General features: G+C 41.3%; 1 protein-coding gene across 11 annotated transcripts; it reads right to left on the reverse strand.

Annotated features, from left to right (window-relative positions):
- Nucleotides 1-16278: 16278 nt before the first annotated feature.
- pfkpa (phosphofructokinase, platelet a) lies at nt 16279-39066 on the reverse strand. Of its 11 annotated transcripts, XR_004569593.1 has the most exons (24): nt 38809-39066; nt 35556-35629; nt 34760-34837; nt 34475-34664; nt 33223-33388; nt 33070-33114; nt 32849-32957; nt 32581-32676; nt 31421-31513; nt 30796-30921; nt 30014-30078; nt 29742-29811; nt 28718-28864; nt 27693-27763; nt 27385-27472; nt 25088-25240; nt 23942-24106; nt 23732-23793; nt 23371-23482; nt 22169-22268; nt 21840-21845; nt 21299-21404; nt 20633-21011; nt 16279-16302 (listed from the first exon to the last, which is right to left on the reverse strand). XR_004569593.1 is itself a non-coding variant. In XM_034222600.1 (23 exons), exons 1-23 carry the CDS (start codon nt 38900-38902, stop codon nt 20855-20857), a joined length of 2373 nt encoding a protein of 790 aa, XP_034078491.1. In that variant the 5' UTR covers nt 38903-39066; the 3' UTR covers nt 20230-20854. The 11 variants fall into 11 exon arrangements, 10 of the variants coding, with proteins under 10 accessions (XP_034078491.1, XP_034078492.1, XP_034078489.1 ...); XM_034222600.1 differs by lacking the exons at nt 16279-16302; nt 32581-32676 and adding an exon at nt 32183-32278 and having other exon boundaries at nt 20230-21011; XM_034222601.1 differs by lacking the exons at nt 16279-16302; nt 25088-25240; nt 32581-32676 and adding exons at nt 26509-26661; nt 32183-32278 and having other exon boundaries at nt 20230-21011.
- Between the last annotated feature and the right edge of the window lie 33023 nt (nt 39067-72089).

The following is a 72089-nucleotide window of genomic DNA, read 5'->3' on the forward strand; positions in this document are numbered from 1 at the left end:
AGCCATATCGGTTAGCCTTGCTATCCTTGTGAATACTTTCTTGTTACATTTTTGCAGTATTGTCAGAAAACATCAGATACAAATGGACTTTTTCTCTCTAATATTGGATTTTGAAACCCAGGCAGATCACTAGGTCGCAGATGTTGTAGCTGTTATTTTCAAAATGGAATTACTACTTGGCTAACATAACATATTACTTTTTGTGTGGTTCTCTGACTATATCTAATACAGGCATAGTGAAAACAGTCCATCATTGTCAATGGTCCTCATTGAAGTAAACCACATGGCCTACACAAGCAGATCAATCCACTTGAACCGTGACCAACGGTGGGTTTGTGGTCCTGTGTGGTTACATGTCACTGCCGGTGGAGCTGTGGCTAATGTTGAATGTGTCGTCTAGTTTGACCTTTAGCTAATGGTGCTGGCACTCCTTAGCAAAGGTCACATTCTACATTTCCCCCAATCGCTGCTCACAGCATTAACTGTCTGTGTTCAGGCTACTGAATGAAATAAACCACAGAGGATCAAAACGCAATGTGTAGTTTTCAGGCCATTCTACAAAGTGTAATGTGGTCAGTGATGGTGATAATCAGTTTCATGGTGAATTTGATTGCGTGGCATGACATGACCTTTATAGACCCTGAAATGTATGAGCTAGAGGTCTAGGTTATATTAGAACATCAATATTTATGATAATAACATCTAAGTGTGTTATTACCCTCTCCATCGGAAACAGACCACCTGTATTTTCAGTGTGTTGTCAACAACTGCAGCGAAGGCAGTTTGGGGATTAAGACCTTTTAAAAGATTAAACCATTGTTTAAACATTCAGTGCAAATGCTGATTTTCAATTTCGATGCAAAGCAGTCTACTTTGGTAAATTATAAATTGTCAAGGCTGTCTTCATTAAATTGCGTTATTTGTCATATTAGCATTAAGCGCATAATTGAATATGATTATCTGTAATTATTCTCATAAATTACATTTAGGCCACTGATCACAGCAGAGATAAACACAAGAAAGTATCTGTGGAGTATTTTTCTTGCTTCCAAATTGACTGTCCCATTTAGAAATACATCCCCCAAACAAACATTGATATTCTATTCTGACATATCACATCTGTTGAAGACTTTACAAAACTATTTTTCAAACTTTATTTTCTAGTGTATTGAGAGTGGTATACATGATGTTGCTGGAGGAATTGTGGAGCGTTGTCAGTCATGAAGGAGTGTTAGCACATAGCTCTTAGGACTTGACAGTGTAAATACCAAATGTTCTTTTTTTAACATAAATTATTCTGACAATATGAGTAATAGTAGCATTAATAGTATTTTTAATTGAACAACAAGCCTTGTTAATCACATTGATGGTGAAGACAGTGGCAGCAAGAGGAACAAAATATGTACAATAATGACAACAGAAAGACAGACCTACACAGCTTTCTCAAGTTATTTCTGCTCATTTGCAAACAGGAGAAGGGGCATTTTCATGCAGTGTGTCAGATTGTCATGGCAACATGGGAAAAGAAAAAGGCAACATGTTTCGAAAAACAAAAATGTGCCAGATCTTTTCGTGGACTCGGTGAGGTAGTGGAACAGCCTGCCAGCGGACCAGTGGAGGAGACAAAACCGAAACAAAGTGTGAGCGTGTGTGTGTGTGTGTGTGTGTGTGTGTGTGTGTGTGTGTGTGTGTGTGTGTGTGTGTGTGTGTGTGTGTGTGTGTGTGTGTGTGTGTGTGTGTGTGTGCGTGTGTGTGTGTGTGTTTGAAACTGCTGACTGGAAAAATGTGGGTTTCTTCAAGAGCTCACAAAGCCATGAAAGCATGTGATGACAGAGTCTGCCTAGTGAACACACTCAATCACTCATGTGGACACACACACACACATTCAAAAATGCATACTCACTGAAGACTGTCACAGCAGATGGAGTCACTTAAATGTTGTTACAAGTACCTGTATGAGAACTGTTTGAAATCTGTGATAAAATCTTGTAGCCAATGAGGGTGTTTAGCAGTGTAAATGGTGGATTACGCTCCCTATGCCGATATTACGTGCATATTTTAGAGAAACGAATGAACGATTCTTAGTTTCAGGTGATGAACACCAATGAAAACATAATGATTCATCTTCCAATACATTCCCTCAAGTCCCACACACTGGTCCTTTTGAAGGCATGTTCATCGGCGTCTTTTGTAGCTATTACTTTAATTAAGTCCCCAAAAAATATGAAAATACAATCTTGTGTTTATATTTAGACACCTTCGGCTGTCAACTGAATATTCCCCTGCGATGGTATAGGCTCAGAGTACCACTTTACATAAAAAGCCCTGAGAATGCAGTGACTGGCATGTTGCTGCACAAGAAAACCATTTTTAATAATCAAATTCCCCTGTGGCTTGAGTAAGAAATATGTGTGCCTGTGTGTCTGCTCTTTCTTGTTCTCATTAGGATCTACACTACAGGGCCCGGCTTCAATGTTGTTTCCTGTATAGCCCATTACTGCTACCTGCCCTGGGGTTGGAAGTTGAAGTCTGAGACAAACAGCGAGCCGTGTGCAGTAAAATGCACCCGGGAGATTAGCGTGGCGAGGAAATCGGGGTGTGTAAGAGGGGTGAACTTAAGGTTGAGTCAACCTGAGGCCGCAATGGGCTGATGTGGAAAGACGATTTCCAGCCAGGCTTTTAGTGTGGAGGGCAGGGAGCATTACAAAGTGGAAGGGGAAATCGCAGAGAGACATAACATTTTATGTAATTTAATTCAAAAGGTACTCAAATGCATTATTTTAAAAAAGCATTAAGTTAACCCTAGATGACAGCATGGTAATGTTTTATTTGCACTCTTGTCACACACACACACACACACACACACACACACACACACACACACACACACACACACACACACACACACACACACACACACACACACAAGGGATACAATCAGGAAGTTCAAACACAGCAGATTTTTTGAAATAGTGCCAAAGCAATGTTTTTTTAGCAAGAAAAATATGATGTGTAGCATATTATTCAGGCTTAATATGAAGCACATTTTCATCTTGTTTTATTCATTTAAAATGTGTTTTTACTGTCTGTGTTTCCACCAAATGTCAGCTGCAGCTATAGGAAAGGAACTGACCATTTGTGTGGCTTTGTGATTATGTGAAGACTTGTTCTAACCGTTACCAGGAAGTCCTTTTCTTCCTGTTATTTGTCTCCAGTTTCTTTCCTTTTTTTGTTTTGCCTCTATATGTTTGAGTCATACAACCTCAGCTCAAACACAAAGGTTTAGTAGGGCTAGGGATGCACATGGTATGAGCAGAGGAAGACAAATTCAGATTGGCCAAAAATGAACAATTCCTTTAATATAACGGACCAATCAATAAAATAAAGTGTTTAACATTAGCTGCTCTCTGTGTCAGGGCTTAACTACTCAACACACAAACACACAGTTGAAGATAACTACGCTCTTATAGAAAACAACGCTCTAATAGGCAATAGGCAATCAGACAAAATTAGTTGGGAACAATTGAATATCAAAATTCCAAATTGCGCATCCCTACTTCTTTAAATTGCTCATTTGCAATGAGTGTTCATCACCATATGTCTTTGCATTGACTTTATATGCAATTCTATGGCAGTAGCCTTATCACACCATGGTTTGAAAATCAAACAAAGGCCATCCAATTAGTATTATGCAGCACTTTTGTCTACTTTAATAGATATAAGGGCCAAATGCATTATTTCTCATGGGTACCTCCTCATAACTTTTCTCAGGGGACGGGAACTAATAAAGGTGTTTAAGCACCAAAGGGCGACTTTTCCTAATGGTTTTGCAAAATGTGTAGTAGTTAATGGAGCACGGTGTTATACTGATACAACAGCCTTATTAAGAAAATTATTGTGCACTTGCCACAGCTTATTTGTCCAGACAGCGGCGGTTCAAAATGACCTTACACCACCACGGTGTGAAACCTCAGTGGTCAAAACTAATAAAAAGTGTAATAAAGGAATGGACAAAGGTTTAGCTCATTCTATATTCTGCTCTATCCTATTCTTCCCCTGTAGGGTCACCCCACAGTGTGATTTCCCTGTGTGTTCCTGAGCACTCATGGAAAGAGAATATCTGTGTCTGTACTGACTCTGTACACAGTCCAATCTGCACCATGTTCTCTTCCGTCCTCAGAAACCAGCAGTACTTTCCACCCATGTGATTATGAGAAGGCTGGTCTGTCTGCTTAGCGTGACTCAACTCATACTCTGTCTGTGTTGTGCCAATTGCAATAGAGCAGGTGTTAGTGGGGACGGCTCACACTGATACTGTCAGTCACCATGTTTGCCAATTACCATAGCCTGCACACCAACATGATTGCCTGATTGGCAGTGTTATTTCCGGGGCAATTATTATGATTCTGATTATGTCAATCATATCACTCTCAGCTCCATGTGGCATCAAATAGCAGTAGCTCGCTTCCCTTTTCCTCCTCATGTGTCTGATGGCTGTTTGAGGTATATTCTCTCTTTTTACAGTAGAAAAACTTTTTAAAAATTCATGCTCTGATCGCCTCTAGCGCTATTACCTTTGAGCTGGGTAGCTCATTCTAAATTACTAACGGCCTGTATGGTCCCCATAATGATCATTTTCGCTCTCTGTCAGTAATAATTGCGAGGTTAGTTCTATTTTAGTGCAAGCTCAGGGCTTCTGGTTTTATCTTGCTACTTCTTGTATTATTCATGTCATCCTCGTGTCTTTGACTTTTCCTACAGCGCCCTCCATTTAAACCACAATTACTACTATTACCACCCCTACACTCCTGCGGTAAAAAAAAGAAGTCATTTTCTTCATTATCGTCGTCATCGCCACGGCACCATCATCATCTATTTACTACATAATTCAATTAGCGAGACATCAGATAAAAGGTCATGGCTGTAATCAGTTCTTTCCCAACCTGTTTTTTCTTCTCCTCCCTTTTTCCTTCTTTGCACCTTTCCACTGTGCCTGGCCTCACATCTAAGGCTGGCTAATGACCTTGCACTTTTGAACTAAGGCGGTATCCACAGCAACAAATGTGTATGGCTGCAAGGCCTTCGATCCATATGCAGTTCGTACAGAATCAGTTGAATTGCAGAAATTGGCAGGGACTCATTTACACACTTTTCTAATGATGCTCATGACTCTTCTTTGTCTTTGGAACACATGGATTTTGAAGGGTTCTTTATAAAGATTATATCAGAATCCTGTTTCCTGATTTCAAATGTATTGCTCAGTCTTACAAATGTATTAAAGTGACTCGAGCCTAGTGCAAACGATGTGCAATATTCATGCTCACACTCCGGTCTGCAGTCGATTCAGATGTACATGCTGATGTGCTCAGTGATGGCCTCTTTATATTGTGCGTGGTATCTGCTGAATTGCACTGTGGTTTAATATTTGCTGGGCACAGGTATCCTCAGATTGCTTTTAAACTATTAGTAATCCAATCCTGGGTGCACAATTTACATCCATATGCAGAAGTAACACGCTGCGCTGAGGCTGTTTGCTGCTGCGGCTGCTTAAAGAGGCACTATTAAGCTTTTTGGGGGGTTTTCCCTTTCTTGAAGTGTGTTATAGAACAGACTGGGCTCTAGTTTCAGCAGAGGGTGAAAAGAGGTGCTGCAGCACAGGCAGTATGAGAAAGAGCTTTTTGAACATTAAAGCATGTAAACATGTCATAGTAGAGGAACAAAATACAAATATGAACCCAAAAATGTGCATATTAGGGCCCTTTTAAGATTTTCCTATGTGAAATCTGCTTTCATGTTGTCGAAAACTATAGCTTTTCAACACATTTTATTATATTGAAACCTTTATTGACATTTTATCCATACTGGAAAACTGCAGCATGGATGGCAATCAATCTAACATTTGAGTTCAGACTGAAATACCTCAACATGTATTGCCTTCAGCAGTTTGTTTAGAATTGCATAGCAACCAGAAGAAGAAGGCTCTAAAAAAAACTTCTGTATGCTACAACTTACAACTTGGTGCAGATATTCATGTTGCCTGGAGGATACATCCTAACTACTTTGGTGATTCTTTGGCTTTTCATCTACTGCCGCCAGCAGGTCAAACTTTGTTTTACTCATCTCATAAAATATCTCAACATCTGCAAGATGGATTGACACAAAGTGACATTCATGGTTCCCTGGCAATCTTTCCCAATGATCCCCTGGTTTTGAGTGAAATGCCATGTCACAACTATTGGATGGATATCCATATAATGTGACACAGACAGCTATTGCAACCAATTATGTGCCTTCAGTAAATTGAAGGAAAATATATTTCTATTAAGCTATTAATATGATGCATTTTACTTCAAGATGTTTTCACACATCAGATATTAAAGATATAACCTTTGGTCATTTTTTTTAATTGCTATATTCATTTGAAGAGTATTATATCTGACACTCTCCCCAACAATGACCTATATCTGAATAAAAGCAGACAGACTACTCCCTCTCACACACCCACATGGGTACACACACACACACACACACACACACACACACACACACACACACACACACACACACACACACACACACACACATAATCACCTTAAACATCAGCGCCTAATCTTTCCTGAACTCACACACTGAACGCCTGCCTGATCAAAGCGGAAAACAGCAGACTTCAGTGTGTGTGTGTGTGTGTGTGTGTGTGTGTGTGTGTGTGTGTGTGTGTGTGTGTGTGTGTGTGTGTGTGTGTGTGTGTGAGTTCATCTCAGCAGCTGCCCTGTCAGCATACTCTCAGTCCAATGTTGGTGGTAGTGGGGGGGGGTCCACACAGCATGGCTAAATAACTCATCAACAACCCCAGGCGCTGCACTTGGTGTGTGGGATGATGTGTTGCAGACTCAGCCTCTTAGCCCGCCCCCCCCCCCCCCCCCCCCCCCCCCCAACCAACCACACAAACACACACAACATCACGGATGCGACTGCACACACATTAACATGCTTACAATCTGCATTCACACAGCAAATGTGCCTGTTACCCACAAGAGTGTTTTTTTTCTTTTTTCAACAGGGGTTAAGATTGAGGAGCTCGTTACGAGAAACTAGAATTTGATTTGATATGAATGCAAAGCACACAGCTGAAAAGCTCTTTGGGTATTTAGTCTCTGGCTATGGGCTTAATGAGTTTGTGTGTGCATGCTGTATGTGCGCCGTTAATGTGCCTGTGTGTGCATCAGCATATTCGTGTTTGCGTGTGTGTTTGTTTTGCACTTGTCAAAGAGGAGGGCTCTCTCGAAGTGTAACACACACTTATGTGATGGCTAGTGGCTTGAGGCGCTCGGTCTAATTCACTGGCGGAGGCTAATTCCATGCTAACAAGTCAGCAATGCCACATGCTTGTCCTTGCCCACAGCCCAGTGGGCCAGTCTCAAAGCAAACCAATTAGCCAAGCTCACTCTTGGTCTGTCACCCCTCCAACCCCCCCTGAAAAGTCAGTCCAAACTTTTTTTTCCTCTCTCCCCTTGGAGGCCTTTGAATGAAGGAGGTCCGGGAGGAGAGTAAAGGGGCTGCACATTAATAAGCCTGTATCACTGACATGAAAGACGTCCAGCGAGAAACATCAAATACACAAGGATAAGCTGCCTTGCCAATTAGTTAAAATTGCTACAGTATTTAGTGTCAAATCTTCTCACACGCCAATGAATCCATGTCTAATGTACAAGTGAGGAGATGAATACACTTTTAATGGATGCATTAGCGCGCCGAAGGGATTCTTTGTGAAAACTTTCTCCGCACTATTACAGCTAGTTTGAAGAAAGCGGCAAACATGAAGGTGTCAGGACTCGCTAATTGAACTGACTTGACACTGTGCAGTGTTGCAGCAGTTCCACTGCGGGAGTAGCTAATTGGATGGTAATTAATGGAATGGAGGCAGATAAATACCTTTGTGAGCAGGCTTGTCAAGGACACGGAGGTGATGGGAGGGAGTTTGAGAGCTAGAGTATGCGAGAGAAAGAGAGTGAGAGATGAAAAAAGCTACAGGACAGACACCTTTTCTTCATCGTGACAGCTAATCCTCATCCCTTCATCCCTCTCCTCAATTCCTAAATGAAAGTACCCCTCCCTCATCACTCCTCCCCTTCCACTCCTCTCTCTTCCTCCCCTTATCAAGCCCCCTGCCTATTCTAGCTGCCCCAACTTCACTTGTTTCCATGGAAACACAGGATAAAAAGAGTTACTTCTAGATTAAATCAAAGATTTTGAAGTGCCGAAAATATTACAAGCTCTTTTGAATCGTGTTCCTCAAGTTCAGCATGATACTCTATTTTCTCCTGCCAGATAGCGCATGTGTGTCCCTTTCTTCTCGATGAGAAAACAGCACCGCTTATTCTCTCCCTGACGCTAACTATAAGACATGTCTGTCTCTATGGGACCAATGAAAGGCTTGGGAGTTGACAGTTTTTCTTTCTCCCTGTGTTTTTTTCTCTCTCTGTACTTCAGGGCTTTGTAGGTGTCTGCTTAATCTGTCAGCCACCATCGTGGAGGTCCAGGGGAAGAATGTTGTGCATAATTGAATATCCAGGCTAGGAAAGAAGTAAACCTGAAAAGGATTCTTGTGATGTTGCTGTAGGATACTGCAGTCAACGGTCTGATAAGGTGGCTTGCTGGTAGGTTATTGTAAACTGTGTTGTCTTTAGCCACTGTCTTTTTGATCCTGATTAGCACTTCAGTGCACTACAATGCGTAGCTGGAAGCATCAGCTCACTTATCTTAAGTAAACAGTGGCTTTCTGCCTTGGTGCCGAGCTTACTAGCCAGAAGGCAAATTACTTAACTTCTTACTTGCCACTAACACCATATCTGCAAATCAGATACAATACCATGACATAATCATACACTAAATGACAAAAATTGGATTTTGCCTCAATAATTGCAAGAAGTATTTGCTACGATTATACCGCAGCTATTCCAAATGTTTCTATTCTTTATTTAAGAGAGTAAAACAAAATGTTTACTGCAACAGCATCTAAGCCTTAAGTCTCTTCTGTGTGTCAAATGAATGTTGGATATTATTGTGTGTGTAGGGACTATAAACACACAGATTAGGGATCCAATAAGGGACATTTGGAAAGCAGTTCTTCGAATTATGCAAAGGAGTACCTAGAAGAGAGAAATACAAATATGGTTTATGATTTATTTTGAGGGCAAGAACAAGTTGTACAAAAATATAAAAAGCGAGACAGAAATAATGAAAAAGACCATCATAAAATATAAAAATGGTTTGTGTTCAGTGTTGTTTAACCCATGAAGTGTTGAGTCTTACCCAAAAATGACACGTTCTAGACACTTGAGTGGGGGTTATTATCACATATATAAAACATATATTCTAACAAAAGGAATCTTCTGTTTGAGTATAATTATGAAGAACACAATTCAAAATGAACACCAAGGATATAGATACTGCACTGCATACTCATTTTAAGCTGAATTCTCATTTAACTCTGTGTTGAACAGTCAGAAACAGCATTGAAATGAATGGCGAATAGCTTGTTATAGAGACAGCAGCAACTTTATACTTCCACACACAATCAGCTTTCACTCAGCTGTTGTTCCTCGGAGCTGACCTCCAATACGTCTGCCAGAGAGTGCTTTAGCACGTCACCTCGAACCCTCTCCATGGAAACGGCTGTCAGTTGTCCCTTTTGCTCAGTGCAGATGAGTGACAAGAGATCCATAGTGGCAGTGGTAGCACGTAAAGCTTTTACCAGCAGCAGACTGAGTGTGTCCCTACTTCACACATGGCCGAGTCCTGAAGGAGACGAGAGTGCGAGTTCTACCTGACTAGGGCAGGCATGTAAACATGTACAAGGACACACATGTGCACATACACTGGAGGAAGTGGTGTCTTAATCCCGAGAGAGAAGTCTGGACATCAGCCTTTACAACAGAAGGCACGCTCCATCAGTCCACAAGGGGACCCTTTGAGTAAAAGCAGTCTTCCTTACTCTCCGTCAAACTTGTCAGACTGCTCTGGTGGAATTTTACTTCCCGGAACATAACTTTAATGGATGTTACATTTTTCCTTCGGACCAAGTGCAGAAATCCAAGATGTGTGAAAAATCTTCAATAAGGGTGCGATAAAATGCTGCAGGACTTATACATTTTTTAATGCACACATTTTGTATGCATGTTAACAGGGTTGTATAACTTACGTCCCCCTTTTTTGTGGCTCCATTGTACTCTGGTTGCTGAGAGCAATAGCATGCTTCAGGGAGATTTAGCAGATTGGGTTACATTATTCTGCCACTGCGTACAGTACAGTGGTGCAGTGCTACCATCCAACAAAATAAGATTTATGAGGTACACACTCACCAAATTGCACCTAATGAATTGTATTGCTACTCACTGAATTTAACACCCCCCTTCATTTTACTGCCTTTGTTAAACACGGGTTAACTGCCACAAGAATACCAATCAATGCTGAAATGGTTAATGAGTAACTGGTGTGAAATGGAGAATATGAAAGATTGATTTGCTTTTGCCAAGTAAGTGGGATTTATAGTGTTCTCACGCTGGGCCTACGGATTAACCCCTGTGCTCTGTACCTCTGTGTTTGTGTTGATTCATGTAACTGTAACCGTATGTTCAGTGTGTGGCGGCAGATCCCGCACATCTGTCTGCATGTCTCAGATCTGCCTCGACCTCCTCCCCGTGACTGATTAAGGGGAATACATTTTACTTTAGCACTGACACCTGCATCAAACTGGCGAATTCAGCCTCGCCGTGGGTCAGCATTCCGTAAATACCCTCTTGTTAACTTGTCACGGCTTTTAAATGGATCGACAAACTGCCCACCTGGGACCCATGGCGATGAGAAAAAGGGATCGGGTTGTAGGGGGTGGGAAGGGAGTTAAAAAAAAAAACTGAACATCCGCGCCCGTCGTTATTTTTACAAGTCTTTACGACTCAATTTAACGGATGGGAAATAAAACAAGCAGGGTGTCGGAGCTCGGGGGGCTAAGATGAGTTAGTGGGGCTCCCTGAGCTGTCAGAGAGCACGGCATGGCAGCATGGGGGTTGGGGATCAGAGGGAGGATGAGATTGGGGTGGGGGGGAGGCAGTGCCGCCCTAATCAAGCAAGTGTATTCAGATCAACGTCAGTCTTTAACTTTGCTTCACATCTGAGCAACTCCAAGTCTGAGCGGTTAGCAGAGGAAACCAGGGACTTATTTTCGTAGCGTATTTTCCATTAAATGATTTAAATTCCCCCGGCGGAATAAGACAGGCCTCGGTCCTTTAAGATTAATGATTGACATATTTTTCCTGTTTGCATTCAGGTGGCAGAATTGCTTCACATGATGCTGTTAATATTGCACACTGATATTGGCTTTTTCCAGCATGCTCTGATAGCGCCACGTGTTAATGGCACCGTCTACCCATCAGAAGGGCCTCCTCCTCTTTCATTATTTCGCTGTTATTTTAGACCAATTGGGAGCGCGCACACGTGGAAGGGAGGAGAGGGTCGGTAATTAAAATTCTGTTCAGCATGACAATGCTGTTTCATGCCTCATTTTTTTGTCACACGTGGGATGAATACTAGATAGGCTGGGAGACTTTATAAGTAGACACTGCTGGTTTGGGCTTTAAGTGCACGCCACTTCCAGCACACAGGTGGAAAACACACACACACAAACACACACACACACACACACACACACACACACACACACACACACACACACAGACACAGACACACACACACACACACACACACACACACACACACACCCTGCAGAGCTTATCAGCAACACCAGTGCATATGTTATGTTTGCTAATAGCAGAGGCTTTAATGTTTAATGTGAGCTTTAAAAAAAGCTGCTGGAGCTTTGTATTCACTCACTGGCGACTTTGTGTGTTTGTGCGCATCTTTTCAAGGATTCGTGTTCTTGCACAGCATGCTTGCATGTGCTGATTCTGTGATGTGTTTACTCATTGGAAGAGGGGGGGGCAACACAGAGCCAACTGGGATGCCGTCCACGGGGCTTGTCAACTACTGTCACTCAGTCATCACACGCCCCCTCACCATCCCCGCGTCCCATACTCCCTGCGATCCCCCCGCAAAACAAAGACGGCGGCGGCCACAGCAGCTGCATCCGAAGGGACCATCACTCCACCAGTATTTAACCTCTGCTACAGCTTCTTTCTGTCTCACTCGCTTCCCCTCGCTTGCTATGTCTCTCCCTCACCCCCTCCTTCCCGCGCCTCTCCTGCTCTCCTTCATCAAAGCATTTCTGGCTATTTTGTTTCCCAGCTCTACAGAGAGTTATTGCTCATGACAACGATCACGGTCGTTTATTTTCTCTCCGCAGCCCGGCCTCTGTATGCATGCCGGGCTAGTATTACCCTATGATATTCAAGCGCTCTCTATTAATTATGCATGAACCCTGGAGATGAAAATTAATTTTGGGAATGTTCTCTCCCTGTTTCTCCCCTCGCTCTCTCTTTGAATGCTCAAATGTGCCTTCATCTGCCTCTGTGTCAAGACGTGAATTCATTATTTCATTTACCGGTGATGGTGTAACATAACACAATATGCAGGGTACAGAGATGTTGGGATATAGATCTTGTTCAAGCGAAAGGGGCGATACAAAAAAAACAACAGGCCAAAACGCACGGCACAGGAAGCAAGTTTTCACAAATTCGCCAAGTTTTGAACAAGTTCGCCCTGAGCCCTTATCATTCATGAATATTTAGGGCCATAAAATGGGAAAATATTCAATTGAATTATGCATGTATGAAGCGATGGAAATCTGCGGTAGGACACTGCAGACTTTCTTGTCTTTCTCTGCAACATGATCTTCTTCCCTCATTTCTGCTCATAATATATGCCCCGACGAACCCTCAGTCTCCAGACTTCAGCGTGTATGTGGGCGCTGTTACGCTGCTGTCCATCCCACTGCGCACTAAATTGCAGTTTTCCTCAGTAAAGACCGTGTGGAAGAGTGAAAACATCAAACACATGGCAGACACAAAACAGCCTGGTTGAGCAGGTTGTGTAGGAGGTACAGACAACACAAGTTGAAGGATAATAGAAGAACTGCTTTAAGAAATAATACACAGCAGCAGTGAAAAGATGTTCACGGAGATGATGATGCTGCAGCCATACTATCTGGCAGTTATGTGATTTAGTCTTCATATTATGTTGGGTTTGGAAACAATACTTTCATAATTTCTTGCCGTGGCTCGTACGATGGACGTGATGACAGACTTCATGTTAGTCCCTGACCCTGACTGATTAAAGTTTGCTGTCTTTAACAATGTGTCAGGTGTCATTGTGAAGGAAGTGCTTTGAACTGACTTCCAGGATGAAGAATTTAAACAAACAATAGCGGTGTGAATGACGCTGATTGCCTTGAGTTCCGCATAGCCTAAAAACGTATATTCCAAAAGAACAATTAGTCAACACCAAGATAACTGCCATTACTTGCCCACAGAAAGCCTGAAATGTTGATTGAATAATTGGCTTTCGTCTGATGTTATTTACACTAGTCATTTGTTATATTATTTCTTGGCAAGAGTTAGCTGAGAAAAATGACACCACTCATGTTTGTATGTCAAATATGGGTAGCTGGAACCAGCAGCCAGCGATGTTAGCTTTAGCTTAGCATAAAGACTGGATAGAGTAAAACCGCTAGCATAGCTCTGCTAAAAGGAGACAAAATCTAGCACTTCTAAATCTCACTAATTTGCTCATAACATCTTGTTAACATCTGTATTAAGTCTCAAATGTTCTCTTTGTTTTGGTCTGTAACCATAGACTGTATATATGTCTGTAACTAACTCTTGCGGTAAATATGTGTCTTATTAAAAGCAATATGTTCCACAATGCTCACTAGCTAGTTGCTAACTATGCTGTTTGATGCTTGGTATGTACCATAGGGTGACCAGACGTCCCCGTTTTCCGGGGGCAGTCCCCGTTTGTATTGGCCTGTCCCCGGTTGAAACTGTCCCCGGAAATGTCCCCGTTTTTTAATATACGTTAAAAACACATAGCAAGGTGAAATAAAACGTTTCATGTCAGGAAACACTGGGTAAACAGACTACGGTCAAGCCAGCCCCCACTTCGGAAAACACAGTCAAGCCAGCCCGCACGTTGTATTGCGGTCAGATTGCGGTGCGCGAATATCCTATGCATTACGGTAGAGGCCTGTAAAAACTGCCTTCAAAATAAAAGCGCCTACTCGGTCAATAACAAATATAACTAAAAAACACACCAAACATATTCATATATATTGGAGCTTAAATTAAGAAATATGTACTATATAATGTGATCAATAATAATGTAAAACAAACTACGTATAACTACCACATTATAACTGAGTGAATGTAAAATGTAAGTAGCCTATACAGTTATGTAGACATATCTGACATTTCCACTGGGTGACTAATTGCAATTGATGTTGACACCATCTCACAACACTCCTAAAATAACAGTACTTTCTGAAGCACAATTTAAAATGTATGCTGTTTAAAATCTCAAATTAGATCTATTGTCCATCTATATTTTTATTATTATTTAATGGAAACCGTCCATAATCAAAGAGTCACTCGAAGTCAATCAAATACTTATTTTACTTCAGGGTGATAGCAGGAGACCCCATCTAGTCAATCAGAGAAAATCAGGACAATCTGATGTAGAATTTCAAAATAAAATACTTTTGAAATCTCATATATGGGTTATCATCCCTCTGTTTTTAGATAAGAAAGAAACTAAAACAATCCAGTATCAAATACTTATTTCACTTCAGGGTGATAGCAGGGCACCCCATCTAATCACTCAGAGAGAATCTGGACAATCTGATGTACAGTTTCAAAATAAAATACCTGAAGTCTCATATATGAGCTATCGTCCTTCTGTTTGTATCCAACAGTTCAAATGTTCGAATTACATTGACCCAGAATTGTCCCCCTTTTTTCTTTAACAGTGAAGAAAATTGGATACGTTAATGATATATTGACCGCAAAACTCAAAATGTCCCCGGTTTTAATTTTGAAAATCTGGTCACCTTAATGTACCAAGTGTATTTTTTTGTTGTGTTGGGAACAGCTGCATACTTCATTAAAAAAAACATGAGACCGGCTGCGAGCTGAAAAGTGAAAACTGAGTTAGCTTAAAGGTGCTATAAAGCTCTGCAAAGCTGAAGGAAACTGCAGAGTCAAGTGGCAATTATCTGTGGGTTTATCACTACCAGTGTCTTTTCACACACAAGGAGTCATATCCTCTGTTGTTAATAGGAAGATATTGAATATAGCCGCTTTAAGAACTTAACTTCCAACCCAAATTCCTACTTTTTACTTGGAGGTTAATGAAAGTAAGCGTTTGTTTATATCAGTATTGTCGCCATCTTCTTGATTGGAATATTTATTTTTCAAAATCCTTGCTTATGAACTGTACACTAAGCACTATTGTATTTGTGTGATTAAATGCGACACCAGAAGGTTCCTGTCGCCTGGAAGAGCTGACCGCTGAGCTGGGGGGGGGGGAAGCTTTGTGCTGCCCCACACCAGCCCCCTATGGCCTGCGTTCACTCATGCTGACTCCATCTGCATAACTGCATCTTTCATGAGCTTTGGTCAATGCCCAATCCATACTGTATAGGCCTGTGTGTGTGTGTGTGTGTGTGTGTGTGTGTGTGTGTGTGTGTGTGTGTGTGTGTGTGTGTGTGTGTGTGTGTGTGTGTGTGTGTGTGTGTGTGTGTGTGTGTGTGTGTGTGTGTGTGTGTGTGTGTGTGTTAACTTTGCATGTTATTTTCTGTTCTGGCACTACTTATTTGGCCTCACTGTGTCTTGCGTCAATGTTTTTGTGTCTCTCCGTGCGGGGGCATGTTTTATATATGTGTTGTAATTGCGTTCTTACCCGTTTGGGACACAATCTTTAGCAATCTGTCACAGACTAATCATCCAGGTCAGCAATTGAGCTGTCCCTCTTCCGCTTTGCTAAGAATTAGCACTCTCACCCGAATCTCTTCATCACCTTCATGGTCCCTACTGGTGGCACCTTGTTTAAGCCCGGTCAATATTAGCTAAGAGGGATGCGGGTGACTGTAGTTGGTGGATGGCCACTGCAGTTCTTATCAGGTAAAGTGGTTTTTGATTAGTGTTAATGGTTGGGACTAAATAGCCTTCAGCTTTTCCACTGGCTACACCTGCTATATATTTGTGTGTGTGTGTGTGTGTGTGTGTGTGTGTGTGTGTGTGTGTGTGTGTGTGTGTGTGTGTGTGTGTGTGTGTGTGTGTGTGTGTGTGTGTGTGTACGCGCGTGCGTGTGTGCTGCTCAGCTCAAGGGCAAGCAAGCAGTTGATCAAGTTGAAAAAGCTATATATGCTGTGCAGTGACAGACAGGTTTTATGTCTAAACCTGCTCTCTAAACTATCACCTTTACACTGCTTGCCTTTAGCTATTCTGAGAATGCTGCGGTGTCTCCCTGCAGGAGTTTCAGTCCCACCGTGATGCTCAGACAGCAAGAATGAGGCTTTTCTTGTTGTGCATATTCGAGCCACGAGCCACACTCGTGGCCCAGAAAGACAGGCTGCAGCACCCGCTCTCATAAACACTCGGCATCTGGTGCAACAGACAGCCTTGCATGTTAATGCCGAGTTAATATTATTATTATTATGAACTGTGAGTGACTTTGCATGTTAGTGAGCGCTCTGTCAAATTAATGTCAGTTACATTAATGCCACCGTCTATTTCGTGTCGCAAGTACACTCGCTTCAGACTCCCGCTTGCTCAGGCACACTGGGGTTGAATATGGAAACACACACACATGCACACCCCTAAAAAGATTCACAGCCAACAGTAGATCCATATTTACTCATGCACACGTCTTCTCTGGGCACAAGCCGGAGACGAGGGAAGGAAAATGAATGTCCTGATTCATTTATCACATAGCCTCAAAAGTACAGATGAATCCAGTGATGAAAATCTGTCCTGAGAAATGTCAGGAAGATATTAACTCCAATACATCAAAGTGGAGCTGCAGTCTCTGAGCTGACTGCCAGCCAATGCTGCAAGCTTCTGGTTAAAAAAGCCCCAATGTCTTTTTGACCAACTCCTGAATGTTCCATTACGCAGAAACGAGTAAATAAAGACACTTCCGTCCATAGAATAACATCCGAAATGATGCAGAGCGAGCTTCATTAGTGCTCCAATGTCATTCTTTACATCTGTCTGATCCCAATGAAGTGTGAGAGTGAAGGGAAAGAAAAGAAGAGGGAAATTGCCTTTTCATGTAGATTTCACTAATCGCTTCCCTAACAAAATACGGCAGACTTGTACTAATAAGTAAGTTAGGGCTCAGTGGACAGATAGAGTGAAACAGCACAGAGGCTAATGGAATTGAGAGCTTTCCATGCCTCCATGGGTGTCTTAATTGTCAAAGGGAGATTCTCATACGAGTGTTTCTGCACTCGCCTGCTGGATTGTGGGAAGTCTAAATTGGAGTGCGACTCACTGGGCTTGTTTTAAGCCAGAGCTACTCTCGTGTGCGAGGTGGATCAAATCCCTTATCCAATGTCTGGAAACAGGTCATGTGGTTCGCTCGTTTTATTTGGGAACCAGCTCCATCAAAGTATACGTTTTCGATGCAGTCATTGGGGACTGCAGTGACTCATATCTAAAATCTATACCTTGCTGCTGTTCTGCGCTTTCTCATCTCTCCTGGAATGTATTATGTGCTCGTTTATTTTTGCATGGATTTATTTATTCATAAATATTCATTCAGAATGTCATAAATGTGATTCATTTTGAGAGAAAAAAATATTGCCTTTCTTCAATCTCAGCCAGCTAGGATTTATTGGCTCACATTGCCATTGTTATCACAATACCTTTATAATCTTATGTTGCTCTTCGGCAGTTATTATAGCAGGAGAAACCTCCGTGGTTCATTAGAAAGGAAATTGGACTGTATGGGACTCCGTGAGAGAAAGAGAATGTGCTTTTAATCTAAAAAGGTCAATGTGTGCAGGCTTTTTTGGAGATTCACTGCAAGCTTGTAATTGGGACCTTGTCTGAAGACAATGTAGAATTAAATGAAGACAAAGTTACCGAGCGTGTTGTTGGCCTTTGATGAGTATCAGGGAGTGAGGACCCTTCATTTGCAACCTTTAATCAGTCCAATGAGATCAGATTCGCATGCGATTCTAGAAGAAAAAGGAGCAAGGGGGAGAAATGAAATGGTAATTAGTATTGATTACCTATGGGTATATGACCCCACAGGCTCCTCTTGCATACCTAAATCAACCCAAATTATTGGCTTTACTAATTTCATGCTCAGAGAGAAAGCCGGCAACATGAAAAAGCTTCAACAATGAACCATGTGCCCATTGGGGTCCGAGGAAATTATAGCTATGGCAGGCATCTTTCTGTGCGGAGGCGTGGGTGTGCAGCTGAATTAACCACACTGCTTTAACTTAAGGATGATAATTATTCTAGGATGCTCTGCTGGGAGTTAAGGTGATTCAGGTAGCCTTTTCTTCAAATTACATTTCCCGTCAACGCGCTGTCGCTAAGCGATGGCCTCAACCCGGCCATATATGCATGTAATTACTCGCAGTTAAAACAGGGAAAAAGTCCATTTAGGCAGGAGAAATCAGCCCAATTACACGTATACACAATTAATACACCCATGGGAAATAGAAATGTCTTTCAAATGATAAGATTAATTCCTAATTATGGCGATGGACACATGCACATTCACACAAGGCCACACACTCTTAATCTGCTTTACTAATAAACCACCATACAGTGGTTTGTGAGGAGAAGAAGTGGACAGCAGCTGATGGAGGGAACCCGTGTCATAATGCACCCGATGAACCCGACACTGGAGATGTGATGGTGCACTGCCTCCACCTGCTGGATGTTAGAGAACATGAGGACACCAGCACCAGGGGAGTCTGGGAGGGATCTTTATATAAATAATTAGTCAACTTTCTCAAGGTTAAGGTGGTGCCAAGTAATTGAAACATTGCATTAATCACAAAATGCTTCACTGTATTTCCTTCCAGCATGTAATCCCTGATGTCTATAGAGGTAATCCTATTGGCATATTTTCTCTTGTTATTCAGTCCCTTCAGGGGTGCCTTGTTTTGCAAATTATAAATAAATAAATATCTTGAGACTAATTGAAATTATATTAATGGATGTGTTTTAATTTGCTGCTTAAAGTGTTTTTATCCTGTCTTAATATGGATGGATTACAATTGGCCCCTGGACACAGACATGCAAAAGGCACCCTGCTGCTCCACCAGTAAGAAACCCAGACTGAAAGAGAAACAAGAAAAACACAAACAATGCCGTCTGTGTGTGTTTGTGGTGTCTGATTGTCTTTCCATAAGGAACTGTAAACAGTCATTTTAAACAGGGGCCCAGGATCACTGGCCCCCCAGACCCAGTGAGGTCCCAGACCCAGTGAGGTCCCAGACCCAGTGAGGCCCCAGACCCAGTGAGGCCCCAGACCCAGTGAGGCCCCAGACCCAGTGAGGCCCCAGACCCAGTGAGGCCCCAGACCCAGTGAGGCCCCAGACCCAGTGAGGCCCCAGACCCAGTGAGGCCCCAGACCCAGTGGTCCTTCAATGGCTGGTTAGATTGTTTACGATGTTGTTGGCCAAAGTATTGGGGAAATTGTGATTTCTCATTTTAGATAAGATCCAATAGTTACCCAAATATCACTGGTTGAATATTTGGAAATGTGTATCAAATGATGCACAGCACTAATGGTAAATGATCACATGTGACATAAATCATGTGATAGGGTTAGCGTAATCAGATTACTTAAAACAAATAATATAATCAGCCCAGATTACATTTAGAAAAATGTAAAAAAGCTGTCGAGGATTGTATTTTAAAGATGTAATCAAAACTGAAGTCATTTAAAAAAAATGTGAAACTTATAATAATAACAACCAAAACTAAGGGGACAGAACAATTTATTATTATTTTCAGATATTTCATAAATAAATAATATGTGTGGAACGTGAAATGAATTAAAGAATGAACATAAGGTTATTTAAACAAAAATGTTAAATAATCCAAAGGTATTCATTTTGGTTTTCTTTTGTAGTCCAATGGATTACATCATTACAAAATGTGCCATGTATTTTGACTACATAATCTGACCCAACCCTAAAACTAGAAAACCGTATGTGTTCAGGTGTTCAAAAAATAAATCCAGTGACTCTTATCAGAGGGTACACTTCTCAAGTCTGATTTTATTCTGTGGGAAACATTAGTCTCTTACACATTGAACTTGTTGGTGCAATAGGACAGACAGCTACTTAGTACAGCAGTGCCTACAGTTAATAATATGTCCATGTTTACGAGCAAAATAATAAACAATTTTATAAAGATAAATATTAGTTTCAGTGTAAAGCACAGCACGCAGTTCCTTTGACTCGCAGCGTTAGAACTGTATTGCATCAGTCTCACATAAATATGCTGAACCTCACACTGGTTCTATAGGCAGATACACACCCTGTCTTACTTCAGATACAGGGTCTATTCTCGGAGAAAGTGCAATTTTTAACAGCGGTGACACTAAACATCCAGGGCAACGAGGACACAGAGATGTATGGCGGGACTGCTGCGTGTGTGTGTGTGTGTGTGTGTGTGTGTGTTTAGTATTAGGAGCACTGCTGAGGCGAGATTACAGTTCATTTCAAGACCAAACAGAGACGACTGACATTGGGGGGAAATGATAGAGACAGGAAATTAACACTGGCTGAATAGCGACGGAGGTTTGGGTTATTACTGGAGCTCTTTTACGACACACGCCTCAGACTGACTGGACTTTGGGGGCCACCGTATCTTCACATGGCTACCGAGGTGTCCGACTCTTTGGGCCGGTTGCGTATGACGTGCTCCAGCTGGCCGGAGTCCGACACGTCGTAGCTCGTCTTGTATTTCGCCAGGATCTTCATCAGGGGACGCAGCTTCAACCACCACTGCTCCTTAGGGATCCTGTGACTGTGGAAACAAATGTAGCAACAATCATTTTCATTTTTGGGGAAAACACAAAATAAATCGGAAAGAAATGTGCGCATATGACAATAAAGCCTATGAACATTTGAATTCAATGTGATATTCGAGTGAATCTGCATGTTAAAACTGGTATGTTTCCATCACTGATGGATCAAATATAACAATATCATCCAAGTCATCTTAGTTTTGGCACCAATTAATGTTGGTTTAGCCAACGTTAATGTGAAAATGTCTTAAGTGTCTCTAAGTTCAAGCTCTGCCGCGATACGTACACAAAGTCTGTCTCGTCTTTGAGTTGTACGACGGGCTGGAAGACCAGAGCCCTGCGCCGCATCCCCAGCAGACAGCAGGAGTCCTCGGTGTTAGCAAACACTCGGCCTGCAGGGAAAATCCATAGCCGTCAGAGGTGTGAACACAGGATGCTGGTTGCAAACGTACACAAGCACGGAACGGTGGTGGTGACTTTTCTTCTACCTAATTGCTAGTAAAGGAGGACTCATCTAAACACAAAAGCAACTGAGGCAACATAAAGCATCAAAGAAAGAGAAGAAAATGTGGGGGAAAGCAGGACAATACCCTTATAGCTATTTCCAGTTATACAGTTTCAAATGACTGGAAACAGTGTAGCATGGTGGCTAGTGCTAAATGTGTGACATCATAGACACAGACTGGTAGCAATGCTAACGAGTCCTAGCTTTACCCCACAAGTGCTTATGTGGATCTATACTGTGGCAGAATAATGGGAAAGACAGACAGGGACATGGAGCTATATATAGATGGAGATGGTCATGGAGCCAGCAAAAAATGATTTACCTTCATCTTATGCCATCCATGTGAATGGGAAATAGACATAAAAAACAAAGAGGAGTTTTGACTTTAATTGTAGCCTTTATACACATGCAGAGTGCTTATCAGAACACACATTACTCACGGTTAGTAGTTAGTGTTTCCGTTTGTAAGTACATTATGCTTATGGTAACAATACAGTCAATCCTTTGAGATAACAAAAATACAGACAGTGACTCCATGACAGGTCTTGCTAAAGGTCTCCTTCACAACAGTCACACCTCTCGTCTGTAGGGAGGAAGGGTCATCTACCACAGGTTCTCTCACTAATGCAAACATGGAATGTAAACCCTTACCCTGTCTGAATGTCTCAGTCAACTTTTTGGTGACCCACTGCATCGCCTTGGCAGAGATCTTGGTTCCAAAGTTACGGTCGAATGGAGACGGTGCTCCTCCCTTTAAAAAAAATTAATAAAATAATTTTGTCAGATTTTTTCCCAGCCCACGTCAAGATCACGATTGTTTGCTAGATTTTTCAGTTTCAGACTGTAGGTCTTTTGGTGCATTATGTCCGTATTGCTCGCATTGAAAATCAGCATGGACATGTCTGTAACCTTTTTTAATGATGTTTTGTATATCATACTGCTTTAACCTGTCAACTCCCTGTAGGTACTAATCAGGTGTGCAGACAAATTCAAGTGAGGAAAGGGGGCGGGGCCCTGGGGAGCAAAGGGAGAAGGATTTGTGTGTTTAAGAAAAGAGGAAAAGAGGAAGCCTGGTAGCTTGCTGGAGGGAATTTGGTACATTTGGGTTGTTTTCACTGTTTGCTCCAAGTGATGGTGTGACCTCAGGGGGGATGGAGCAGCAAAAGCCCAGCTTTAGTATACATTTGTTTCCCTTTTCAGCGGCCGGTGAGTCACTTGTTTTTTGGATAATTTCCTTCTTTTGCAAATGTGTGTTTCCCTTGGATTATATATTTTTTGTGCAGTGACATTGGACTTGTTTTTTGCTTTCAAGTGTATTATACAGCTGTTTTAAGAAGAATGTATTTTGAGTTGGACTTTGACTTAGAACCTCAACAAGAACATTGCCACAGTTATATTTGGTTGGAGGTGTTTGAACGTGTATTGTTAAATAAACAGTTTGGAGATGCCCTTCCAAGTCTGTCTAGGCTTTTAGTTTGGGTGGGAAATTGGCATTATAAGACTGAGGCCAGATTTATACACAGAGGAAATGTAGATGATGTATTTGTTAGGTTGTTGTGCTAGATTTTAATTTTTTGTTTTTTATACATCACATTACTTGCTACAGGCAAACACCATTTTCCACTTGGGGATCATCAAAGTTCTGTTTGATCCAGTTTTGTCTGTGCTAATCTCCAGACACACAAAGCCAAAACATAACAAAAAATAATAGCGATATGCATATTTATGATACAAACAATGACAAAAATGTTATTAAATCTTTCTTAGCCCCTTTGAAAAGTAACTCTTTGCACTGCTAGAGAAGGGAATGCTCATATGTATTCAGTATGAACTATTATAACCAGTGTGTCTACCTGCTGCATGTGTCCCAGCACATTCTTCCTGGAGTCAAACACTCCTTTGCCTTCTTCAGAGTACAGCTGGTAGATAAAGTCTGTGGTGTAGTTCTCATTACAGTTCTCATTCCTACACACACACACAGAGTGAAATAAAAGCAGTTAAACATCAGCCTCTTTCCTCCCTAAGTCCATGTTATTGTGACATTAGAGCAGCAGTGCAAAATGTCCAAGAGATGACATCAACACTGAATCTGTTTACGACACAAACAGCTTAAAATCAAATACTGAGGGCTATAAATACAGGATTAAAGGTGATCCAGCAGCAGAACACCAGTTATGTTATATCTTATTTTTCCTTTTACAGTCATTACATTACCTGAGGACCAGTCCTCTTTGAATGCTGGTCTTCATTTTCTCTGTCAAATGCTCCACATTGGCCTGTGGGGGGACAAAGGAAATGTGATTGTTGACCAGCAGATGGCATGGTAGAGTCGAAGCCATCACAGAAATAAGAGTGAGTGCCCTCTTGTGGATGAAGAGAGGTGATGCGTGAGGGACTTTATGGAGAGTTAAGGAATTAAGGTACCTGCAAGTCTTTGATGTCAAATGGCTCCTCATAAATATACGCAGCATCAGCTCCTGCAGCCAGACCCCCCACGCTGGCCAGGTAGCCGCAGTAGCCCCCCATGGTCTCGATGATGAACACGCGTCTCTTGGTGCCGCTGGCCGACTGCTTGATGCGGTCACAAGTCTGACACATGCAAAAGCTCAGAATGTCAGTATATGTTAGAGGATTTTTTTACAGGCTAGGCTTTATGAGAAGGCATATGTGAGAGTGTCCACATCTAATCAGCAAGGTTATACGTTTAATGATAAGAGGTTAAAAAATACATTCCACATATGAAAACAATAGCAAGACACTAGTTACAAGGCTGGCATGCTCATTTCTTAATCTGCAGCCTGATTTATTTAAACAGTTCAGGCAAAGTCAGGCTATAATGCTGCTTTCACCAGTAAGACTGGAATCCTGCATTAGGATGAGAGAGCACATACAGTGGTAAAAATAAACGTTACTTTACTTGCAGTAAAAAAAACGTCCATTAATCAGTTTGATATCTGGTGTCTGTGATGTCAGCAACATCTCCAGAGTTATTGATGCTATAACTATATTAAAAAGGGCAATCATTTAGCATTCCACTTCAAAATAATTGGTACATTTCATGATTTTAATTAAAGAAAAAAGGTTAAGAATCAAGGCAGCAGAGGACGAGATGTTCAAAATTGCAGACTAGTAATCTAGCAGTGTTTTATCTAACACGTCCCACAATGTCAATTTATAGCATCATGCCTTTTTAGATGTCAATGTCTCTACATTCTAACGCCTGCACTTTGTAAAACAGGCTTCATGTTCAAATGTGTAAATGCGTGGAGTGCCCCAATTTCACGGATATGCAGTGTTTGGTTTAAAAAGTTATAACTGAGGTTAATGTAGAACTACAGTTAGGCTAACATTAGAGCTGGGATTAATATTAGGTTATTATCACAGTAATGGATAGATGCATCTAAAGAGCTGCAGCAAATACTAATGCAACCCTTTACTGCGCATCTGCTTTTGCACCAAGACAATTTGTTGACAATGACTCTGGATATCATGTGTTAATGTCATCCTCATGCATTAGCATCTTTAACAAAGCGGTTAAAGTTTGAGCTGGCGGCGGTTCCACTGCCTTACCTCCACGATGGCATTGAGGGCCGTGTCTGCCCCGATACTTAGATCTGTGCCCGGCACATTGTTACTTATGGTGGCAGGCAGCATACACATCGGGATGCAAAACTCCTCATAGGTAGTGCGCGCCTCATACAGCTGCAGCAGACTCTCAAAGGCCTGAAGCGGCAGTGTGTGAAAAACACGTTAGTCAGAGAGGTGAATCTCTCAGTCTGCTGGAGCGTGTCCGGCCATTCCGGCTCTTTCCGTGTGATAGCGGCTATGGCTTCCCTTTGGCAGGAAGGACGGGAGGACAGAAGCGTGAATGGAGAGATGGAGTAGAAAGAGAAGGAGGAGGAAGGCGTGGCGGATTGGAGCCACAGAAGGTGGGGGAACATGATGAGGAAGATGATGGAAGAGATAGAAGAAAGGTTGAGAAAAGATGGGGCGGGGGTCTGTGTATTTGTGAACTTAAAAAGGACATCCATATGACGTACATATCTGATGTGGAAGGTAATATTCAAGCAAGACGAGCACCGTCTGCATACATAAGATGAGGATGAAGAAGACGAAGAGTCCTGCTCAGAAATGCTCTCCGTTTGTATTTGCGCTGGTTCCTTAGTCAGATTTCTTACATATTCCACGCATAAAGAACATCAAGCTTGCCGAATATGATCACTAATGCAGATACAGCGCATGTTAACTATACTACAGGGTGTTAGTCTGTGCTCTCTAGAGACCACTAAACTCAATCTGGGTGTGAATGATGTGGGAGGACACAGACAGGAAGTCGAGCAGGCAGAGCAGGCAGAGCAGGCAGAGCAAGCATGGCGGCCACGGCACTCGTGCACCTCACAGCATGCCTGCAGGCTGTCGCTCGCGTACTCACCTGAGACCGTAGGGAAGGGAGGCACGCTACTCTTTACCAGCCTCACAGAACAACCTAGGGCTGCACCATTTGGAAAAAGTAAGACTAATTTGACTGATATTGCAACCAGGATATGATTTTGACATTATCATTTAAAAAAATATATTAGAAATGATCATGCTGTGCTTTTTTTTAAAGGAGGATTTGCAACAAACAAGGTTTTCATTTTATTTTTATATACAAAACATGATATATTCACATATTTTGCCTTTACTTAATATTGCACTGCTCCTTATTGTGATTTTGATCCAATTTGACTTGATTGTGCAGCACTAGTACAGACGTGACTCATTTTGTCCGTCTGAATTTGTGATGTTTAAGTGCCGTGTTATTCCAGTTGTGGAAAACAGATGTCATTTTCTCCAAATGGTTGAGAGACTGGTCAAATTAGAGTGTGCGTCATCTCCCCTCTTGATTGGCTGGCTCGCTACGTGAGTTTTTGTCTGCTTGCGTGTGTGTTTGTTGTCCATCTGTGTGTTGCTGAGGTCAACTACTTGTGCTTGCCAGCCCCATCACTTACAGTAGTGATGGCGTTCAGAGCCGTGTCAGCGCCGATGCTGAGGTCTGAGCCCGGCACATTGTTGGAGACAGTGGCTGGGACCATGACCATGGGCACGCAGAACTCGTCATATTTCCCGCGAGCCGTTATCAATTCCAGCAGTGACAGGAAGGCCTGCAGGGCAGAGCCAAGGGGCTTTAGTGTCTGCGAGGAGTTTGGCAGGTGGGTTTGGTTGAAAAGATGCTACTTGCCACAAGGAAGGGACAGACAAAAGTGGAGGGTGCCAAGGGGAGGAGCCAAGTCTATCACAACGGACAGCAGCGAAACAGACAGATACCACTCCGCATACTCTCACACAGTCAAACATACACATCATTTACTTGCATTTATCACAGAAAAATAAAGCTGGTGAACGTCTAAACAGGAGGGTGTGAAATGGCTGGAAGAAAAGCAGGTGCTCTCCATTTCAATTAAAATCATCCTCATCACAATATGTTTCAGTTACTGCTTCACTATTCATTCACTGGAAATCAACAGTGAAGCAACTTTATGCTGTTCTGCGTTTTGACAGAGAAATGACTTTGAAGCATGATTATGAAGATGACTACGTAAGGAGCCATATGGTGGTGTGCTGACATTAAATGGGATAAGCATGATGGAAAGAATCAGCATCACAGTGTTCACTTTCTTATAGTTTACATATGGAAATCTCACAGTATAATTAGTGCCTGAACAGTTTGTCATTTCTAATTGTATGAGTATTCTAATGATAATGCTAGATATGTAATATAGCCTTAGCTCTTCTGTAATTCCTTTTCTAGAGTTAAAAACCCTATGAAAAGTAAAGGTGAATAATGTAGCCTCATTAGCCTAGCAAGGGCAAAGCTTTAAACATACCTCAAATCCACCGACAATTAGGAGTGCATTTATGTTGTTCATTCGCATCTGCTCAGCAATTTTTTCAACATGCTTTGCAGGAAGTGTTCTGAAAAAAGGACATGAGTTTTTAGTGCATGTGAAAACATTTTAACTGTTGCAAAGTATATAGCTGTGGATGTGGCCTTTAAAGAGGCCCTATTGTGCAAAAAAAAAACTATATAAAACGCACTAAAGGAAAAGGAAAACTCCCCCAATAAGCGTATAAGGGGTGAAATGTGCAGCAGTAATGGCACATCTTCAATCAGAGATAAATATCAAGACTTTACCTTTTGGTTCCCAACAGAGATCCACCCTGCCCTGTCCATCCTCCGACATCAGCCCATTTAATCTCCCTTATCTGAGGGGGAGACGACAGCATCACATCATGTTTTAAATTCCTATAGCATTCAAATGTATCCCTAACATTGACACACTGCAACATCCTGTAATGGCTAAAGCGGAGAGACATTGGTAGAAAGAGGGTTCATTTTCTGGACACGTTCCCTTAGCAGGGGAACTGGACCGGTTCAAAAAAGAAGGTGTGTATCAGAGCAGAGAGTCCCAGAGCACTGAAGTATAGAAATCCATTACTCCCGCTGGTCTAATCTGCTGAGGGTCACTTGGCACAGCCTGATTTCAGCTGCCAGAGCCCACGCTGGATGTTTAACTGACCGGTGAGATTGGGGACATTTTGATGAAGATTAATGATCAGATCGTTTGTTGAGTGCTGTTCATTGAATTAGCCAATTTTGGACGGAGGGGATTTAAGGATTTTCAATAGGGAAACGGTCAGAGGAGGATAAGGGAGGAGTGTGAGAACCGGTTCTACCACTTACGGATGTCTCGATTTACAGCAACACAGAACAGGATTCACTCAAAGACTCCATCTGCTGTCTGCATTAACCTTTAATCCAGAATGTAACATTTTCCCTTCAGCAAAATCAGATGAGAATCCCATTCACTGTTTTCTCTGAAGTGGTTTAACAGTTTGGATATTACGTTGCCCTCTATCAGTTTATTGTGGTACTGTGTCAACTTTGGCAGAGGAGGGAAAGTCAGTGTGGGAAATTGGTTTACATTAATCTGGACAGATTATCTCCTGGGTATCCAAGATTGTTCTTCATTCAGGGACCTAAATGTGACTGTAATGTCTGCTCCAGCATGATGTAAATATGAAGTAGTACACAATATCTTACTATTACGGTAGATCATTTAAGTGCGATTACTTCCCTACAAGGTTTTGAGTAAAAAGCAAAGTGGTCTAAATTATACAGGCAATCATGTACCAGTAAACGAGTGATTTAGTACCCACCTGCCCTTTGTAGAATCCCTCAAACCCATCGCTGACAGCAAACATCTTGTGGCCCTCAGAGATGCCCACCCTGACGGCTGAACGCACGGCAGCATTCATGCCCGCTGCAGGGGCCCCAACATTCAACACGGCCACATTAAAGTTGCTCTGTGGGCAGAAAAACAAACATCAAATGTGACTTAACACAAAACAGAGAGAGTGTGTTGTAGTTGGAGGACAGCTGATGGAGCGAATCGATAACTGCTTCTCTGCTCTGCTCTCAGCCGCATGCTGGGCTTACAGTGGTCATTATCACAGAGGCAGAGGGAGCCAAGCCATGAGGCGAGCTCCGCAGCATGGAGCCCGCCGCGCTGCCGCTACACTTCACTGATCTTCAGTCTGAGCTGCCTCATTTGGAGCTGCAGCAGCAGGCGGCCGCAGCTCCTGGCAGGGTTGAACAAGTCATCCCTCAGTGGGGAGCCAGGTGTCATCTGACGGCCCCCGCACGACAGGCCGACACTGAGCCACCTGCGCCTCCTGTGAAGCGTATCACTACAGCTATGGGCTACACAGCAGGCGGTTGGAAACAGTTTGTTATTTACTGGTGGCCATCATTACAAGGCACCTTATTTTACGCTTAACAGCAGGACACTTTATCTGATGGATGCCGGCATAACCAGCGGGCTTTGATGCATCTGTTTCTAGAGAAAGACTCATTATTTACAGGAGTACTCTACTCAGTACATAAGATTTGTTTAGTTTAAGACTTTTCTGGAAATAGCATCAGCACGGCGCATCACCACTGCAGTAGCTGAGTCATGATATGTAGGCAGAACCTTAAGATAGTGTTAAAAATAATTTAACATCTCAGTGGCTTCTTGGAGGAAAATGTATCTTTCTAAAAAAAAACACATCTTCAGGCATGGTGCTGAATACTACCGTGTGTGTGAGGGAAAATACTTCTGCTTGTTGTGTGTGTGAGGGGTGAGCAAACAGAGCCGACAGCCCTGTCACTGTTTTCAGGAAATGTCAAGGGTTGACTTACGACTGGCAGTTCGGATTCTGGTTTACGGTGAGCAAGCAGTTTGTACGTCCTCAGGTTGTTTTCAAAACTCCTGCAGTAAAACATGACAGATACAATCATGTTAACAATAGTGAGGGACATCTTCGGCTTCATTTTTGGCTGTGTATAAACAAGACTTGTGGTGTTCTAAATAGCACCACTATCTCTGTACACCTGTCTGTCTACGTTGAGCAACATCAAACTGATGTCTCTATCTTGAGTGACGATTGGTCCAAGCGAGCTGTCAGTCATACCTGCCCCGAAGCTTCACCGCCTCCTCAAACCGCTTCCCGTCCATGGCCCTCTGCACTTCTTGAGTCTAAGGAAAGGAGACAAGTGTTTTTAATTTTGTATTATTTCACACTGTACTTTCTGTATCTTAAAAAGCAAAGGCATTTTGTTTCATTTATATCAGCCAAGATTAAATATCTGGAGGAATTTGCATTGTTATCTTTTAGGTTATTATACCAGAGTAAGGACTAGCCACCCTTCTTTTTCAAGGAGACAACCTAAGAGTAAATATGTTATCTGTTCCAGCCAATAACAGAGTTAATATGTAACCTTGGTTTGACCTGTAATGGAATTGTACTCTAAAACCACTTCACAAAATGTGCAAATAATACAAAACTGTGGCAAGATTTTCCCTTCAGTTCTGTCATAACCCGAAAGTGGCATGCATGTGAGTACCACAATAAAGCCTCTTTGTGCGTTTCTATGGAGATGGGTTGCTATTACATCACCATCCAGCAGACAGTTATGGTGACCCTGCCAAATGCTTCAGATAATCATTAACCAGAAACGAATGCCTCTCAAACAATACGACTCTCTTGTGGATGTTAAAGCCACTTCAGGCCCAATGGGCTGTGCTGTTTGTCATCATTACCGAGGGCTCCTCTAACCCACCCCCATTCAGTCATTTCACACCGTTTGTATTTATGTGCTTTGCAATTTCCCCCTCTTCTCAGCTTCCGGATTTTTTGTAAATATGTGTTTTGTGTTGAATGTTTAGTCTGTGTTCAGTCGGTCCAGGGCCTACCATCTGCACACATTCCATCAGAGGCAGGCGCACCGATTGGTTCCCGCGCAGAGACACAACGCAGGCTGGTGTGTTATCTGTGGTCTCCAGAAGGGCGAGAACAGCCTCAACACCCATACGACTGGCCTGTGTGAGCAAAAACACACACACACAAATGCATCGGCCTCCTTTGTTTCTCCTGTACACATGCAAAGTTGTCCTTCTCAAAATTAAGTGAAATTTGAGACGATCCTCCACTAAATCTTTATTTTCTGCCAATTTTTTCGTTGGTTTGTGGTTAACATGAAGAGATTTGTCGCTCGCTGTTTGTGATGCACTGCTTCATATGCTGAGCCATAAATCTGTTAATGTGCTTAACCTAAAACCTGGGGCCATTTCTCCTCAGACACACAGAGGATTAAACAGGAAATGCTCGGGACAACTGGACTTTTACTACCAAAATAACTTGAATAGAGCGCACTCTCAAAGTGTACATTAGGTTAAAAGTGTTTAACTTAAAGGCCAAGCATGTAGATTGTAGCCAAAGAAAAGAACATGACAATATTATGGTTTGAAAATCAGTGTATTATCAATTTTGTTATAAGGGTTGAAGCAACAATTATGATTATCAGAGTGGTGTACCTACCAGGATGCGGTCAAAAGCAGACGGGGTTCCTCCTCTCTGCACATGCCCCAGGATTGTCACTCGTGTGTCGAAACCCAGGCATTTGACAACAAGCTAGGAGGGGAAATGCTTAAGTCTAAGAAAAAATATTGTGGCAATATACTTTATAGCTTTGTTACATTTAAATGACACATCCTACATATACAAATGTATGTCATGCAAATGAGTAATACTGTGAAATGATGTCTGATTGAACTTCACTTTGGAATATGCAAACAAACATGAACACGCACGTCAAACACTGAAACACCAACACAGTAGAAAAAAGCTTCAGAGAAGGGGAAACAGCAAAGCTCGAGCAAGCCATTCTAATTTTTCAGTCATGTTAGCGGGGAGATCTTAGTTAAGATCCCAAGCGAGTATGGCTAATTCAAATCATAATATTCAGGTAGTGGCTGAGAAAACAGAATGCTTGCCTTTTTTAAATAAAAAACAGTTAGTGCAGGGTGATGATAACCTCTGTAAGCAGTCAAATGTTAAATTCAAAAGTATGTGTAGCAGGTAGACACTTTATAAATATCTGGGTGCGAGTTTAGTGAGGGTACCTGCTCAGGGTTTTACAGCAGTGGTAGTATCGTGACAGCCATCTTACCAAACTACAAAGTGTGTAGCACTCCAGAAACACAGCAACAGAGTCAAAGCCACACCAGGGCAGCGGTACAGTAGTAGAGGTCAGACAGGAGGCAGTCGAGGCTGGCCACACTTTGACACGTCTGTACTTACATTCTTGATATTTTCAGTGGTAATGGGCCTGTTGTTTTGATCAATTGCCCCTTCGGCTACAATTATGATATTCAGCCTTTTCATCCCTGCTCGGTTCTATAAGGAGGCAGTGGGGGGTGGAGAAACAACATGACAGAAAAACTGAGAGTGTGGCTGCGACGTGGGCTTTCAGAAGCACGGGGGCCAGACGATGCTGACAGGGAGCTGAGAATGATATTCTTTCATGCTGACAGCATGTGTTTGCACTTTGTAATCAGCAGCATCCCGTCGGCCTTAATGCTGGGCATCACTGCATTATTATCTTATTAGCATCCTGATGCCAACTACCAGAAGCCTGATTTCCATCAGCCGGGTCTCCGTGCTTCTGGCTTCCCCTTCCTTTGCACTCAGGTACTCACATCCTTGACTATACCAGAGGTAATAGGTGTTCCATGCCTGTCAATGGCTCCCTCTGCAACTATGATTATGTTCAGCCTTGTGCCCCTGGAACGGGTCTGAATCATAGAACAATGGCATGGTTTCAAAGCAGAAAAAAATACACTATAACTGAGACTAAACACTTTCCATCCTCTGAGAGAAAATGTAATTGTCGACATTATATAGCGTTGACACTTGTACAGTACGGCTCATTGGGTTTACTGCGGGGAACAAATAAGATAGTGTTACCGCAGACAGTTTTTGACACATCTTGTCCTCCCAGCCGTCCTCCGGGGGCATCTCAGGTATCAGCACCCAGTCTGCTCCGCAAGCCAGGGCGCTGACCAAGGCCAGGTAGCTATAATAAAAGACCCAGACAGAACACTGAAACAGAGGTGATAGTGGACGCTGTTTGGCTTTAAGAGGAATGTTTTCGGATCTGATGTTGAGTTTATCCAATGCATTCTTACCCGCAGTGTCTGCCCATGACCTCTAACACAAATGTTCTCTGGTGACTGAAAGAAAAGAAAAAAATAGTTTAGGATATACTATTGCTGTCAGCCTCACTAAATATTATAGGTGTAAATAAATGGTTAAATATGAATGCTCTGTCTCCTCTTCACCTCTGTGCAGTTGTCATAATTGCATCCACCACTTCGATGATTCTGTGCAGAGCTGAGTCCGTGCCGATTGTCATGTCAGTTCCACAGAAGTCGTTATCGATGGAGCCGACCATGCCCACGATGTGAAGGGCCGAATACTTCTGAACAGCATCAGCTTCAATTAAGCCTGAAAGGATCGTTAGGGTTAATTTTTCCAGTAATCAAGCTCATAGCTTGTTGTCAAAATATTCAAACATGAGCAGGAATGGGAACTGCTGAGATCAGTTATTTACAGTAACAAACACCAGTTTACAATACAAACTTCTTCAGATTATACCCTAGTCCTCTGAGCACTTGTTTTTGCTGTATAATGTATTTAATCGAGATTTTAAGGTGTTATAAATCGCACCTTTTATTAAAAATTAAGTGTGAGAAATCCATCACATAATTCAATAGCAGAGCACAACCTCAAGTTATCTAACATATTTTAGTAGATGACATGGAACAATGTGTATGTAGGGAGGCATGTGGCGCAGTGGGATAGTGCGTTGGGGTTCGGATCAGGGGGGCATAGGTTCAAACCCCACTGCAGTCAGCATGTCGTTGTGTCCCTGAGACACTTCACCCCATCCTGTGGGGATTGCCCACAGTATTAAGTATGTAAGTCGCTTTGGATAAAAGCGTCTAACATGTAATGTAATGTATGTGCAAAATCCAACACAATGAAGAGGCAGGGTCTCATATAGTAAGCAGACATTTTGTGTTAACAGCCAGAATAATGGAAAATAACGGTATTTATAGGGAAGCTTAAAGATGTAAGTTTGATAGAGTGGTGCAGTGAGGCATCTAACAGTCTCATTAAGAAACCTTTTAGTAATCGCCTTCTATACAAGACTTAAACATGTCTCTTTAGAGCATTCATTTAAACTGACATACTTGTATTAATCACATACTTTATTAAAGGCATCCAACAAAACCCCTTTGCACAACAAAAAAACGTTGGCTTGAGATAAAGGAACAGAAAGTGCAAACATGCCAACTAATCTCCAGGTCTAAAGACTTATTCTTGCAGCATTCTTTGAAGAGAGGGTTGTGCAAAACATCAAACTTGCAAACAAAAATGCACACGAATACTAGCAGGTGTTGCAGTGAGTCAGTATGGAAACATGATCTGTAAGTGACCACTGTGCTTTCTAACATCACACAGGGTTTCCAGCACACCCTCAAGAAAAAGCAGTATGAGGGAGAGGTAACGATGACAGCTCCTCAGTACCTTGGTCCACCAGCTCCGTCAGCAGCCCGCTCCACTCCTCCCTGAAGAGGTTGGCCCCGGTCAGACTGCCGTCTCCTCCGATCACACACAGGTTGGTGATGCCCTGCAGCACCAGGTTGTGTGCTGCCTTCAGGCGACCCTCATGGCTGCGGAACTCTTTACAGCGGGCGCTGCCGATAACGGTCCCACCCTGATGACGAACAAAACGTCTTCAGGGAACTGTTTCCAGATCCCCTACAGTAATTTCATTAGGGGTGTGAAATGCATCCCGTGATAATCACTCACCACTTGTAGCATGCTGGAGACACTTTCCCATGAGGCTTCCTCTATGTTCTCTCCACCGTCCACCATACCCTGATACCCCTGATTTAAAAAACACAAAGCTTGTTAGAAAATAAATTCAAGAAATCCCCAAACACATTCTAATTCCAAACAATAAGACAACTGGAAAGATAGACTCTAAATGATGTTATTGTCTTGTAGGAATAATAATATGCCCTCAGGGATTAAGTGAAAAGGGTTATAGTGGAAGTATGCACTATAAATGTAACTATCATTCTTTTTTATTGGTGCCTTTTGTGTGTTTGTGTTGCAGTGATGTGTGGTAGAACACAGATTACTGTGGTACCTGACAGGAGTGAGTGCTGACTAAAGCCTCAGGTCAGTTATGTAACGGTACAGTGAGTGAGGAGGTCCACGACACACACAGATGTGCAGGGATCACACATCAGGGATGAGTAAGCAGAACGCGGGCCCTCGACAAAGCCCCCTAACATCTGCTTAGTCAGAATAAACATCCCTTCAAAGATGTACTTTCACTTCAGAGTGCAGCTAAAGTGCGTTAGTATGAAACACAGAAATGCTTTTCATATAGTTGATAGTTGCTAAAAAAGATGTCTTATACATTTGTTGTTGAAAAAGTGTTGACCTAATTTGGTACGCACAAAAGGTATGCTATAATGTCATTTGTGATGTGGCCGCACGTCATGATTTCCAACTTTGACTGGCTTTAAAAGCATTTATAAACTATAAGCAGTTACAAAAAGGCTTTAACAATTATCATCACAAAGTTTGGGCTCACCTCATGAATGAAATAAACTTTTGCTCCAACATATAACCCCATTCGAACCACGGCACGTACCGCAGCATTCATCCCTGGAAAAAAAAAAGTTATCTTAAGAATAAACAACTTTTCATTCAGAGTGAGCTTTAGGAGAGAAAACACATTTTCAACTGAAGCAAATCATTATATAATCCTGATCTGCATGGCTGTTCAACAGTTGCTGCATGGACATATTTCAAATCAGTCACAAAGAACTACAGCGGATACACTTTAAACCCCTAACTAAGTGTTAATGTGTCATAAATGTGAGATATAGTGTGTGTATTTGCAGCCTATCTGTATTTATAATGTTATCTATGGCTTAGGTCCAATTATTTTCTCTTCATAACACACTGACATTTTTGGTCAGACAGTTTCCCAGCTCCTCCTCCAGTTCCCAAGTTATTTTGTGGTCAGTCAGTGGACTCAGTTACCAATAAGGCAGTGCTCTGTGACTTGAATGTCAATGACAGGTTGGCTTAAACACTGAGTGGGAGTAATGGACGAGTCAGCAGATAGACAGGATTTTGGCAGAGAGGTGTAAACAGAAGAAAGGACTGAGTTCTTTTTCTGAGCACAAACCGGGCAACACTAGACATCCAATGGCAGCCAGGCAGAGCTGTTACTTAGCAACACAAAGGTTACGGCCAGTGGGAAGTAAATTAAGAAATTGGAGTATTTCCTACATTTCAAATAGAAACAAACAAAGCACCCCGTAATTACAAGAAAGGAGTTTACTTCTCCAGATTGTCGAAAGAGTACATTGACCAACTTGGAATTTCAGTTTCATAAAATAACTATTTTCAAAATGAGCCTGGTTCAATCAGTCAGAGATGACAGAGGAGCTCAAAAGAGGGAAAATAGTGTAAGGCAAGTTTAAGATGATCAAAAATGTTTATCTTCCATGGTTCTTGTTGAGCTTAGAGGTATTTTTAAAGCTTCCATGCCATGCTTTTCCGGTTATTAACCATCCCCTTGTGTGTTATGAAGGTTTTTAATGCATGTAAACGGTCTGCAGAGTCAAAAACCCTCAAAGTACACCCTGTAGCGAGTAAAACTCTAACACAGAAAAGACCTGTCTTTGCCCCAGAACGCCTCGTTGGACATTTTTCTTTTTCCATTTTTTTCTTCCTGGTCTAAGTGACGTAACGACGTCCAAATGGACCAATCCGTGGAGCTCCTCACACACCAGGATCCCTTGGCGTCACTATCAAACGCAGTGGGGGGACCTTTAGTGTTGATTTTCAACTATCAGGGAGTCCCATTGACTTGCATAGAGCTCCCTGAATGTTGGTAATAGACGAGTTGGGATCGCAGAGAAACACTCACTCAGCCTTATCTTTTCTCAGGCTGTGAGTGTGTGGCGAACTGTGTGGCGAACAGCCTGGCTGTGAGCGTATGTGTGTGCTCAGGCTGAGTTCCGCGATGTCTCGCTGTCTCGCAGACCCCACGCATTAACCAGTAAACGACACCAGTAACCCAGCTCACACTGTCCGCTCCTCTATCCTCAAGAGGAGGAGCTCCAACAAGCCGTTTAGGACAGAGAGTGAATACACATACTATACAGAGATGCTGTGTGAGAAACCAATGTGATTTTGGAACATTAAACAATGTAAATCTATTCTAGTAGACCTCAACAATGGAATTATGATCAGTCGAAATGCCATGACATGGGACCTTTAAAGTTAGAAAGTTTGGCCCTATCAATCTGCATAACTGACTCTTTCTCATGCAGACCAAGATCAAGCCAAGGCTACACAATGCCCTCTGACACTGACATTCAGTTCCTGTTATGCATGCGCCCGCCTCATTAGTCTGTTCTGAGGTCAACTCCATGAAGGGCTTTTGCCGTGTAAATGCGTTCATGTGTGATCTAATAGTGCATTGTAATTCTAAAGCCAGGCACCAAGGATTGATCCATTTCTCCTGAGTCTAGGAGAGCTATAATACCCATAAAATGGCTGACATTTTCCGTCTAATGCAGGATAGTAGTGAGTGCAAGTGGCTACGGTCTATTTACCTGCTTCAGTTTGTAATGTATTGCATGCTTGAATACTGTCATGACTTAGTGGGACAATATAATAGAACAACGACTATTATTAGAAAGTGGTAGATATATCTTTAAAAGTCAGTGCTAAAATGCATTTGTTTATGTTTATTTCCTTACATTATGATGAAAACGTATTGGAAAACTACAACTACTAATTGTATAGAGATATAAAATATAACAATGTTTACATGTGTTACACTTGTATGATCTCTAGTGGTTATAGTCCCTTAAATGGTTTTTTAATTAAAATGTCACTTTGCCACATACCATGCCTCCTCCTAGTTACTGGTAGCTTTCATTTAACATGGTTTAGTTTCTGCCTTCAGAATTCATGTCAAACTCATGAAACTGAAAAGTTGTAGCTAATGGTATTTTACATGAAGTTGCAGTAGCCAATATAAGTATAATAAACTACTATGTAATGCTAGCTCATTAATGACATAGCTGTGGTAGGTGTTTAAAACTACTGTTTCAGTCAAATACCGAGAAGAGCCGTAGGGCACGTGACCAGGGTTTCCTCTGTGACGCAAGCACGGCTGAGGGAGACGCACAGTAGCAGAGATGTATGCAGCTCATCACGTACACAGGACAATGCATGAACCTAATAGAGACTTAGAGACTGCTTACTAACCCCAACATCAAGTCTCATCTCAAATCTACATGCATGGTATTTTGCACTGTCAACTCCCTGTCAGCTGAGCTCCTGCTAGCTGCACGTCGACCAGCACAACCTGCAATGCAGTGGCCTGCACTTCCATCGCTATTGCTGCTTCAATTAAGTTAATTACACTAAGTTAATTACATGGTTACACTATCCCATAAGTTATATAGGCTAGCAGTAATTCATAGTCTGTGAATAGAAGAAGTCGTCACAGTTCGACCTTGACATATTTTTAAACTGCTTTCACCGTGCTTGGCTAAAAAGCTGTCACCAATACAATGGCAGAGGAAGATGCTGTTAGCAAGTTAGCAGGATATGTCATGTTAGCATGCTAACTGGCGTGCTGCCAGGCTGAATTACCATTACACTGGGGTACATTTGGCAGCTGTACAATGGTTTTACACTGTAATAAGAGGAGCCTAGCGGCTTTACAGCATCGCAAGATACAGACAAAGTATTTCGCCCTCTACTTGCCTGTCCACAATGATACATTTCTACAGAACGGTCACTCGGCAGTTTACCTTGAGCATCCCCTCCGCTCGTCAACACTGCGATGGCTTTTCCTGTTCCCGACAGGTTTTCAAAGAATACTTTCTTGGTGTCTGGCTGCGCCATTTTCACAGCTGTTCAGTGTATATCCCAAACCTAATCGATAAAATAAAATAATGGGCACGCAAGTATAAAATTGTGCTCAAATGATGAAGGGCAACACTCGTCCGCTCCCTCTCTACCTATGCCCGCTATGCTCTCCTTCTCCCTGTTCCGCATCTATTGCTGATTTGCATAGACCGACTGTGGGAAGAGTGATTGACATTGCCGTAAACCAACCAGATTTTGGTTTAAGATGCCTTCCTATTATTTGAAACCAATGGGAAGTAGCGTGGATTATAGTGGGCGGAGCAGTAAGTAGGAGGATGCCAGTGAGGAGCACGGATTCTCACGGATGTATGGGGCAAACGCAAACCCATAGGGCAAACCAACCTATAAGATTATTTCTCTAAATTCCTTTTTAGGAAGTCCAACACGTGTTTGCTGGAAGCATGTCACAACACACTGCAGTATGTTAAATGTTTAACCCATGTAACTTAATACAATGTAGCCTAGCAGTGTTAAATTATTTGAATGACACTCTTCTAATGTGGCAAATAAGTGGAAACAAAATACACATATGCAATGAAAACTGTAAGGAATATCATAGAGGAGTAATTATCACAGCCTGCCTGAAAGTTGTATCCATCTATAGAAAAACAAGATTTTTTTATGACTTGGAGTAGGAGTAGTTGTGTTTGCTTATCATATCTGTATTCATGTGTTGACTGTAATAACCAACTGAAGCTGTATTACCTTATTCAATGCAAAATATTTGCTCACAATTCTTCTTACAAACATAAACTTGGATATCAATATTGAATTCAGATTTTGTCTCACTGTCTCCCCCCAGTGTCATACAGAACCCAATACAGGCACAACGACTTAATACTAAGTTGCATAAAATAAAGAATCTAGAATTAAACTGAACTAGCATGTTAAAGAGCTTTAACCTTACCCAAGACATTTTAAACCAAATAACATATGAGTCGGGCATTGTGGCTAAAAGTAGCCTCCCCTAAGTTTGTAGTGACCTTGGGAACATTTGTTGAAGATTCAAGAGTTCCTGGAGACTGGAGTATCATAACATGATAAAGAGTATGTGAGATAAAAGCAGACAAGCCCATGTAGTGCCTAAATCAGTAAGAGATTGACAAAGCAATTACAAAAGTTAAAATTAGCTTTAAAAGTGAGGTCAGACTCGTAAACGACAAAGATTAATAAAAATGTGAAGAAGGCAATGTTAAAAAGGGATATAAATTAAAGTGATTTCTGATCATTGCATTATCTCTGAAAACTGGCATTTATGAATTGCTACAGTATAGTAAAAATCAGAAAATGTAAAAGATTGGTTTAGTTCTCCATTTTCCTCATATGCAACGTCACTCTCGCTGTTGCTTGTGTACTGTCTCGTACTTCTGGTAAAGGGAATTGCTGTCTTCACATCTGCACGTCTCCTTCCCCTCCGGCGTTTACAGCAATCATATGGTTTCACTCCATGGGGCTGCTGAAAGGATAGCTTTGCTGGAAACTACAGAAATGATGCTGCCAGCAGGAAACTCGAGAAGAGCCTCTTCATTTTAGATTTTATGTGTGCTCACCATTTTTTGCCTTCAGCTTATGTGCTTCAAACAACAACAACTCTGTATCTGTTCAATATTGACATTTGCTACAGTACAGTATGTTTTCTGGGACCATTCTAATTGGAGGACAATATTTTTCATGTAACAAATCAAATGGATATAACTTTTTGAATATTTAAAACACTGCTCATTGTGTTTACACCTATTCATACTGTAGCTTTTTATAACTTTTATATCTGTATACTTTATAAATATACACATTACTCTGCAGTCTGCACAGCATGCTAGCCTGCACTTCCGGTTAGATGCCCTCTTATATCTGCATTGCTTTTCACTTTTCATACAAATACTTCCCAAATTTCAATATATTCATGTAAATATTGTTTTATATTAATGTTATAATAATGTTTTTGAAATAGTTTTTTAATAATATTTTAATTTGTTGGTCCTTTTTCTTACAAGTTATCTTCTTAATTGTGTTTATGTGCACCACATACACCAAGGATAATTCCTCATTTGTGTATACTTGGCAATAAATCTGATTCTGATTCTATCTGCATATTATTGTCACGGTCCTTGCACTCAGGCCCGTACCCAGGATTTCGTAAATACCGAGGTCCAAAACATGCTAGGGGAGCTTGGGGGCAGGCCCCCCCAAACATTTTTGTGCACACAAAAGCATTTTACTCTGGGCTCAGCAGGTGAGAAACTAAAGAGGGGCTTCCACATGTGGCAGACCAGGTGTTGGTGCTGCCGGATTTGGCAACCCCACTATAACTTTGTCCAAGATAGTCGTACTGCCACCAAAACCACACTGGTGTTTGCTGTTCACCTGTAGTTTGTGCACACAAAAGCATTTTACTCTGGGCTCAGCATATATACATTATTTTTTTTTTAAATTATTCTTTGCCTTTCAAAAGCATTACATCATTATTTACACAACACGAAAATAACTTAATGTAAAGTATTTATTTCCCCTTCCCTTATCCATGGGTAGAAGTCCGGACTGCGGCTGTTTGTTGATAAATGTATGTTGTCTTCTTCTGTTTGCTTTAATGTAGGCTACTTAGTTGTGCATTGCCCCCACCGCCAGTAAATGGACTACAAAGAACCCTGTTAATTCTGTGCAGTTATTTCACAAGTTTTATTATATACACCTCGAAAAAATGGTCGTGGTCCGGACCTCGGTGACCTCAATGGTGGGTACGGCCATGCTTGCACTCTGTTGAATGACAATAAAGTTTAAACTAATCATGTTCTGACAGCCCAGGGAAAGCTCGACTCAAGTTGGCATCAGTGTGATTCTCCCACTGTTCCTGTACAGCAAAAACACCTGTGTATTTAAAGAGCTGCCTCACAAAGGAACCAAGCCAAGACCAAGCATTTGTGTCTGCCGATTACACTCTGTTAGCTTCAAAACTGCAATGAAAATTATACTGGATGTGAAGAGAATGGTATTGAAGGGAAATGAACGTCTATGTGTTCAGTGGGGGAGATTTAATGGTGCATTCAGGATAAAAAGGGTGCAAATTTGACTTCTGATTGGATATGCTGTGGTAGCTTGCAGGTAGAGCTCCCCAGGCTTTATGAAAGGCTGCTTTTTCAAGTCTTTTTTAAGTTTGTGTCTCCATCGGTGTTGCTAAGCAGCCATTTCTGCTGTGTTTTGAAGATTTTCCCTGTGAAGCCCCCGGTTGTAATTTTACAACATTACTTTAAGCTATCCTAAAAAAGTCAGTAAATGTTTTGTTTTTTTAAAAGACCACATTTACATAGTCAAAAGGTCCTTTTGTTCAGCCTCACAATGCTATTGGGTATTAAATGTGTGTATAGGTCCTGCCCTCTGGAGCATACACTCACACAACTTCAAACGAGCAACATCTCTTTGTTTTATTGGACTGGATTTGTCAGATTCAAGTAAGTAAAATGCCTCAAATATATATTTTTGTCATTATTACAATGTCTAGATTAGAACATGGACATATTCAGTGTTTGTTGAATACATTCATCACATTTGATTTTGAGCAGCTTATGTCGTTGTTGCAATACCTGGGTCAGTGTGGTAGTCAAAATAGCTAAGGCTAAGCCAGACAGAATTAACACTTGTTCCACCACCCTATCTATTCTTTCAGGTAAACTATTACAATATATTAAGCATATGTATTATTGACACATATTTATTAATACATTTTTCCATTTCAGAATGCCACCAGCAAAGAGAGATCCTGGATTCAGTGTGCAGGATGTGATGCCATCCAAAAAGGAGAAAGTGATTTTGAGATGGAATCACTGCTATGAGTGAAGAAGAGGCAGATGAAGATACAAGTGGACAAAGAAAACCAACAACCCAATGACCGCCCAGTCAGTGATTATGTGGACATCGAGCCCCAACCAAATAAACACACCAAGCCCCGTGACAGATATCGCTGGCTGAAAAAATATTCGATCAGTCCCAATACTGACTTTTCTGGTCCAGATATCACAGAGGAAGTCATTTACAGGTACACAAACACGCAATGCAGCAAGTGTGACATCCGTCTGTGCTTTTTTACATTACATTACATTGCATTTAGCTGACGCTTTTATCCAAAGCGACTTACAATAAGTGCGTTCGACCAACAAAATACAAACTTGAAGAAAACAGAATCATATAAGTACATCAGGCTTCATAGAGCAAAAACATTTCAAGTGCTACTCAACTGGCTTTAGATAAGCCAGCCCTTTATTAGTATATAAGTGCTTTGTTAGTAGTTCTATCGCTCGAAGTGGAGTCGAAAGAGATGAGTTTTCAGTCTGCGCCGGAAGGTGTGTAAGCTATCTGCTGTCCTGATGTCAATGGGGAGCTCATTCCACCATTTTGGAGCCAGAATAGCAAACCCACGTGTTTTTGCTGATGGGAACTTGGGTCCCCTTCGCAGCGAGGGTGCAGCGAGCCGTTTGGTTGATGCAGAGCGGAGTGCACGTGCTGGGGTGTACGGTTTAACCATGTCCTGGATGTAGGAAGGGCCAGATCCATTCGCAGCATGGTACGCAAGTACCATTGTCTTGAAGTGGATTCTAGCAGTTATCGGAAGCCAGTGAAGGGAGCGGAGGAGCGGCGTGGTGTGGGAGAATTTAGGAAGGTTGAAGACCAGGCGAGCCGCTGCATTCTGGGTGAGCTGCAGAGGTCGGATGGCACATGCAGGTAGACCAGCCAGGAGGGAGTTGCAGTAGTCTAGGCGTGAGATGACGAGAGCCTGGACCAGAACCTGCGTCGCTTTCTGGGTCAGCTGAGGACGCATCCTCCTGATGTTGTAAAGCGTGTATCTGCAGCAGCGGGTTGTAGCAGCTATGTTTGCAGTGAAGGACAGGTTGTTATCTAGGGTCACACCCAGATTCCTTGCAGTCTGAGTCGGGGAAACAACAGAGGTGCCAATGTTGATTGTTAGGTCAAGAGTGGGACAATCTTTTCCCGGAAAGAAAAGCAGTTCAGTCTTGTCAAGGTTGAGCTTGAGGTGATGATCAGACATCCACTGAGAGATGTCAGCTAGACAAGCAGAGATGCGTGCGACGACCTGGGTCTCTGAGCGGGGAAAGGACAGAATGAATTGGGTGTCGTCAGCGTAGCAGTGGTATGAAAAACCATGCGGGCTAATGACTGATCCGAGCGAGTTTGTGTACAAGGAGAAGAGGAGGGGACCAAGAACAGAGCCCTGAGGGACCCCTGTAGTTAATTGACAAGGGTCGGACTCGGACCCTCCCCAAGTAACCCTGTAGGTGCGGTCTTTGAGGTATGAGGTGAGGAGGGAAAGTGCAGAGCCTGAAACTCCAAGTGCTTGGAGAGTGCGAAGGAGGATCTGATGATTCACCGTGTCGAATGCAGCAGACAGGTCCAACAGGATGATGACAGAGGAGAGGGAGGCTGCTTTAGCAGTGTGCAGTTCCTCAGTGACAGCAAGGAGGGCAGTTTCTGTGGAGTGACCTGCCTTGAAACCAGACTGGTGCAGATCCAGAAGGTTGTTCTGATGGAGATAACAGGAGAGTTGTTTAAAGACAGCGCGTTCAAGTGTTTTAGACAGGAACGGGAGGAGAGAGACAGGCCTGTAGTTTATAACATCTGACGGGTTGAGAGTGGGTTTCTTTAGGAGAGGGTTTACTCTTGCCTCCTTGAGACTGTTTGGAAAGTGACCAGAAGTTAGAGAAGTGTTGATGAAATGGGTGAGAAACGGTAGAATATCAGGAGCGATAGTCTGAAGGAGGTTTGAAGGGATAGGGTCCAGAGGACAGGTGGTAGGACGGGCAGAGGTAATGAGGGTAAGAACCTCACTTGGAGAGAGAGGGGAAAAGGAGGTCAGTGTGTGGGTGAAAGGAGGGTCTGGTGACCCAGCGGTGAGTAGAGGTGAGTCAGAAAAAGAAGAGCGAATATCATCAACCTTTTTTTCAAAGTGGTTAACAAAGTCGCTTGACAGAAGGGAGGAGGGGGAAGGGGCTTTGGGGGGGTCACTTTTCCGACGACAGGAACTGTTTTTGGGACTACCATTGCATTACTATTTAATAAATTACTATTCATAACAAATATGACTGATTATTATTCATGCTATATACTGATATAGGTCTAAGTAAGCAATCAATCCTGCAAATGTACCCTTAGTTGTTCAATACATTTATTCTACTATGTGATTAGAAATTCTGCTCCCAGCTAAGGCCAACGTTGCAATATTACAACATTTCCCTAAAAACTTACCAAAACGTAAAAAATGGGAAAACTCTTTAATTTCTGCTCCAGAGGCTCCCTACAACAACATCTGAAAGGTAAAAAAAAAATGTAATGTTTATTTTTGGTCATAATGGTCCATGGCGCCCTCTGCTGGTGATCCACGAGACTGGTTTAGTTTTGAGCGGTTTTGAGTTGCGAGCGATGGTTGCGAGTGTTTGTTTGTCAGTATGATGTTTCCCCTCAGCGGGCAGTAGTCTGGCTGACAGCATACGCCTGGCTAGCTTGGTTGAACTTTTAGCAATAATTTGCTCTGGGAAAACTGACATAAGTGGTTTTAGACAGAAAAAGCTCACCAAATGTAGGTGGCCACTCAGCAGCTGCAACCACACTACAAGAAGCAGCTAGTTGCTAGTTGTAAATCCCAGTAATGAACGGGAACTAGCTTGGACGTCACGTTAGGTTAGCACCGAGTTAGCATGCTAAGCAGGGTCAAGGCTAGCTAGCGCATTGTCTCTCCCGCCATGTCCTGTGACCCAGCAAGTACTTTCGAGGCGGCCATCAGTAGGCTATCTCTGTTAGCAATGTATATCCTAACCTTAGTCTTGGAGAATAAAGCTGTGTAATTATATACGACCTCGGAGTGGATAAACCAAAACGGCTACTCTTGGATTGTTTTCCACCTAACGACCCTGGCTTGAGAACTCTGAAAGGAGATGCTGGCACTGTTAACACCGAAGAAGCACCCTGGGAAAGCTCACGACGCTGAAGTTGGCTTCCGATTCAGAGCATCTGATTCGGCAGTTAAGGGGAAAGTTAAGGGACATTTAATTTACAGCGCTGAGCGAACAATCCTCCGTGTTTGAACCTCTTAAATCGCTGCATAGCCGATTTATTTGGACTGGATTATCCCAGAGAGTCTAAAGATTCTTTATAACCCAGTTTGAGATTTGTGAAACCTTTACTCTATTTGTGAAAACTTTAAAAAAGGGAGATTTCAGTGCTTTTTTCACATCCCGACCACATTAGACCAGGTCCTGATCTAAAACCACTATGCCTAGACTCATCAAATCTGGACTGGATTATCATAGAGCCATATAATAGAAGAGTTATGACATCTCCGTTCACTCCAATGGACCACTTTTTTACAGCAATGGCGGATCGTGGAGCCTCTCAATCGTTCCCCGGAAGTTAGCGCCAAGGCTAGCAGAGCTGTGGAGTTGCAGCGTAATAGACCGTTCGTGACGGACTTTTAAAGGTAAGAAGAAGTTTAAAGATTTATATTGCGGATATTATCAGTACATCTGATTCAATTGAACATGTGTATTAAAGGATGTCAGTGGATTATCCCTAAATCAGTAGATTTAGGGAACGTTTACAGATAACAGATCAAGCTAGGATACCGAAGCAAGTTAGCAACACACGTTGAACAGCCTTTTAATTGTAAATTCCGTTCTCTTAATGTCTATTTGGTCCAACGTTGTTGAATTAGAGAAGAGGGGCTTCTAAACGGGATTGTATGCGGGGGTGGAGGGAGTTAAATATTAGATAAATATAACTTTGGTGCGTGTAAGAGTGAGTGTTTTTAGCAGAGCCATATTGTGTCCTTGTGATTATGTTGATTATTACCTGTGTGTATAATGTTGCAGCTCAGCTGATTTTGGATTGATGGCAAAGGGAGAGGAACTTAAGTGAGAGTGAAAACACAAGGTAAGTTTAATACTACTGTTTTATATAAGTAAGCATACTAAACATGTATTCTATCACTGTATTATATAAGTAATCTTGTTAGTAACCTACTGTATGGCAGGTGGAGGGGCAGTGATGTTACAGGTGGAGGAGCAAAACTGCAAGACTGCAAACTCACAAGGCAGAGAAATCAAAGTTTGTTCTCCAGAGATGAGGTTGATTTCACTTCAATTTTTTCATATTTTCTAAAGATGTGGAAATGGCACCAAAAAAAACTTGAGAGCTGTAACCAAGACAACTGTAACAACATGAGTAGACAGCCACCAAGGTTTTTCAAGTCCCTCTCTTACTCCATTTTGCCAACCCAAACTTCCAGGTACATGACGGGACACCTTGCTTGTTTTTGTTGTTTGCACTCCTCTGGCAGGTGGAGGGCAGTGATCCCTTCCCTTCTTCCCTCAATCTTTGAGACTAATGTAAGTAGAAGACATGGCACTGTAAATGTTCGAACATTTAAAATATTATACCACTTAAAAATAAGAAATATTACTTTTGTTACTAAGAGTTCATACTTATTATACCTGTGTCACCTTTCACACTATAGCTGTGATCATGAGCTATGGGCTTTGTAGATACAGGTCCCGGGGTGAATCGTGGTGCAGGGGCCCTTCTCTTTTTGACCACAGGGCGATGCACGAAGATGGTGGGTATAGCCTCTGCTCTCAGCCTAGTCTTGCCCTTTTTTGTCTTGACAAACTGGTCTGCATCAAAATGTGCCTGCGGAGTGACTTGAGGTTACTTCACACACAGAACAACTCAGTTTTGTCTGCCCACATACATATTCCATAGTGGTTGAATACACAGTATTAGGAAACACTTTATACTTACTGGACATGTTATACTCATTACATACTGTATATAAAATATGACCAAGAATGTGAGACAACTTTATAGAAATTCATATCACATATGTTACTGATGCCATTTGTCATACTTTGTTAAACTCACAAATAATAAAGTTCCATAACTTCAGTTGGGAACAAAGACCACACCTTATCTTATCCAATAGGTGTGCTATATAGGTGTGTATAACCCTTTCTCCTGTCTGTTTATCCCTCTTTCAGCACAAGAACCAGAGGGGGATTCAATGGAGCCTGAATACCTGCACTGAGACCCTCACCCTGCACCCTGAGTATCAACTCTCAGTGTTTTTCAAGCCTTTCCCTGTTTTTTGTATTAAACAAAACATTAAGCTTTCCCAATGGTGTGGTTTTCGTTTTGTGAAAAAGTGCAAATGCAGTGTTTGTATATAAATCACATGTTTTTTTGCTGTTGGTCGTGAAATTGCTCCTGCTTCCTCCGCTCTGTCAGTGGGGAAGCTGTACATTCGTACTCCTTTCTCTGAGCGATTGGAGCATCCCCAGGCAGCACAGCAAACCATGGTGGCGACTAGGAGGCAGCACAGCAAACCATGGTGGCGACTAGGAGGCAGCACAGCAAACCATGGTGGCGACTAGGAGGCAGCACAGCAAACCATGGTAGCGACTAGGAGGCAGCACAGCAAACCATGGTGGCGACTAGGAGGCAGCACAGCAAACCAGGACAACAAGGAGGAAAAGGCACAGACAAACTGCATGATATGCTATTCAATGTTTATTGAATTCCATGTATTTGCAATGGATGTTCCTAAAACAACACATTTAACATCATCATCATCATGCTGCTGCTGCTAGTCCTTTGATAGTCACCTGTCGGTCTCCTGTCCTTTCTGAAAGCCATAAAGATGACATTAATCATTTAGATAACTTGTGTCCTCAATTACCATGGGATTACTGAAACTACCATGAATTTAAGAAAATGGTAGACATTAATCTAATCTGAATTTTAAAGCATTACTTTAGATCCCCTCCCTCTAAATATATCAATAAACATTAGAAAGTGATGCTCCTGACTACCATACAAGTTTAAGAAGATAATATTGGTTTTAAAGAATTCAAAGCTATAAATAAACAGCAACAGGCTCTTTAACCAAGGCACTGTTAGCCTAACATGTAAACTAGTTGTTCACACTAATCCTAATATTATCACTTAATATTAGGATTATTATGAAGTTGGTTCATTGTAATCCTGTCTTCTCTCTCAGAAAAATAATTGCTATTCATATTTTTGCTTTAGGACAAAGCAGCAGAAGCTGTTCAAAGTGGATGAAAGACTGAAGGTTAGCCTTTTTCTTTATCTCATGAACCTGAATTCCTTTAACATCTCTTTCATTTTTGTGTTTGCTATGAAACAGTATTTAAGATAGGAAAACTTTGTAGATAAAGAATTATCACCTAAATGAGGAGCATACACTTATTTTTATTTATTTATTCATTTGTTTAACAGGGACAGTGCACATTAATTAACATTCCTGTAAATGTGCCAGAGTTAGCCAAGAGGCTATTTTTCATCTGTTGTCCCTGGACAGATTTGATAAGTGAACCGAAAACAAATTTCATTTAAACAAGTAAATACAATCAAATTAAAACATGCAACATACATTACTGGAATACTTAAATAAATAAAAAGACAGAACAATAAAACAAAACAAAAGAACATGTTGTGACGATACTAACTGTATATCTGTAGACTTGGTATGTCTTAAATGTCCGGTTAGGATGTATTAGAACGAAATCTAAAATGAAAATTGTAAACAAGCAATCTGTATGTAAAAAAACCACCTGTATGTAAATTGTAAATAAGCCATCTGTATGTCAAATATGTCTTATATGTCTTAAATGACATGATGAATTGGAAATGGGGGACCCTGATGTAAACAAGACGAAAGTCTTTCTCTGGTCTGCATCCCCTTAACAATTGTATGTTTTGAGCTGTACTGTACTGTAACCAATATACAAGCTGTTAATAAACTTTTCAATCAATCAATCAATCACCCCTCCCCCCTTCTGCCTGTCTGTGCTCCCTGCCTTGCTGTCCTCTGGCAGGTACTGGGAGTGTCGTCCTGTTTGTGCCCGCCCATCTAGAGGTGGAGCCTCAAGAAGGCATAAAGGCTTGCCCAGCTGGGAGGTTCACTTTCTGATCCTGATCCTGGCCTGCTGCAGCAACCTCAGCCTTCCACCTGTGTTTGTATTTTCACAAATAGAATAAAGATTTCACAAATCTGAAACTATGTTATAAAGAATCTTTAGCCTCTGTGGGATAATCCAGTCCAGATTTGATGAGTCTATGTCTAGTGGTTTTACATCAGGACCTGGTCTAATGTGGTCAGGATGAGAAAAAAGCACTGATATCTCACTTTTTGTATTTTCACAAATAGAATTAAGGTTTCACAAATCTGAAACTGTGTTATAAAGAATCTTTAGCCTCTGTGGGATAATCCAGTCCAGATTTGATGAGTGTAGGTCTAGTGGTTTTAGATCAGGACCTGGTCTAATGTGGTCAGGATGCGAAAAAAGCACTGAAATCTCCCTTGTTTGTATTTTCACAAATAGAGTAAAGGTTTCACAAATCTCAAACTGGGTTATAAAGAATCTTTAGACTCTCTGGGATAATCCAGTCCAAATAAATCGGCTATGCAGCGATTTAAGAGGTTCAAACACGGAGGATTGTTAGCTCAGCGCTGTAAATTAAATGTCCCTTAACTTTCCCCTTAACTGCCGAATCGGATGCTCTGAATCGGAAGCCAACTTCAGCGTCGTGGAAAACCTCACACATTTCAACTTGGTTTTGAGAAGGACCTGAGCAAAATCATTGAGGACAAAGTGGAAAGACTGTTTGCTGAGGAAGTCCATTCATCTGGGGAACTTTGTTAGGCCCATTCTGAGCTGATCCCCCAAAATATGGTAAGTAGACCAAGGCCACAATCATATCATAGTTTGAAGGTTAATTGGTTTGCTTCCAGCTTTAATGTGGATAACATATTGGGAATTTTTGAGAGAATGTTTTTTGCTGTTTGTGATAGTTTGATGTGTCGAGGGCAGGCACTGTCCATTGCATGCTGTTGATGTAACTTCCTCTGTTTTATTGACTTTGTTTTGCACTCATAACGGACTTAAGCCCCACACTGTTAAGTATTAATTGTAGAGTTTTTTTTGTGGGGTGAGACCACACGACTAAGTAGGGCTGCATGATATCGTGTCGTGACGATAATCGCGTAATATATATATATATTTTTTGTTTTTTTTGTTTAGGACTTGCGATATTAAGTAGGAAAATTAACTCAAACACGTCATGTTACAATTATTTTGCTGCTTGCTACAAAAGGAAAACTTGCGCGGCTCTCATGTCAGGGGTACTTGAGTGAGTGACAGCAAACCACCAATCACAATCAAATCTCCAAAGCAAACGCACCCGGTGATTAAAGGTAAAAACACTGAATAAAGTAGTTTAATGTGTTTCTCCAGGGCAGTTCGGCGCTGCTAACCGAGCTAGCTCAGCTTGTTGCTCTGATAACTTAAGATCCAGACGTCCATGACTAAAATCCTTCATCCGGTTAAATATAGTTAACAAAATACCAATTGCATTGCATAGCATTAAAGTTCAAGGATGGTTTGCGGGGGAAAAAAACGGTATTTTCTTCAATTCCTGTATGTTTTCATATCGCAATAGGCCTATATATCGCAGGGGGGGGGGGGGGGGATCGCAATGTCAGTTTTTTCCAATATCGTGCAGCCCTAAGACTAAGCATCATTCACCATTCTTATGAATACTTGTCACCCAGGTGTTTGTGAGTCTGGTGGTACATCAGCAACCGAAATATCGACATAGCATCAAGTCAGCGGTGGAACGTAACTAAGTACACTAACCTAAGTACAATAGTTAAGTATTATTTTGACCTCATTGTACTTTTCCCCATGTTATGCTTCTTTGTACTTATACTCACTGTATTTCAGAGGCAATATTTTATATTTACTCTCTTTTTACTGATAAAAAACATGTGATATAAATGATGTCATAAATTACTGTATTTCCTAATACATAGATACTAACCAGTATTTTTTTTTAAAAGTGCCATTGTATTGACAAATGAACTCTTCTATGTATTTGTTATTGACAGGATAATATCAATGATAATATCAACAGCCATTCCGCACACTGAGTACTTCTACTTTTGATACTTCGAGTACATTTAGCTGATAATTCTTCGGTTCGTTTTCTTAAAAAACACCTCAATTCAGGACTTTCAATTGTAATGGCGAACAAAGTATTTTTACTTGTACTAAAGTAATGGAACTGAGTACTTCTCCCACAACTGCATCTAGTACTAATACATTTTGAAGCATTAATGAACCTAATACAGCTGATTGTAACAGATCCCCCCCCAGCAGAGGTCACTCATGACATCATCTCCATTCCCAGCGGCCTTCTGTCCCTTTGGGAGGACCTCATCTCTGTCAAATTACATTTCCTGGTTGCAATGTTGCACCAAAACCTCGTCCCTTATTCAGTTGCTAGCTGTATCCCTGGGGAAATCCAGTGGTCCCAATTTGAGCAGGATTCTGCAATATAGGCTCACATTGATTGTGTGTTTATTGGCTGGAGGTTGTCACTCAGATTGGTCCTTTCTGTTGGGACAAGTTTTAGCAGATGTTGTGTCCTGAAGGGACGGAGCTCAATCTGTATTCATCCCAGGAGAAGAACTGCTGCCTCATGCCTGGACAGTGTGGAAAAGTTGATGTCAAGCAGAGAAGTTAGAAAAGTCTAACTGCTCATCAATTAGAAGGTTCAAGGCAAGTTGAAATGACATTGGATTATAGAAGACAATCGATTATGAACAACACATTTGTGCTGTGTTCCCTGACATAACTTATCTAATTTGACTGTTACCTTATTTTACCCAATTTTATGTTTTGTTTCTCATGAAAACTAAAAGGGTACCCTTTAAATATGAAGTTACTAAAAACCTATATAAACAATTGGTCCTATCCCTAATTAATAAAACTAATAAATAGATGTTTAAAATTGGAATAAGTAAAATAAAAATAAAATCGTGAACACCATACATTACTCACAAATCGCAATACACATTTTTAAATCTTTATTGTACTTTTAGATCTCGCAAAGCACATTTAGCTCTTATTTATCTCCATATATTTCTCAATACTTTCCTAATAGTCCAAGAACTACACTGTAAGTCCTTTTTAAAGATTCCACATATTTTGCGATAACTCAATAAATGTGCAGACTCTAATCTAAATGATTACCTAAATCAATCATACTGCTAATAAAACAAGATTACATCCTATATAAAGCACTATAAGTATTTGTGTAGCCCCTGCCCTTATTTGCATGCTGTGTTTGTGTTTCTCATCTTTGGCTTATTTACAGTTAATGTCTGTCTTCTCCATTAAAGTGTGATCATGAAAAAGTACACAATGGACGGACATTGTGAGGTAATGGGGTGTAAAAAGAACTGTAGAGCCGTGAACAATATTCTCCATGAACAGAATATCATTGCGCTCGTCATGCATGTCCGGTGACGTGCTGCATCATTTAGCCTGATACATGAGGCTCATTAAAATACTTTACTTGTTGGCAGACTCTATTTTTCAACGGAATCTAAATGGGGAAATGCTGTACTCATGTATTCAACCGTGCTGATTATTAAAATAAGCATTACTTATGTTTTATTTCTTTTTATCTTTGACTGGCAGATAAAATTGGCAGTATAGTTACCAATAGGCGCGAAAAAACACCTTGTCTGGGGGTTAATGGAGGTCGCATTTGGTGTCGGGAACGTACATTTTCAGCAGTGACGAGACAGAAAAAAAGTAACAAAGGGAACACAAAGAGGTAGTTTATAATGTCAGGTAACAGCATAAAGGTTGTGAACTGATTTCTTTTCCGCTCTGATTGCCATATGGGAACAAATGAGCGAGCTGCCAATCTAAACTGATTTCGGGGGGCCTCAGGTTGCTGATTAATGAAATGTGGGAGGACAAAAAGACGGCTGTGAGCCTACCCACAATCCCTCACTGCTTTTCCTGATTGGGCTAATCACCCCATTGTCCCTCAGCACTTTGGATTTGAACAGCAAGACGAGAAGGAACCGCACAGAAAGCTGCATTTTCTTCTTCTTTTATTTTATCTCCCCTTTTCTCCCATATCAAAATCCTGCACCATTACCTCCAGTTTTTCCATAACGCCTCATGTGTCATCCATCTAGCTCACTTTAATGGCAGCCTCATAATTATTTAGATGATTATGTGTTGCAAGCCATTTAGCATGCTCAATGACACATGTTTAATTTATTTGCCGCTGCAGCTTCTGGTAAAGGAAAGAATTGAAGATGGTGGTGGTGCTGCTGCCGTGGCGCCGGCGGTGAAGCAAATCAGCCCCAAAATGGTTTGATAAATTGCAGCTGTTGATATAATATGCTATGCCACATCAAAGAGCTAATGTGATACAAATAAGGTGTGCTTTGTGTAGCATCGCAAGGCAACGTTTGCTCGGGCTAATGGCGTGTGTCTTGGTTGACCAGTGAACCCTCAGAACACGCTGCACCATTGAGCAAGCTATTAGGACATGATAATGGGAGAAGGATGCAGCCTCTTTCAAGGTTTCACAAATCCGGCTCAAGGGAAACAGGAAAGCACACACAATCCAGATTAATTCTTTATTTGTAGTACTGTATCCAAATATCTTCACTCAATTCAAATTGGTAGGAGAAATACGTTTTAAGGCAGTAATGGTTGTCTGTAGGGCTAAAATGTATTTGGATATGTAGTTTTTTGGTAGCAAACATGTTTATTTTAGGGAATATATGGAGGAGAGTGTGTGAAAACGTATGAAGGCTTTGAGTGTATGTTAAACACCTACACTTGTATTGCTGCAATAACGTGAGGTTACCACTAGAGAGTAGTATAACCTCATTGAAGGGTACCATGCCACTGATTCTTCCTTATAAGAGTTTTTTGTTCCTAAAAGAAACAAATTGCATTATAATCCCTTTTAATGTGTGTATTTGCTTTAGTTTAAAACTTGATTAAACACGTCATTGAATAAATGAGAATAAACAAACTACCTGTAAAGGCTTACGGGTAGGGCTGCGCAATTAATCATATTTTAATCGCAATTACGATTTTGGCTTGCAGCGATTATGAAAACAACATAATCGAAATAAAACGATTAATTCTTTATTTTTTTTAATTATTATTATTTATTTTTTTAAAACATACTACACCTTCAATAAATTGATGTTTTCAAAGTAAATTAATAATCGAGATATCAATTATTGACCCAAATAATCGAGATTATGATTTTTGCCATAATCGAGCAGCCCTACTTACAGGTACATGTTTAATGCTTTTAATTGAAAGCCCCTCCATTCAGAAAATGTGAATTTACTTTGGTGTTAGAGCTTAGCTGAATGAGGCATGTGCAGAATTTGGCCCTCTAACACCGTTTCCACATTCCTAAAAGAGTGACGTTTTTGTGTGCTCACCTCACCATCAAGTGTTCGTTTTACACGTGTACATCAAACCAGGTTTTCTGACATCACCAGTTTGGAAGCCAATCAAATGTTAGTATGGAAATAACACGTGTTCCAAAAAATGAGAATGGACTTTCAGTGAGTCATCTTGTGTCTTCTAAACTCCTGCAATATAACATTTATTTATGTATATATACTGCATTCTGATATTTGAGCAATGTAACTAAACTTTTTTTATGAAGATACCATATCTGACAGAATTGTTCTTCAAAGCAAAATATTTGTATACGTCTAAAACATTACTGGAGAGAGGGTTTAAAACAAGAAGCTGTCTGTAAGACTCTGCAGGGCGGTCATACAGATCTGTGCTCGCACGGCACCGAGCAGCACAGCTTGCAGACGCTTGTCGGGCGCAGTGTGCTGCAGCTGGGTCTTGACGTGCGCTGAAGTCTGACACTGCGCTCCCAGACCGCTCTGTCATCTCCAGCATCTGCCGTGACTTCTTGTTGGAGAAGCTTCTGGAACAATCACAGTTCTCTGCTTGTCAGCACCTGGTGTTCCTGTCTGCTTCCTTACAACATGTCACTATCTCTTAAATAATCCACACACTTAACTTCTTGTGTTCCAAAAAGAAAACAAGTTTTTCACTTCTTGTCGCAAGCATTTTTCAGTACTGGCTTCTTCCTTCAAAGCTCTAACTATAATATAATTCTCAGTGGTCCATTTCTGTTTGTATAAAGAGTTAATTAAATCCCTAAAATACAATCCAACTCCCAGAATATTCGAAGAAAGCAGATACAGCTATCTGCTTTGGGGTTAAACACTGACCCAGGAAAGGCTGAGAACATCTATCAATACTGCAGGGTTTTCATGTGGTTGTGTAAAATGTAGCCTATTTATAGAAACTAAGCGTCTTCTATTTCTGCTGACACCAAATGAGAATGAAGAAAAAGTCATACACAATAGAATATATGAATTTAGCATAATTTTGGCTTTGACATAGTTTTGTTCCACTACAAATATATTTCACTCAGCAGCTGTGTTTCCATGGTATGTTGTAAAGTGTAGTAGCTTTAATAGTGATGGTTTTTTAAAGCAGTGCATCATTGTTTTTCTAGTAGCTCTTCCATTTGACACCCTTGAGTTTAGAGAATTATATGTATAGCTAAGTGGCATATTGTTTGCCATTTGCTAGATGCAGTCATCAGTCACAATGCATTATGTATTGTGTGTCAAAAGTATTCAAAGTTGGAAATAAACCAGTCCCTAGACATATTTAGTAATAAAAGGCCTTTACTATGGCGAACATTTGGACTCATTGCGTCACATTATGCACATCTCGGGTAGTGTTGACTCATTGTGATGATAGCTTTAAGTGTTTACATGTATTGCTACTTGCTGAAAAAACAGAAAATAATGTTTGGAGGTAGGCCTTAGTGTCCCAAGCCATCAGCTGCACTAGTTAATGCAATGGAGGCCCCTAAACACAAAGTACCAAAATCATAAAAAAGTATATTTTGTTTTAAATGCTAGCATTAGCATTTCTTGCTTATTTCTTGCTGCACAGTTACAGTAAGGTGGATTAACACTCTTTGGAGATAATGCTTTTTTGTAAGCATTTATGTTTACATCTGCACTGTACCATGAGTTTATATTGTAACATTTATATGATATTGTAACATTTTCACTGCATGGTACGTCACTGCTCTATGCGACTCATCTTGCTCTTTGTTGGTTTTCTACTAGCAAAGCTTGTGGATACCTTGTCCTTTTTTTTGTTGTTAACCAGGGATGATGTTTCAAGCTAGCTAAGGCAATACTAGAAGATAAAGTTAAAGCACTGACTTGAAGTGTCACAACAACAGAGGATATCTTTTCACAAACCTACCATTTCAAAGTAGCTGATGCAGTGGAGTTGAGTCATGTCCAACCATGCAGTAGAATGCAGATTCAAACATAAAAACTAAAACATTGTCATATTCTGCAGCTTGTTTTTTTTACCTTTTTGATCCTCTGAATAACATATTACAAACTATTACCTCCTTACTTTACATTACGTAGGGTGCCATGCAGTGGTATCTCTTCCTCATCACTTTTAATTAATGATGAAATGATGATTGAAAGCTCCCTCACCTGACTGCGTATGGAGATGTATTTAGTTTGCTGATTGAAGTTTTTCAATCAGCAGCTAGGTCTGTAATCAAGACCGGATTATAACATGCAAACATACAATAGTCCTTCTGCCCCCTCCCCCTGTCTTAAAATCATCTCTCCATTCATCTCAATTAGTCAGTTAATGGTGTTAAGGTCAGAAAATGGGCTGCCTATCACTTCTATTCATTTCAACGTGAACCAACACAGCATCGCTCCATCAACCGGCACATAGCACCGAGTTAGAGACGGATAATCTCAGGCTTGATGTTTTTCTTTCTGTGATTGATTTGAGAGACTGGTTTTAGATAAACTGACACGACAACCTATTTCTTTCCTCACTTTTCAAACAGTTCTGATGTTTCCTTATCACTGCGAATAAAGAAAGCTCCCCACAGCGAGGAATACTCCTGAAACACGTGAATATGTGGCACACAATCCGATTCTGGGACATGCAAACAAGAAACACCAGATCTGTGTTTTATCCCAAAGAAAGAGACAAACTGAAGACTTTTGGAAAGTTAATTCAGGCAAAAGTAAAGAGCACAAAGCATGATTGAAAAAGTCCTCAAACAAGCAGGAGAAGTGTAGGTGCAAAATGGAATTTGACACCTTTTTGTTCATGTTTATATCGGTAACAAAGACCATGTTAAATCTTCTCGAAACAGCAGAAGAAACCAGCTCTGAAGAGCATTTCTGACTGCTGCGCACGGCGTGAAAACAGACTTAATTACATCCCATTAAATACAGCACCAAGAAATAGTTTGACATTTTGGGACATGCGCTTATTGGCTTTGTTGCTGAGGGTTAGATGAGAAGATCAATACCACTGTCAGGTCTGAAAGTAAAGAACAAAGTCTGAGCCATGAGGGATTTAGTTAGTTTAGACTAAAAGAAGGGGGTAGCAGCTAGCCTGGCTCTGTATCTATAAAGCTCTAAAGCTCACTACTGACCTGTTGCCAGAGCTAACAAATCTAACCATTTTTTCCATGAAGGCATTTATTATTCATTCAAAATGTTTGTTTTGTCAAATAACTTTGAAATTCACATGAGGAAAAAACAACTTTGCATTGAAAAGCCCAAAATCCATAACCTTTGCCCCTCAAAAAAATTACAGCTTAATGATATTCCCACTGAAAAATCCCATTTGCAGGTATTTGACTTTACATAAACATATGTCTTTGCAGGACTGACTGACTGACCGACTGTAATTATAGTTATTTTGTCACTGAGGAAAACAGCAATCAGTGACGCTTTTCAAATCAAATAATGCATACCATTGAAGCCATGGTCGTAATTTGCCATTTATCAATATGTATTCTTTAAATATAAGCTGCAAATCTTTCATTAGAAGCCACGTAATTTTGTTGCAGCATGCACATTCTACCCATATCAGTGTTTCCCACAGAAACGCACCCACCGTGGGGCTCCGGTGGGTGCGAGGCTACGGTGGCCCTTGGACAAATGTAGTGATCCCTGCATTAAACCACCAAAAGAAAAATGTTAAAAGAAAAAAATATGTTTTCGCCACAAATAAACCACGTATGGGAAACACTGCAAATATCACTTTTTTTTTTAGGGTTTACATTCTGTGGCTGGCGTTCCCAAAAATCCAACTAGCCGTCCTGATTCAGCAGCCAGGGACAGGTCATTGTAATTTTACCCCTGTAAAGGATTATAGTGAAATACTGATTACCTGACAGAGGGAAATGAGGCTACGACCAGTTTTAGTGTTTTTTTCCAAATCTGAATTGACAGGGCGGAGGTGGGTGGTTAAGTTCAATCCACTATTGCTGATGAGCAGGCTGATTTCTATTAACCTGCAGCTTGCAGATCAAACAGGCTGTTCCATGCTGCTGCAGAGAGAGGGGAGAGAGAGAGAGATACTGTAGAGAGAGACTGCCCCCAAACTTTTATGACACAGAAAGTCTGCTTAATGGGCTGGAAGATTCTTCCCATTTAGCCCTGCGCGGAAATAAAAGGAGCTGGTCGGTGCTCAGGAAAAAGGGCTACTTCCAGTTAAGTCACCCAGTGGATTGGAAATTAGGAAATTACACTGAACAAAAATATAAATGCAACACTTTTGTTTTTGCTCCCATTTTTCACGAGATGAGATTTCAGAGTGGCCTTTTATTGTGGCCAGCCTAAGGCACACCTGTGCAATAATCATGCTGTCTAATCAGCATCTTGCTATGCCACACCTGTGAGGTGGGATGGATTATCTCGGCAAAGGAGAAGTGCTCACTATCACAGATTTTTTCAGATTTGTGAACAATATTTGAGAGAAATGGTTATTTTGTGTATATAGAAAATGTTTTAGATCTTTGAGTTAATCTCATGAAAAATGGGAGCAAAAACAAAAGTGTTGCATTTATATTTTTGTTCAGTGTATAAGGAGTGTGATCAATCATAGAGGAGTATGCACTCCGGCATGAAACGCCCCGGTATTCTCCGAGATGTGTATGTGACCTCAAACTTTATCTGAGCAATTATCATACGTGCATCGCTGCCTGTCCCATTAGCTCAACCACGCCTGACGGAGCATGTATCCCTATTTAGTCGCAACGTTAAGATGGAAAGGAAGCTTAACTGAGCCGCCATTGTGGTATTTCTAGACCCTGACACCAGCAGGTTTGTGTTGGTCCAGAAACAGACAAACACAATATGTCATAAAACCAAAGTAATCTCACTGATAGCCATTACATTATGTCCCCAAAAAGTGACGTTTCTGTTGATTCCTGATGTGACCAGCCAGACATGAAGCCTGCCGGCGTTTAAAAATAAGGTGGTGTATGTCTCGCAGCCCCCCCCCCCCCCCTTGTCTGACAGCCAACAGAGCCAGCAGCGGCGGCAGTACGAGATCAGGAAACCCCGAAAGGAGAAGCAGAACCGGGGCTGATGGGGGAAATATGGCGGAGCTCTGGGAGCGTTGGAGTGGAGAATATTGATGTAAAGCAATCATGACAAATAAGATGCAAATTGTCTTCGTAAACAATCAGAGGTCTCTCACTTCGGAGATGTTTGATTGATGGTGAGAGTGAGACTGTTTAGATTTTAAACTGTTATATGAAACTTTTTGATTGACACAGATCAGGGAGGTGACAACAACAGCGGAGGGAAGATGACGAAGAAAGTGCAATGAAGCTAAACAGAAGGTAGACGAAGAAAAGAGGCAATGATTTTTTATTTTGGTTATTGTTTGCTATGTTTACAATTGCATCTACTTCTCTGACTTTAAGATGCTGGAAGTAGTCCTGAGACATACTGTGTAGACTGTAAAAACACATGTATTTATGTCTTTACCAATTTCTAAAGTGACGTTTAGAAACCTGGATAGATTTGTAAATCCAATTTTGTGTTGGAGATGGATGAAACTGATGCTGCAAGCAAACAAGAAGTGACTCAGACAGCTGTCATGTCCCTGTTTAAGTCTCTTAACTGAATAATATCTTCCAAAACAAACACCCAGACACACGTCGGAAAAAGGTTAAATTAACTACTTAGAATCTAACTTTTTATAAAAGATTTACAGAGGCTCCTTTTTTATTTGTGTAAGTGTAATGTACATGGGGTTAATTGAACTAAACTTGAATTATTTGTTCAAACCTGATGAGTTGTTCTTATTTAAAACCAACAGAGAAAAGAAAGACATTTTTTAACGTGGTGAAAAGACAACATAGGCTGTTGAACTGTTGAAGACAAATACTTACTCAGATTCTATGTTACTGTTTCTTTGAAGATATCAGAAGAATTTAAATTCTGGGATGGGAAGACATTTTTAAGACCGAATGGTGTATTGCTCTGAGAGACCTTACCTTTGGACTCAAAATAGGAAGCTTCAAAATAACTCTGGTTATGTTACAGTATGATGTCCTGTTTGGAAAGCAAGCATCTCACAGTATGGATATAGATGACTATAATAACTTACTACAATAAAACGGTTTAGAGTAATAATAAGACCAACATCAGATGGTGTATTGTTGTAGGTCGCCCCCACACTGGGCACCGAGTAATGATGTGGGAAATATCTGCTTCTGCTGAGCCTCCATGCTCTGCTTTTCTCCACCCATGCATACCGCTAGGCTAATGAGTCGCAATGCCGAACATAAGAGCGCCCAATTCCTCACAGACATTTCCACTCAGGGGGGTACTTCAGCCTTGTTGGCTCTGTTATTCCGTGATTCATTTATGTATTACTCGTCACGATTTTAGGCTTTTGGACGAAGTAAAGGTGAGTTTTTAACCAGTGCTGAGGAGCTAAAGTAGCCTACGTCAGTGTGTCATATCAGCCGCCATCCTGTCGTAATGTTTGCGCACGATCCTCTGTCAGGACTTGATAAATTGGACCCCGAAAATAGTTTATGAGTTAATGTTTTTATGGTTTTGGTAAGAGAGAGTGTATTAATGTTGGGAAATAGGCGCAGTGTTGAAAGTAGGTGCTGTGATGATGAAAGGTGTGGGCAGGAAAATCTTTTATAAATTGTCTGTATGGGGAGGAGATGAGAAGTGAGGAAGACACAGAGGGAGTAATGGCCAATGCTGAGAGATGTCTGGGATGGCTATAGGATCTGTGTTGTGTGTGTGTGTGTGTGTGTGTGTGTGTGTGTGTGTTGTGGTGTGTGTGTGTGTGTGTGTGTGTGTGTGTTGTGTGTGTGTGTGTGTGTGTGTGTGTGTGTGTGTGTGTGTGTGTGTGTGTGTGTGTGTGTGTGTGTGTGTGTGTGTGTGTGGTGTGTGTGTGTGTGTGTGTGTGTGTGTGTGTGGTGTGTGTGTGTGTGTGTGTGTGTGTGTGTGTGTGTGTGTGTGTGTGTGTGTGTGTGTGTGTGTGTGTGTGTGTGTGTGTGTGTGTGTGTGTGTTGTGTGTGTGTGTGTGTGTGTGTGTGTGGGGGGCCTGCACAGGGAGCTGCAGTGCTGTGTGCTGATCATTCATGATGGCACCTTAGAGGCCATCCTGTAAGGAAGAAAAATGAAAACTATTAAAGGCTCGCTGGGCTATGTTGGCTTTGGTGTGTCAGCAATTATTAGCCAGGGAGAGCAGTCTTTAGGTCCTCAGATATAGAGGAGTGGGAGGGAAGGACACCATGATCCCCATACACTCCACTCTGATCTATGCTGCAGAACTTTCTGCACTGCGTGGCAGCAGTGATGCTGAGAGCTTTCTTTATCAATGGATGTTTTCGAGTGGTTTATGTAGGAGAAATCCACAAATCTGTTTCTTATGTGCGTATGTTTCTTTTGGCTCCATCTGTGTTGGAGTTTAGCAGCCAAAGACTTGCCAGAATTTGCCAGAGCTCAGCTGTCAGTCACACAGTGTGGGTGGCAGTGTGACCAGTTTGCCTTGGATTTCCTGTTGGTCACACTAGATTTTCTATATTTTGTGGTATTTGTGTGTTCGTCCATGGTGATTACACTGCTCACACTAACATATTTCCTTACCAATTCATTCCAAAACAGTTTCCAACTCTGTTAAATGTCCGATAGAAATAATCACTACGCGAGATATTCATTTATACATTCATGCCCTACTTCTGGTTCCCGCTTAAGATAGGAAATGGTGGCTGAGAAAAATGAGGATGGGGATTGCTAATATTTGACAAATGCACAGCTAATAATGCAACATAATAAACATAGTCAGATAGTTTTAACCAAAGTTAAATGCATTGGCAGAAAATAGAAATAATGGAATTAAGTATAGTAGTAAGTGAATATTTGAGCGTGATTGTCAATAACCATGACAGCACAAATAATTGAGGTGAAAATCTATAAATACATATACAGTTTGAACCCTCATTTTAGGAGATTTCAGAGCTACAAAATTGATTTAGTACTGTAGAAAAAATCCCTATTATTAAAATATATATTTATGTAAAAGTGCAGAAAACTACACCCAATTTCTAGTTGGGTGTAGTACTTCATGCCTCCCACTCTAGTTTTGCCAGCCCATAACTTGAGCTTGCATGACACTCCTAAACTGAAAGGTCATCACGCAAAGTAACAAAGTTGCTAAGTTGGCAAAATATTGATTTATATAAAAATGCTGCAGATAATTACTTATCAGATTTTCATTGTCAATACCATTTAGTAAAACGTCTGTAGCGACATGCACTATATATCACGTAAGAGAAGGTCACAGTGTGCATTAATGCATCGGCTCCTGGTCACATTATCAAACTACCTGCTGGTGAATGCGGCGTCCTTGCGTTTGCAGCCCCTGCCGGAAGACAGATCCTCGATGGACTAACTCTCATTACTCATTACAGTGTTTGAGGACGTGGGGGACCACCTGCGACACTTATAAATGACTTGCTTGTACAGTTTGCCTCGGGCGGAGCTGTTGCCGGAACTGACCAGATGGCCTGTGATCGACTCTCATGTGTTGTGATACACATGCAGCGTGTCCACTACCCCAGGGCCCAGTTTTCTATTCACATGCATTATAAGGTGGAATAAATTCAGCATCATTCGGATTTCTAGAACATTTGTCTTTAACAGATCAGTAGGTGAGAACACAGGTCATCATTTGCAATCGGCCTTACTCAGTTCTCATTCTAACTGAACATTGTGAGGACTTTTACTATCGTTTGATGAGAGGACCAAAAGTTCACATTCAAATCTCTGTCAATCCTCATCTTCAGAAATTTGTATTCTGGTTGAAAAAAACTAAGGTAGACAAGGAACACGGATGGCAACCTATGTGACAGTAATCCATGCCGCAGTGGGAAGGTGATGCAAGAGGTCACTGAATGTAAACGCTGCTGTTATTCGGGTAGTGTTAATCCCTCGAGCACAGCGACTGAGCATGCATCAATCACAGCCGTGTGTGTCCAGAGGTGAGCCAACAGGCATTAACCTTGAACCAGAAGTCAAAGTCTGGCTGCTCTAGCCCCACGACCACAAGATAGACCACCAACGTGTCCACTCGCTAAAATATATGCTGGAGCCAAAGTTAAAGTGAAGCGCTGTGCTGCTACTCCACCGTGAGGGAAGATGTTAAACAAAGGAGCCTGTTTTGACAATCTTGTCAATGGAAAATAACAGTGTAGTTGCTTGATACGACAGGTTTATTGTCATAAACACATACAAAACTACGGTGCAATTATGTAATATATGAAAAACTTAGATTGCAGTAACCTCAACAGTGCAATTACAAGGCACACAACATTTATTAATAGATAATTAAATCAAATAGTGTCATTATTTTTGACATTATTTTATTGGTTTATTTATTGTGCAGTTAAACTTTTTTTTATAAATATACTTTAATCTCTTTTTAAACCCAATTGACATAATATGGGAAGATAAGTCGCAACATACAGTGAGCATTAATTTATCATAAAAAGTCGAATATTCGCTATCCTTTTTCTCTAAACAAACTGCACATAAGAATAAATAGCTCTTTAGCTGAACATGTTATAAAAAGCTACTGGCTAACATTGTTAAAGGTGCGAGATGAAAGCTGGGAGGACGAACCAAACGGTGAAACTGCAGTCCAGAAAGCTACAGCATTAAGCTGAAGCAAGCAACAAACCCTGTTTTCAGCGTTAAATGTCAGACAGGTGTCTGTAATCAGTAGGCGTTGAACTAATTAGTCAACGAGATGCACCTGGCGCAATGAACAACAACAAGCTACAGTATAGGCTAAGAATACAAAATGAAGGGAAGTAACTTAAACTAACTTCAACATGGTGATAAAGTAAACAAAATGACAGAGGCGGGCAATGATGTATCCCCATACTAGCATTTAAAGCAATGTTAGTAATGTTGTTTGAAGAAGTTAGGAGGGTTTAGTCTACTGTGACACTTACAAAATAATAGTCATCAACGTCATTTATTACACCAAATATTTGTTCTGGGTGTTCATTTGACTTTCAAGGGAATGTGGTACAGTACTTTATTGAAATGTGATCATTGCAAGATGATACACTTTTATAAATCAATGGTCAAGTGAGAGATGTATCGAAAACTGTGGCGCTCCATGGACATGAAACACACAACCGTAAATGTTAGCTAGCTAGCAGTATTAGCCGACCCAACAAATAACTAGTAAAACTAGTTCCATCATTTGATTAAATTATGAAACATGCCTTCTGTGAAGAAGCACTGCACATTTTTTACTACAGAAAATAAAAGGAATGGTTTCTATTTGTACCCCCCACCACAACAAGCCTGTCTACAGATATTTGTCTCAAAATATTTTTAGTTGATGTAATCGGTGTTGGAACAAAAGCTGCATCGCTTGAAAAACATCACCATGTTCCAGAGATCATGGAACATTCAATGTATAGAGGATTGTTTGACCGTTTTGTCCTGTAGATTATATTTTTCTACGGTGAGAACTTTTTGCCTCGTGGCTATTTTAGAAAAGACTAAAGTGACTTTATAGCTTAGATCTAATCATGCTTCCTCAGCAAGCGCCATCAGATAGGCTTCCTCACCTTATCAGTGTAGGCAGGCTGAGGAATCATTTCAAGCATCTACGGCCAGAAGGGAGGGAAAGGAGTAATTCATAGCAGTGGTTCAACAATTAGAGAAAACGTCTTAAGAAACAGGGGGAAAAAACATAACAAAAAATGCCTTAGGAGCATCGTGATTGGAAAAAAGAAAAGGGAGAGGAAATGGAGAAACAATAGCTGACTTTTATAAAATTCCAAGTGGAGATGAGGAAGATAAGCCGGTGTATCACTGTTTGATTCCTAGGCTTGTCAAACGGCTTTTGATTTCCTGCTAAGGTTTATAAATGGCTCTCATAGGGAGAACATCAACATTTAATAACTCCCTTTGAGATGAATGTTATTCGATTTTCATAAGAGCGGGAGTTCCTTTCTTTTATGCACAAAAGCAATGTAGCGGAATAAAAGACTGTTAGATCTAAGACGAGGTCTTTTACCTGGAATATAAATGCAGAATTATTTTTGGGGAAAAAAAGACTAATCATGTTACTTTTACCTGTGCATTTAAGGATTAACGTATACAGCAATTGATCAAGGTTGTAATTTAATTCATAAGCTATTTGTATTTGCTTCCCTGACCGTGTTACATTGATGTTCCCGGGCACCAATCTGTTATTTAATTCAACTTTCTTCAAAAATACTTCCTTATTGACGTGGCTGAGGCGGCAGAGAATATTGCGCCACGAATCGGAGATGTCTAATAAGGTGCCGAGAATGATTTTCCACTTTGAAATGCTAAAAGGGACGGAGGTACAAATTATCCTGGAAATGCCTGGTGCATGTAATTAAAGGCCCCAATGAATTCCAATAATCAAATGGGCCATCTTCTGAGAAAACTATTACAGGAGGATTATTCGTGTAGCAGGTTTCACTAATCACTCACTGACAGACCGGCTCTGTGCTAGCAGCCCTGTCTGTCTGGGGTGTTGCTGTCACACACACGCGCACACACACTTGAACGCTCATGTGTAATCACAGTCATAAACACCCCCCGAACATGCATGTAGACAGACTCGTACACACACGAGCAGAGACAGACAGTCAGTCAGTCCTATTGATGTCAACCTTTTGCTCTCAGTTATCATCTGCACACAGGCAGGCTTCATATTGAATCAGAGGGACAGGGTTAAATAAAACTGGAAGGCTTTCACTTTCAATCTCATCCAACTTACATGCCTCGAGATTCAGGAGATAGAGGGGCTTTGGATGTCAACAAGCAGAGACGACATATACTTGCGCTTGGTATCTGTTAGCCACAAAACATCGAACCAATATGGATGTTTCATGTGCTGTCCAGCGGTTTGGATTTAAAATTATGTGAATGTGAAAGTTTATAATGTGTTCCCCATTCTGATCCTTGTTCTTTACAGCAGTGGAGTATTTACTACGTCTGATTCAACCAACCACAGGCCTGCACACAATTTGTTAGCTGTCTGCAGCAACGAAGGACCCTGGTAAAATTAATCAGTGACATTAAAAAACAGACCGAAATGCGTCACGCTTTGATGCAACCCAATGTGTTTATTGATTAATAAACGGTCAAAGGATTCCATTTCCCAGATATACTGTCTGTGCCTGCCGCTGCTCTTTTTGCTGCCAAAGAGGCTTTTTCCCCCCAGGACAAATGTGTTTCAGCTGAGCTGATCCAATCCCTTCTCCATTGTTTTTATGTACTTCTGTTTAGCGCTCCCCGAGCTCCACTGACTACCTGTCTGTTTAGAAGCCTATAAACATAAATCAGACTTGTTAGAGACTTTTTCATAAATTCCTCACTGCAGAAAAAAGCTGCCTCAACAGATGGATGAAATACCACCAGGGCTTTTTATTTTTTATTTACTCTTTCCTGGAATGAATTTCTGTCCTCGCAGTGTTCAGAACATTATTGCTGTCATTAAAGCCCTGATGAAAATCTGTTGTAGTAAGCCAAGAGTCATAGCACCAAGCTTTTGTTTTATATCCATATCACACACAGTAGATTTACATTATTGGATCATATCTGGTATATATTGACTTTCTGGTGAGCCTCTCGTCCCTGAAGACACATGATTCATGCAACAAAGCCCAGAAGGCCTATTCTCTATCCTCCATTAATATGCCTATGGAGAATGGCAAACAATAAACACAGCTGTTTTGTCATGCATTGAAAATCTTCATGTGCAATCCTGTTACTTTAACTGTAAAGGCCACTCGGATAGATTTTCTAAAAGTGCCTTGACCCCAATCTTTTTTCTTTGCAAAAAGCATTCATCAATATTTCAATCACGCTGGCAGTTTTGACTTTTAGCCTAAATTGTATTTGTTGCTCATCATAACACTATTTATTCCCTCACTAGTCTTTTAGCTCCGAGGTTTGACCTTTGTCGTCCACCAGTAGGGAATCTGTCACCTCCCGCGCTCCCATTTGTCCCCTCACTGCACTTCAGTGGGAAAGATAATTACGCTTCAAATGAAGCTCCGTTCATTGTGTCGGCTAATGTTTAAAGCTCTCCCTCTCTGTCCCTTTCGTGCTCTCTCTCAGAGCACAATGGGGAGGGTCAATGGATCCACGCTCACCTCTTATTTACAAGATTCATGTTTATCTAATGCAAAATCAATAGCTCAGCACCAGGGAGAAGTTAGGGCTCCACTAACAATCGTTGAGAGCTACTTAACAGCACATCTGCCAGCGTGTAGTGGCCCATAAAGGAGAGTGATTGGCGAGGATCGGCCCTCAACGGCACAGAGAGAGAGGAGGGTCAACTGCATTCATCTCTGGATTTTCTTGAATTCCTAACCAAACTTAACTATACTAAAAGCAGCCACAACTGATTTTACTGACTTTGCTTTATGTGCTCTGAGCCGAGCCAGAGTTGTGACCGCTTTAGACAATTAAAAACTATTAAAATAGTTCTCCAAGAAGTTTGTTAAACTTCAATTTTGTAATATTTGTATTGGGTGAAGTAGTGGTTTGATAATCTTAAACAGTTAGCTAAAAATGTAATCAACATATAGATCGTTTAACTTCTGAAATGGTTCCAAACTAAATAACTCAAATGAACAGAACTCTATGACTTGTATAAAACTTGACAGCTACAGATTCTCAACTGGCTTGGTTTGTTGCCATAACTTACGACATTTTACCTTAAGATGCCAATTATACATCTCTTATTCCTGACAGTTTGTTATAACAAATGCCAAGAAGGTAGCAATGAGGTAGATTTCCCAGGATATTTGGCTCTGTATAAGCAGCGCAAAATTAAGACGGCTGATAAAAGCAATACGTCATTGCTAAGGTGTTATTTGTTAAGAGACGTTTATAAGATGTCTATAAATGATGTTCATTATTTTTATATAAATCAAGAACTGTACAGTTGTCGATGTTCTGAAACACTGACAAAGGGCTGTGTGCTGCAGTAAAAGTTTAAAAGGCTAATTGAATAACTATGATGATACTTAAATTACGTCTTTTCATCATGCAAAACTCTATCTTGACAGCCGTGTAATATCCTCCGGACCTGTGGAGACACCTCCACCTTATTTCCTGGTTCCTTGCACTTTGAATAGATCAGCACTTAGAAATCTGCCTCAGTGGCTCTACTCAGGGGCGTGTATCATTTGGCCCTAAAATTCACTTTTCCCCACCAGTAAGCACTATCAGCCTTGCACCCCCGTGAACCCCCGACAAAGACCTTGCCATCTGTCAGTGTCGCTCGCCGCAAAGTGGCTGCGATTAATTGAAAAACAATGGCGGGGCCAAGTGGGAGGGTCAAAGCAATATGCATCGTGGCCTCGCCGGGTCACCTCCTCATTTCCTCATTGTCGAAACACCTCCTCCGGACATTAGCCGCAGAGATGTTTGAACACATTGTGCCTGTTTGGTTTAGCGTCCTCCCCTCTTTTGGCAGCGGGGAATATCAGGCGGACAGATCCGGGAGAGTCTATCTGTCTTTGTCCATGTCAGCGTAACGCGGTGCTAATCAATGCTGAGGGGGATAGCATGGAGTTGATCCCAGAGGACAGGAGGCTTCTTCTACGACAAAACTCTGCATGAGTTATGACCACCCTGAAGGAGTGATGGACAGTGAAGCACAGCAGCCAGAATATAAGATACAAGCGAGTTTGACAGTGAATGTGAGTGCCGAGCGTGACATAATACCTCAGCTCGCTCATGTTGTTTTAAATCCAAGTTTCAAGCACCTCGATCTTCAAGTTTCTACTGCCCTGCCTCTAGAGTGAACTCTTCCTCCATGTGATGGGTTTTCCGCCTCTATGCCGCCTCAGCAGATCGAATCCTCCTGCACACAGGCTTTCAGGGTTGACTGAGCAGCCCCTCGCCCTTAGTAACCAGGTGAAGTGACCCTGTCTATATTCAGACTTACAGCTCGACACCTGCGTTTACAGCCACCCAGTCCATTTTGCTAACACCGAATTGCAAGGCGACGCATCAAAGCGACAGAGCATCTCCATCACTGCCAAGCAAGGGCTGGTCATTTTTATGTCACCCACCAGACTTCAGCATTCATCTTTCACTGATGGATAGCTGGTGCTGCCGTCTCAAGGTAGCGGACAATTCTCTATCTTAAAAATACAGAGCTGACTTCAATCTTGGCCCAGACCAAAAAAAACTATTTTATATTATTACATATTATTTTTATCAAATTATCTATTGTTCAAAATAAAGTTGAACTTCAAAGCAGCTATTCAATATTTTTGTTCGGCTCAAAAAACTATGTTTAAAGGTCCCATGTCATGGCCATTTCAACTGATCATATTTCCATTGTTGAGGTCTACTAGAATAGATTTAAATTGTGCAATCTTCCAAAATCACATTGGTTTCTCATACAGCATCTCTGTATAGTATGTGTATTCACCAGGTATTCACTCTGTCCTAAACGGCTTGTTGGAGCTCCTTCCCCCCCTCCCTGTGAGCCCAGTATGCTCTGATTGGTCAGGACGTTGCGAGGCTCGCCGGAGCGGACAGGTTTCCGGGTTGGCAACACAGCGAGACACAGCGAAACTCATCCTGAGCACACACAAACACTCACAGCCGAAGTAAAAACAATAAGTGTGGCTTGATATTGAGTAAGAAAAAAGGTTTATAATGCTGTGAGAATGGGTCTGCGGATAGCATTTCTCCGCGATCCCAACTCGTCTATTACCAGCGTTCAGGGAGCTCTATGCAAGTCAATGGGGACTCCCAAGGGACTAGCCAAGGGATACTGGTGTGTGAGGTGCTTCGATCCAGTCATTTATTATTGATTTTGGTATAGTCAGAGAACCCAGGAAGAAAACAATGGAAAATGAGAAATCTCCAACGAGGCGTTCTGGGGCAGCATAGACCGGTCTTTTCTGTGTTAGAGTTGTACTCGCTACAGGGTGTACTTTGAGGGTTTTTGACTCTGCAGACCGTTTACATGCATAAAAACCTTCATAACACACAAGGGGACGGGTAATAACCGGAAAAGCATGACATGGGCCCTTTAATGCAACGGTAATGTATCCCATGGATAAACAACTCCCAACTGCAGTTGTCTTTAGCGCTATTTGAGTTCTTAGCATCTATTTGACTAACTGTTTTTGATTTTATGGCATGCAACTTTACTGTTTTAGTTCAGTTTCACCGCTCTCATCAATCTTAATGATTTAGAACTGTGGCATGCAGTTGTTTTCAGTGAAAAATATCTGATAAAGCAACTCTACACTACTAGCCAAGCTCAAACAGCAATAGGACAAAGTTAGCAGCTAGCTAGTGAACATAGCACAGTATTTAGCTGCTAAAGAGCCAGACTTTTCTTTCACAATAATACACAAGTTGTATCTACACTGATATTGTCAACCGTTGTCGATTTTTATCACTTTTTTGTTGACTTTTGCGCTAGTAAGCACTAATACTTTTACTGACTATAGATACGGTGCTAACGGTGATTGCTAGCTAGCTATCACGATATCCATCTGCTACATTGGCCCTAAAATTGGATGCAGGCTGTGGATTTGTGACAGTTGTATGGAAATGTCTGGACCTTCGCACTGACCGTATTGACAATAGTTAGTATAAATTGTGATTTTGATTTTGACACAATAAAGATGTCTGATCTGTGTAAGGTTCTGCCTTAATAGGTTCTGGTCTAAAAGGAGTGGGGGCTCTGCAAGAGGGCTTTGAGGGATTATGAATTACTGGCTTATTAAGTCACATAAAATGTTATATTATCATACTGATGTTTTGGTGTTCCTACTGAAAGTTCCA

Source organism: Gymnodraco acuticeps, unplaced genomic scaffold, assembly GCF_902827175.1.
Source record: "Gymnodraco acuticeps unplaced genomic scaffold, fGymAcu1.1, whole genome shotgun sequence".
In the NCBI taxonomy this organism is placed as follows: Eukaryota; Metazoa; Chordata; class Actinopteri; order Perciformes; family Bathydraconidae; genus Gymnodraco; species Gymnodraco acuticeps.

Coding starts and splice junctions, on each gene's coding strand:
- pfkpa (XM_034222600.1), bottom strand. CDS start 38,902: ATGGCGCAGCCAGACACCAAGAAAGTATTCTTTGAAAACCTGTCGGGA. Junction 29,812..30,013: donor GCGGTGAAGCTTCGGGGCAG/GTATGACTGACA, acceptor GTTTTACTGCAG/GAGTTTTGAAAACAACCTGA. Junction 23,483..23,731: donor CAAAGAGGACTGGTCCTCAG/GTAATGTAATGA, acceptor GTGTGTGTGTAG/GAATGAGAACTGTAATGAGA.